Genomic DNA, 72,089 nt, shown 5'->3' on the forward strand with positions numbered 1-72,089 from the left:
GTGAGTGTTTACGCTTTAGCATACTGCATGTGTGTTATTGTTGCCATGAAAACATGCTTGCCATGAGGCTATTTGCTTATTTGATAAACTGCCTGAATGCCTGTGGGTGAAGGTTGGATTACTTGAATTGGAACAATTCATCAAATCCTCATTTTAGCCTACTTGCGAGTAGCAAACTTCAAACCATTTTCAAACAACCGTTTTTCAAAACAAACAAATATGCAATGTTTTGTTCCAACTTAGGCGATCTAGTCTATACTTGTATGTTGTGCGCGTCACATAGTAATTCTAGGTTTAATAACCGGAATAAGAACACATGTGTTTTAAAAAACAAGATATCATGTTAGTAGTGGCCGATCTTTGATCGGGCGAGCAGGGGTGCTCATTGCATGACCTTTCCCAATCGTACCCAAGTTCCCGAGCCGAGGCAACTTTGGTGATGATGGACACGTGGCCTTAGGCACGAGTCAAGGTTTCCTAAATTCCACAAAAATAAAATATTTAGGTGGCGACTCTGTATTTGGCAAAGCAGTCCATGTTTGGCACTTCTTTACAAAAATCAGTTTTCCAAAATGATTTGCCGGATTTTTACTCTTTGGTGATTTATCGGTCTTGCATTGCACTTTGCGAGATTAGATTCAGAACCGTGACATTGAGTCCGAACTGTAGCAGTAAGCTCGGAACGAAACGAGATTCGCGCCCCCTCGCGAGCGCGGATGTCGGAGAGTTCGCGGGAGCGCGTCTACAACAGTAATCGCACCAAAATCAACATTGAAACTTAAATAGAAAGCAAGAGAACATGATTAACTAGGGTTTTTCACGCAAATTCACTAAGAATTAGAGAATATTTACAGCAATCGCACCAAAATCAATAATGAAACCTAAATAGAAAGCAAGGGAACATGATAAACTAGGGTTTTTCACTCAAATTCACTAAGAATCTGAGAATATTCACAGCAATCGTACCAAAATCAACAATGAAACCTAAACTGAAAGAATGAGAACATGATTTTTGTGGCATTACAATGAATGTTCTCAGATTCACAAACAAAAACAAAAACAAAAGTTTCGAAAACAAAAGTTTTGAACTCAACATTCAAGCTGAAATGGAAATAAAAAAAACAAGGTTCGAAAATGAAAGTTTCAAACTCAACATTCAAGCTGAAATGGAAATCAAAAACAAAAGTTTCGAAAATGAAAGATTTCGTAAAAACTAGGGTTTAAGATACTTGAATCTTACTTGTTTTCACCATTTTTGGTTGTTCGGATGTTTGAATGTTTGATGATCTAGTTTGTTTTTGTGAAATCTGAGACGAGATTGATGAAGGAAGACGAAATGTGAGGCGAAATTGATGAAGGTGAGAATGAAATCTGCGAGGGTGAGAAATGGCGGGATGAACTGTGAATGAAATCGTGAATCTGTGATTTTTGTTTTGTGTTTTGATTTGGTAAGGGTAGTTTCGTCATTTCAATGGATTATGGGACTTACTGGTTAAAAGTTTTTGAACTAGGACTTAATGTACCATTATTTGCTAAAACGGGACTTACCTGTAAATCACCCAATAAAAAAGAAAAAAGAAAAAAAGAAGCAAACTATGAAAATTACAATTAAGAACAGTTAAACATTTTGTTTGATTAAATTAAAATTTTATTATTAAATAAATTAAATTTATCAAAACTTTGTTAGAAATCCAAGTTTACGCATTTAAATAAAATAACTAAATTTTTATCAAAATGATTATACCATTCACTGTACCCAAACTTCTAAATAACATGAAATTATGTTATAATTTTGTACAGAAAAAAAAAATGTTAGAAATGTACCCAAAAATGAAATTGTGCTAGAATAATCTAGAGATAAAAATGTTTGGAGCAAATCGCACTTCTTTGGTAAAATTATATATTTAAATTGAATTTACAGAGAAATGTTTTCAAACTTTTATCATCTACAATTATTTTTAATATATATTGAAAAATCTAAAAATCTCCTAAATATTGATTTGTGATTATGTATCAATTTTAAGCAATAAATAACAATCTCAATCAAACAATCAAAACAAATCGACACAACGATTTTACGTGAAAAAATCACAATTGGAGCACCTCCAATTGTGATAAAAAAAAAAAAAACCATGGCCAAAAGCCACAAAACAATTCATTAAGAAAACATAAAGGAATTACATAAGTGTACTCTCAATTACCTAATGAATCCACGCTCGAAACGAACCGACCTCTACGCGCCTCTTCTAGCCTCGTTTTCACCTTGGAATTGTCTTGTACAACATTGAATCCACAATGCCAATATTGAATCATGACAATGAGCCACTCCAAAATCCACCAAAGCTTCAGGCTCAAATTCCCCGAAATCCACCAAAGAACAGCTCTTTCTTTGTGAATAAAACAAAACAAACAAACTCTTTAATAAAATCCACTCAATTCATGATATAAACTCTCATAGATATCAAAGGAAACAAGCAAAGAAGCTCCAGAAAAAGACCCTAATATCCAAGAAAAAGATCTGAAAGCCGAAACCCTAAAATCTGATAGAACCATATATTTATAGAAAACAGATCCGTGATCTCCGCTCGAGCGCAAGAATGGCCGCTCGAGCGGACTGACTAAGTCAGCTCGATCCCCGACATAATCAGCGAAGTGACAAACATGATAGAATTAAGATAAAAAACTTCTCTGCATAGACACAATTCGGGTTAGATTCACATCTAAATACTCATAGCCTCACTTAAATAAAAAATCGAATAAAATTACAACTAAAAAAAGTTTTGTCAAACGGGATTGCCAATAACAAAAACCTAACATATATATATATATATATATATAATTGATGGAATTTAGGCAATATACCTATGGGTTCGATTAATTCATTGAGGCAAAATATTTAAATCACTAAGAATTTTCTTTTATTCTTAAATTTTTTTTAAAAACAAATTCATTGAAAATAAATAAAAATAGTATAAATGAAGTACTTATTCTTGCTTATGAATAAATTCTTATCTATAAAATTGATTAGATTTAAATACCTTAATGAAGTCCAAATAAATAAATTTACATGATACTAATTTTGTCACAAACAGCTTAAGTAAATTTACTCGATCAATTTTTTTATTATGTTATGTTTAAGTAAATCTTGTCTGATTAAAATTTTGATAAATGTGAATTAGGGAAAAAAAATATTTGAGTTATATATTTATATTTTGATTATGATTATTCTTTCATGATTATGATACTTGCCTAGGAGATAAGGGTGCTCGCGGGTCAGATTAGATTGGATGGCATCCCATCCATCATTCGTCCAAATTTAAGCAGATTAAAAAAATAATAATCCGCATCCACCAAGCTTTACTATTTTATGTTTTTTTAAAAAACTATTTTAGACTAATTTTTTACTATTTTGGGACTTATTTTAGTCTAAAATTTTTTATAACAATATTTTTACTAAATAAAATGTATGTTTTTTAACATACCAAGCATAAAATATAACATCATTTTCTTAAGAAGAGTCGGCAGATCGGGTGAGCTATCTTCTGCTATTCGTCCAAACATAGACAGATTTAAAAAATCTCTATCTACATCCGTTTGCCCATAATATTGAAACAGCTTAAAAGCATGAATTTGGTTAGGTCGATCAGTTTTAACAGATCAGTTAGGTTCTTGAACACCCCAACTAAGAGATGTCTAACCATATTTTGTATTTAAAGTAACTAACAAAATATGAAAATTCTGATTACATGGACTTCTACTGTTATTGAAATTTAAATTAAGTATTATGCGTGATTAAAGATTTTTTGGAAGAACAAAATTTTAAAAGTTGTCATATTAATAAATGCACATAATTTATTATGTTATTTAAAACAAAATAATATATTTATACGTCTTGAAACTCGGAAGTAAGTCTTTCAGTTTACTCGAATGTTGATTTGTGATTGAGATTGGATTTATATAGTGTGAAGTGTATGTGTAAAATAAATTTGAACAACTAAATGATAATTCTGGACAATTTTGATATAGTTAAGTTTGAATTTGTAGCATGACTGTTATCATATTGATAAATGTGCACAATTATTATGCTATTTAAAAGCAAATACCACATTAGAAATAGTACTTTGAAACGTGTATTTTTGCAATTTAAAAATTAGAAAATTTGTGAAAAATAGTTTGGAACTTTGAAGCCTATAAAGCTCCAAACGTTTGGCTATTATGCCTCTGTTTGGGAAGTTGAAGTTGACGCTTTTTTGGCTAAAATAGTTACAAAAAAAAAATATGCTTTTTTAAATTAATAAGACAAAATATCACATCAAATCCATAATCATTACATGCTTTCTCTCACAAAAAGTCAAAAAAGCCAAAAAATCCTTCCCGAACAAGGCTTTTTAGCCCCAGGCTAAAATAGCCAAAAAGTCAAATAGTTAAAAGGCCAACCCACTTTCCAAACAAATCCTATATATAATATAGATAGATAGGTTTATTTTATTTTACCAATAACTTTATTTTAGAAAGTTCATTTTTAGCGCCATTTGTTTTGGCTATGAATGCAATTTGGGTGGGTTCAATCTGAGCAATTCGAGCCTAGTCCGAATTTGTTTAGGACTTAGGCAAAATATTTTTGAATTCGGTACAAGTTTGAACAAAAATTTATAAATCCAAATTAAATTTGGATGGGTTTGGACGAAAACATCAAACAACCCGAAATCTAAATTACATATATAAAAATATTACATATACATATAAATTATTAGTTGTTGAATGATATTAAAGTAATTTAGATTGTTAGATCATATTGAATATATATTATACACACAAGTAATACAACACAAACTCCTTTTTTTTTTTTCTTTTCTTTTCTTACTCACAGATTGTAAAAACCACAATAGCGGCTTCTCTCTTACATCATATAAATTATTTGTTTTGATGTTATTAATAATTTTATAAAAGAAAATAAATAGAGTCTAATTTTGACAAATTAAATAACTTAGTTACACTATAATTATAAAAAATAAAAAATAAAATAAAAAACTGAAATTCATGTGCAATTCGAGCAATTCGGATTTAACTAGAGCAGGGCTTGTGTAGACTATCTTGGGTTACAATTTGAGTTCGGGTGGACCTGGGCACCTCTCAACACAACTTGGGCTGGGTTTAAACAATCTCTCAGCCTACCCGAACAAGCCCGAGTTGCATCCTTAGTTTTGATGTGTTTCTAATATTTTCTAATATTCAGATTTGAGTTTAACTCAATTTTTTTTATATAAATTTTCTACTTAGTTTCGCGTCTAATAAGGAATTAGCCTAATTAATTGTTTCGTTATTGTTTATTATAAATAATGATGTATACATTAAGGCATGACAACTTTTGATTAATATAATTCAATTTTTCTTCGAGGATTCGTTTATTCTTTGTTGATTCAAGATGTTCTTCATCTTCTAGAACAATATCTAGTTTTGTATAATATTTTTTGTCACGTCAAAAAAGTCTTAAGTTCAATTCCCTACTTTATTTAATATGTGAGTCTAGCACGTGGTCGTACATATTTGAGATTTTACCCTAAATTTCACCAAAGGTGAGCGAGGCTAGGAGTGTAAAAATGACCCGCGGCCCGTGGGTAGCTCGAAGCTCGCCAGCGGCTCGAAGCTCGCCAGCGGCTCGAGGTAGGCCCAACCCGTTTGGGCCTGAGCTCGAGCCTCTAGGCCTGGGCCATCATTTTGAAGCTCGGCTCGGCCCGTGGCCCAGCTCATCAGCCCACTCAAGGCCCGACATGAGGCCCAGTGTCTTTTTTCGTAGAAAATAATAAAATTTTGATAGACAAATTTTTTTAAAAAATAATGGTTAGGCCCGCCCAAGTTTGCCCCAAGCCTAAGGCTAGGTTTAGGCCCACTGGGCTGGCTCGAGGCTCAGCCCACCGGCCCGCCCAAGGCTCGAAGGGTTTGAGCCAAATTTTTTGGCCCGTGGCCTAGCCCGAATTTTAGCAGGAGCCCACAAGACCCGACATGGGCAGGGTTGGGCTAGATTTACACCCCTTAGTGAGGCAAGGGTTCCCTCATTATTTAAAAAAAAAAAAAAAAAATTGATATGAAATATGTAGCAATAATGATCAATACAAACACAGATTTAAATAGAAGAACAACATTGAATTCTTATTCATGCATCCATAGCTTTCACCTACAACCATAGAAAGGCCCTAAATATTACACAACACAAACTTCAGTTTATAGAGCCACATTTCTTCCTAATATCTTTGTTTTGACTTTATTCAAACAAATGAAATTAAAAATGATACTAACGCTGAAAGTACCTCCAATCCTACACCCGAGCCCATAATATCTAAAAAGATAATAATCATAAGTATCCAATAGTTCAAAATGGTACTTATTTAGACTTGTCACATGTCCTATTTAAGGACCAGCCACAAGCAATTGATAATTGGGTACAATCATTGTCCATCATTATTACCAATTTTAAAAATAGTTGGTCAAAAAAAAATTCCTTGATTATATTGCAGCAACTTTCCAGGGAGATGTGTTGTAATGGTTAAGACAATGGAAAAAATCTGAAATTGGAAAAAGTCAAAAAATAGCTTTGTTGGCAAATTTCCTAACACTTGACATAATATTGGCTGAGTTTGCAAAAGTCATAAACGAAAAATTATGTGGTTTTGCTAGAGATACTAATTTGTAAGTAGATGCAAAATTATATTTTGACTAAATTAGAATTATGTAACATTTGTCTTTTTAAAGACTATGTTCAAACTTTTAAAAATATTATTATCTTATTAATCCAACAGTAAATCAACCCTGGTTAGATCAATTTTTTCATAAACTCCCTAATTCATGGGATGAGTTATGTATTAAAACATATCATGACTTTTTCAAAAAAATAGGGAAAGAAGAATATGATAATCTTGATTTTCGCATTAATTATGTTTTAAGATTGATAGCAGATCGGTATTTAGAAGCAAAGGCAAAAAACCAAATAAAAAAAGTCAAATTTCCAACTCACAATATGGTCAAAAATGTTGTGATAAAATTTTGAAAGAAAATTGAAAAATTGGTTGTAATACATTTCCCAAGCGAAAAAGATTTTCCAAAAAACGTAGAAAATATAAATGGAAACCTTAGAAAAAGAACAAAACTTTTTTCAAAAAGATAAAATATATTCGAAAAAAGAAACCAATAAGTGTTTCAAAAAAGAAAACTTGTAAAAGTTACATTTGTAATGAAAAGGGTCACTATGCACCCGAATGCCCAAAAAGGGGAAAAAAATGCAAAGAAAATGATCAAAGTTCTTGAAGAATAATATTTTGAAATAATATATGGCGAAGAAATTTCTGATGAAGAAGAAATTTTGTTCAAAATTTTTAGTGATAAAGAAAGTTTAGATGAAAAACTAATCTTCATGATGACTAATATATATAGATAGTCAAGAAATATCTCAAGAAGCAGATAGTATATCTCGAGAAGAATTACAAGCCATTCGACTTGGAGATGTAATTGGAGAAGAAAAAACTTTTACTGAAAAAGAATTAGCAAAATTCAAACAAATGCAAGAAGTTGTTGTGCCAGAAATTTACAAACTTTCAAAATTCAACTTCTTTTCAGCAAGAGTGTTTGAACAATACAATGGTAACATTCAAGCAAAATGGTCAGAAGAAGGAAATATTGATGTTCCTTTTTTTGAGAAGAAAAAGGTTGCAAGATGGAAAAAGAAATATCCTGAGATTCAATATATTCATATTGGATTAATACAGGTAACCATAACAACCTTATTTCGCTAAGGGATAGATACTCCTATTTTGACAGTAATTTTTGATAGAAGATTTTCTCACCCAATGAAAGCAATCATTGGAGGAATTCAATCTAATTTAGCTAATGGAGTAGTTTGGTTTGATGTTAGACCAAATTTCTTTCTTTCCATAAATGATCCTAATCTTGAAGACACAGTTAGAATAAGAATTAAAACACAAAGATTAGAAATGAAATTGAATTCTCATAATTTGGCTATTCATTGGAAAACAATTCATGAATTGACCAAATTTCATGAAACAAAAACAAGATCAAACGATAATAAAATCGGTAAAATATTCGAACCAAGACCATTTGACACGAAAATCCAACTGTGTCTAATGAATTGGAGCGATTTAGAAGTCCCTTGACAATGGTTAATCCATGACCTAGTGGGATAAGGAGAATCGTCTAAAACAAAAAAATCTTGCACAAAAACAGATGCAAGTAGCAGGAAAAAATTTATATATTCAAAATACAGTTCCAAAAATTAAAAGATCAACTTCTGTATTTGAATAAGATTTTCCTAACAAAGTATTTTCAAAATTAAGTATTGGTGAATCAAATAATAATTCTAATAAAAAATCTATTGCTTCAACAAATGTTCAGATTCCTATTTTTCCAGGAACAAGAAGATAATCTGAACATATTAAGTCTACATACAAGTATCATTTTCAAACAAAAAATGATGATATTATTTTTTCTCCTAGCCAAGGAAAAAAAAGATACACAAATGTATTGGGAATATTTAATTTTGCAAGTTATAAACCCTATAGCCTCAGTATTCTCAAAAATATAGGAGCGATAATCAGCTCATGTAAATAGAATGCCACACCAAAAGAAAAATGGACATTAATGAAACATCCAATTGTGGTTACTGGAATTGATGGCAACCATACTTATATACAATTCAAGACTAAAAATATACCTATTTAGTTATCCAAAAATTCTATATTTTCCTTATATGCATGGAGATTTCCTTCTTGGAAATAATTTTATATAAAAATACCTTCCAATGCAAATACAAGAAAAAGGCATTTCATTAAGCATAAACAATGTTTTAATTCATATTCTATTGTTAGAACAACATAAATATATTTGTGATAAAGAGTTTGCGCCCGTTCCGCATAGTGATTTAATTCCCATCATCAAAACTATTGATGAATCCCATTGGATTTATAAAATTCTAGAAGAAAATTTTAGTGAAAATCCATTAAAATTATGGCAACGTAGTCTGTGTTATTGTAGTTTGAAATTGAAAGACACTAATGTTATCATTAGAGTAAGACCAATGATCTATACTAGACAAGATATAAATGAATTTGACATTCAACTTCAGGATCTTTTAGATAAAACGTTAATTGAAGAAACTAGAAGCCCTCACTCTAGTCCAGCTTTTATGGTAAGAAACCATGCTGAAATTAAAAGAGGAAAAACCTGAATGGTAGTCAACTATAAATGGTTAAATGAAAATTTAGAATTTGATGAATATTTTATTCCAAGAAAAGATGTTTTGATTAACTTAACCAAAGGATTAAAAATCTTTAGCAAATTTGATTGTAAGAGTGGTTTTTGGAAAATTTAATTGACTAAAGAGTCAACAAAAATTGACAACTTCTAGTACACCTAGAGGACATTACCACTAGAATGTTATGCCTTTTGGTTTAAATATTACACCACAGGTATTTCAACGGTGGATGGATACAATCTTTAAAGATCTTAAGGATTGTTGTGTAGTTTATATTGATGCTATACTTATCTTCTTTAAAACTCGGGAGAGGCATAAGAAATATTTAAAATTACTTTGTGAAAAATTCTAAAAACATGAAATTGTTTTGTCTTCAAAAAATATTGAACTAGAAAAAGAATCGATTGAATATTTGGGAATAATTTTAGACCAAAAAGGTTTAAAATTATAGGAACATATTTTGTCCAAAGTACGAGATTTTCCTGATACTCTTAAAAATATAACACAATTACAGAGCTTATTAGGTTTTTTAAATTATGGACGAAATTTTATCAAAAATCTTTCAAAAATATAAATTCCTTGGTTAACCAAATTAAGGAAAAATGTTATTTTCGAATGGACAACAGAGGATGTTGCTTTAATTAAACAAATTAAAGAAAATATTAAAACTTTACTAGGTGTTTATCTTCCTAAAAAGGTGATAAATTAATTTTAGAAACAGATGTCTTAGAAGTATGCTGGGGATATGTTTTTAAAGCAATACCAAGTAAATTATGGCATGATAAAGAGATACCTTTATCGGAAAATGGGATTAGACAAAAAAAAAAAAAAAATCCAATACCCATAAAATTACGAAAAGAAGAACTAATTTATGGATATAATTCTGGAACATTTAAACCAAATGAACAAAAATATATTATTTTTGAAAAAGAATTACTTGCAATAAAACTGGCAATAAAAAGTTTCTATATTTATTTAGCCCCAGAGAATTTTGTTGTACGCACTGATAATAAAACAGTAAGAGATTTCTTGATCAATAAAAAACCTATTGAGCAAGGAAGAAGATTAACCTAGTATAATAAGATTTCAGAATATACTTTTCAGGTAGAACATCTTAAATGTACTAACAATTTTCTTAGTAGGAATTGTTTTCAGAAAATTAAATTACTAAACAAGTAATTTTAATTTTTGCAAAAGATCTCTAGACCAAGAGGAAAAAATGAACAAGGGTAAACAACCCACATAAGGAGATTGAGTGACAATTGCTAAGAAAGCAATCCCCAGACAGGAAAACATTTATGTTGTGTTTGCAGGAAGACAACCTGAAATTTACACAGAATGAAATGATAGCAATAAGCAAGTTTGCGGATTTTCGAGAGCTAGTTTTAAATCCCATGATAACATGACCAAAGTTAAAAAAGCTTTTTACAGTGCATCATCGATGCCTGTTTATCAAAATAATTTTTGTCAAATGAGAACTAACCCAGTTCCAACTAATATTTAGACATCTAAATCAGATGAATCTGAAATAAAAGATTTTTTCAACCTTGGTATATCTAGAGAAATTTATACAGAACTCAATGGAATTTGGAAAACTCACATTGTAGACAACAAAGTGAAATTTTAAATACGGAGTTCTGCCCAACAAATTTGATGAGCAAACAGCTAAGTTAAAAGATTTACAAAACCTTCTTTCAATATCCTTAAACAAATGAATTCGAATGAAAATTTTAATTTTGAAAAAATAAACAATTTTCTTCAGCTATTAGATCTTATCTCAGATAAGTTTTCTCATCCAGTTTTTGAACAAATAAAAAGAATGTCTTTTTGAAAAAGCAAGAACTTTGCTTCAATTTTTTTTTTCTTTTAATAAAAAAATAAAGTTGAGGATCATCGTGATAAGATTAGACAAATCTTAGAACGATCCTATGATAAATTAAATTTTAAAGATAGAATTTTCAAAATAACCATCATGGCAAATCATGACATGTAATTTTTTGAAAATATAGATTAGGGATTAACTAATCAAGTTATTTTTCAAATTTTAGATCCAATCCCGTGGATAGAGGATCTAATGATTATAAAAGCAATGCTCTCATGGGTAGTAAAAGGCTTCTGATGGAGTAAATATTTTATTTTTTTGGATCTCCAGCACAATCGGTTGGCGAGAATGAGAACATTTTTTTTTCCAACCATATCAAATTTAGTATCTCAAAGAAATTCAAGATTTCAAATTTGAAGATGACTATTTGGATGAAGAGTACCGGCGGGAGAGATTGGAAATAATTCAAAAACTTTCTTTAATAGAATATTGGATAGACAGTCTAATAGCTGTTTCATAGGTAGCTTCTAATATTCATGACTTAACAAAGTTGCCATTCATGGTGACAGATGGTAGAATACTATTTGTAACTCATTTTCCAATAACATATCAAAGGTCTCCTACACAAATTAATTAAGCTCTTGACATGTTATTAAATCTCAAAAAGAGAAATAATTTGGATCCTCCTTTGGAACTAGCCATGACTGCAGATGATGTAGAGCAATTTCGGAATAAGCGATACAACCAGGATTTTGATTCCTCTCCATCAAAGACTAATGAAGAATATCACAATCTCGTAAACAGGATGGAAGCATAGTGGACCCCACTATCACGTGGAGCAATCTTCATTATTAGGCGAAAAGTGGTCAGACAAATCTTTTTAGCCGACACTACACAACAAATAAGATCAACCAAATCTTATCTATACTAGCCTATCTCTTTGAACCACGGGGAGGGTCGATAGTGTATATAATTGTAATTTGTCAGAAGATGGCAAATAATTGTAGTTTTTCATTTATGTTTCTAAAGAATTTTGTGTCTTTATATTTATTTTTGTGGAAACATTGTGTAAGCCTATGCCTAGGCTTGTAGATTTTTGTACAAAGTTGCAAAGTTTTAAGATGTATTAGTGTTGTAAATTTCAACAAATTAGATATGCAATAACTCTAAAATAGACTTTTTGGATTAGGATAACTTTTTAGTTTTTGTTTGTATCTACAAGATGTATTCTATAAATTGACATTCAAACCAACAAATGAAGCAATGTAAATTTTCACCATCTTTTTGTTGCCTACTTCTTTACCTAACTTCTCTAACTCCATAACTCCATAAAATAGTAAAATAAAAATAGTAGAAAGCTCCTAGTGACAACCCCAACATACCCAGGCTTCACCATTGATTCTCCAAAATCTTTGGAGAAAAGAAATGGGTACATGCTATAAGAATTAATCATTGAAGAAGTTTTCAAATCCCCCATTAAGGCCTGATCTGATTTAAGAAGACCTGAATTGCTCACTAGGTTCTTGTAATATGCATTGTCAAACATAGAACTAGTTGCAGAGTCCGGAGGAGCAAGTTGGCTATTAGAGCTGTCTACGTTAGGAAAAGTACTTCTCAAGCTTGAGAGAAGGGAAGAATCGAGAGTCGGGTCGGGCTTGTCGGAGCCTTTGAAGTTAAACAGTCTCCTCTTGAATGTGAAACATTGAGCAAAGCCTGTGGTATGTGCTACTATCACAACAATACGATGCATAGTTCTAAATCGCTGTATCGGGTAACGTAACGGTATCGATTGCGGAGTATCGATATCGGTAGTATCGACCGGTACGTATTGGGAATCGGGGGTCATGGCCGTGAAATTTCAAAAATCATTAGCAATTCCTCCAAAACTCAATTTTATGCATTTTTTTTGACTCTTTTAACCTTAAATTATCACATTTTAATCAAAATTTTGATATATAGGGGCACTTTTGACTCATTTTCAACTAAATGATATGTATTTATTTTAGTCTCAAGCTTTTTTTTGGCATATATGTTAAGATTTTCATAAAAAAATTGATGTGGAAATATTTTTTTTTTTACTTATTTTCAACAATAAAATACTTCCAAATGCACAACAAATTAATAAGAGAAAGAGAGACAGATGAAAATCTTTTGATTTCAATATTTATTTTTCATATTTTTTTTCCCTTGCTCAACTGAGGAAAACAAAATATATATATATATATATATTAATATAAACAGAGATATAGGTGTATAAACAAATAAATAGAAAAAAAAAAATCTAAACATATACAATCTACACAAGCACGAGCACCTACCTGAGTACCTACCTAAACATTTACAATCCACCCAAGCACCTACCTGAGTACCTCTCTCTTCTTATCCATTTCAATCTCCCATATCATAATATAACCACAAATTCCTATCCCCTCTCTCTCTCTCCCTCCCTCTCTCTCTATCTTTTATAGATGCATAACAGTGGCTTTACGAAACAGAAAAATAGAAAAAAAAAAAAAATAGAAACAGAACAACAACAACAAAGCAGAGCACAACTTACAACTTGCAAGTTGCAACTGAGGGAGATAAACCTTCTTTGAAGAAGCTTGAAAGCGGTGGCTTAGCCGGTCTTGGGCAAAGTCGGGCCTGCATTAATGATCGATTCCATGCTTCTCTCTACAACACTTTACAAGATCGATGCCGTAGGGAGATGGGTTTGGGTTTGATTGAGGATTTGGGTTTGGTCCGATTGAGGGTTTTTGTTTACAGATTGTTGTCTCCTCAAGTTGAAGGTTGAAAACTGAAGTTAACTCCACACAGCCCAAAGAAAGAAGCTTAGATTTGCATGTCTGCTCCAATTTCAGTCGTACCGGCGATGGCAAATGTGTATCGGAACTGTATCGCTCACGTATTGGATTCAGGCCGATACGTATCGTGAATCGGCCGCTACGGACGCGAAATTTATTCTCACCGGTATACCGGTGAGTATCCGACTCGGCACTCCAATTTTTCGGTACGAACCAGCCGGTACGGCACGTACTGGTCGATATTTAGAACCTTGATACGAAGTAACATATTTAACCAAGTATAGGGAAATGGGTGTACATGCACTCTATTACAAAATGTGTAATTTCATCACAAATTGATATAACAAAAAATGTCGTAACCAAACTACAAACTTTTGCAATATCAATTGCAAAATTTTAGAAATTTTGTTATGCCAATTTGTAGCGAGATTATACATTTTATGATTGATGTGTAACTTTATTATAAAATTTCATAATATCAATCACCAAATGCGTAATCTTGTCACAAATTGACATAACAAAAAATGTCGTAATCAAACAACAAACTTTTGCAACATCAACCACAAAATTTTAGAAATTTTGTTACGTCAATTTGTGATGAGATTATACATTTTATGACTGATATTACGATATTTTATATAAAGTTACATATTTTTGTAGAAAGGTGCATATAGGATGCACATCATAAGATTTCCTAAAGTATTAAGTATTTTTTATTTTTTAGAAAAGTGCACATAAAAAGAAAATCAACTATTTCATATTTTTATAATACTAAAAATGTCCATTTAGATAAAAAAAAAAGAAGAAGTTATTTTAAGGGTCAAAAATAGCATTGTAGTAATCAAGAGAAGTAAACAAGAATGCCTGAGAGAACTACTACATCCTTCAAGTCAAGACCCTTTGATGCAAACTTCCCAGTGATGTTTTCTAGTAAAGGCTCAAAAGGTGACGGTAACTGTTCATTAGCTGCTTTCTCACTGGCAGTTAGTCCATCTCGTCGCCCTAGTGGAACTTGCCAGGGAAATCCTCCTGCCTACAAAAACAAAAATAAAAACAGATCGAACAAAAAATATAGACGATATAGTGTAAGCTCATAAATTTTGTTGATACAATCTATATACTTGAACAGAGTGCCAAGTTCTCTGGAAACAAACTAGTACAAAAAATGTGTGTGAATTACCTGAACAACAGCGTCGCTTGCTACAAGAGTCAGTATGCCAACACATGAAACAGTTGAAGGGCAGGCTCTTTCAACATCGGCTTTTATTTTGTCAATGACTTCAAACCCTCTAGCTGAATTGTGGTTGGGTAAAGCATTCTTCTCCCCTTGAAATCTTTTGTGCCATCAAGAAGTACAGAACCATCACAACCCTTATGCCAAGAAAATCACAAAACGATAAAAAGAGGAGTTTTACTTTTAAAAACAAAATAAATAATTTTTCCTTAACTCCAATATACTCATCCTAATGGGACGGGATCCTCTGTTGCCAACAAGTTCTTGTCTGGTCCCATGACTCCCAGCCCACACAATCAAGGAGCTTTTTTGGAGACAAAAGATCCCAACACTAGTACCTTTACCTATTAGGACAATGGTGTTTTTGTAAGACAAAAACTCACTGTACACATATCTAAACAGAAAATGTTATCTATAAACAAATTTCTTACTAATTTTTTTTATCACTAGACACAAAACAATGGGTCTCGCATTATAAAAGTTAGCCGCTGTAACTTTGTATTTAGTGCTAAGAAAATCAAGTAGAAAATCTGTTTATATATAGCATTAATCAATTATAAGGCATAGTTATCAACTTGTTTCTCTCCAAGTTGGACTGTAATTAGAGTAGAGCTAGAATTGTAGAATTGGGGCCATAGTGAGTATTTTTTTTAAGGGTCAAATATTTGAATACTTCCGGGATTTTAAAGTAATATTTCAAGGCCAAGGGGCCCCTGCTGACCACCACCTCACTTTGCCCTGACTGTAATATTGAAAGTATCTTAAATCTATTTTGTATTGTTCCATTTTACCCACAAGAAACAAAAACAAAAAAAATTAAAAAAAAAAAAATATTAATCAACATGTTGGGCAACAATTACATTTACAAAACAATCATGAAAGTGTAACGCAGCCATCCTGGTGTCATTCTCCACAGCTTCCCAAACACCAAACTTGACGATCATTGGCAATTTAGGGCATGACCTATGATAAAAATTGTAATAAAGTTGGCCATTTGCAAATGGGGATAGAAACATTGTTAAACAGGAGGGAGATAGTGAGGTGGTGATGGTGTTTGAAACTCGTATCTTCTTAATGTGAATTAATCAAACTGTTTGTGACATGCTAATTCTAATGACTTGTGATTTATATGCACAAAAAGAAGAATATTGAAGTGAGATTATTGGTTAGTCTTAGGGAGTGGCAATGCCACTATAGTTGTTGCTGCGTAATGGCCATGTCTGCAACTATAACATTATTTTCTACTAATATGGAAGAGATAAGCACTGCAGGACATAGTCCATTTGCCTTGTTATGGCATAGAAGATGGTACAAAACTAAAACAGAACAAACACACAAGTATAAAAGGATTTACGTGGTTTGACAATAAGCATACATCCACGGGCAAAGAACAACGAAACAATTTCACTATGAATATGGAGATTTCAATAAGCCGTCTCTCTCTCTCTCTCTCTCTCTCAAACCTTAGTTGACAAGATCATAATTCATCCTAAAAATCAAAATTAACCCAATATTTACAAGAATCTGAATGTAGCAAACTGGGTCAAAATAGACCCAAAAATACAAATTCCGGGTCAGACCTTTCGTATTAATTAGGTAGAGCGTGCCATAAATGGATAGTAACCATCATCTGGATTGAATTCAAGATGCACCCACAGCATGTCTTTTATGAAATATAATATACAAACATAACTTTTGTAGAGAATGATGTGATTTCTTCTACTCTCTTCATTTACAATCAAAACATCCATCATTGGCCCCATAATCTCAAAAATGTCATTTACATATCATTTTGGATGTGTTTTCTATATAAATTTTATGTTTGCAAATTATTTTCTGTCACTTATATATTATTTTTCTGCTTATCAAGCAGAAGTTACATTGGAATGCAATGACAGTTTTCAAGGACATGAATTTGATAGCCAATATCTGAATTCCTAGGTGCACTGTGAGATAATATGCAAACCAGGCACCGGTGCATATAATGCAGAGGTTTCACAAATCTGGGTTGTTCTGCAACCAGGAATTGTTTAGGTTCCAAATTTATCATCTATTTAGTGAACATATGACACCACTAATACATAACTTTAACAAGTATCTAAAACATAGATGGGTTGACAAGGAGACAATTAGCTGTAGCTTTTTGAAGGAAATAGATAAATTTAGCACAATTCAAGCACGTGCCAAAAACATTCAAAAAATTGACAAGAATATCCAATATTCAATGAGTGGGAATTTTTAAGCGAAGTCAACATCCAAAAGTGAAGGCACCTTAGAGGTTTTATAAATTTTTTAACAAGTGGAAATACATAAGCCATACGATGAATCGATATTTGAACAAGCACTTTGCATATTATAAGGAACATTATGCTTTATAGTATAGTTTATATTTAAAAAGATTAACCAGGGGGATGAACCAATTCAAGATGACTGCTAGAATGATTTACCTTTTAAATTGATCAACATTAGTGATTAGTATAATATGTAAGTGTGATATTAGTTTAAGAAAATTTTGGAGTGAGAAAAGAGTCTTCAACTTCTAGCAATCCAATCTTCATTATAGCAGCGTTTAAAACTTAATTGATTTCGAAGTGACAAAATCAATCATCTTAAAAATTGAATAAATAGAGAAAAGCCAGCTATCGAAATTGAACATCTCTTTCTTCTGTCGAAATCAAGGTTCTAAAAAGCGGTTGCGGTTGCCGTAACGATGGCAGTGGCACGGTTGCGGTTGCGGGGTGTAAAGGCCGTAGCATAACGGTTGCGGTAACCGGAATAGTGAATTTTTTTATTTTTTACACAATTTGAAAAAAACTTACCGATGCACATTTTTTTTCCATGATCATATTTATTGGGTTTAAAATAAATATTGATCAATTTTTGTAAATTTTTAAGTATGATTCAATATATTTCATATTTTTAAATCACTATAAACTCAGTTTTTTACATTTTATTTTAATAATTAATGATTTTATATTATACAAAAAATCAATCACTAACTATTATATATAAGATAAACAATGACAAAAGTAAGAGAATAAATAAGAGCCTAAATATCTATATATATATACATATTTTAACCAAACCAAATAGATAATGATCACATTTATTATTATTATTATTTTCAAATAATATATAGATAGATGCACATAAACAAAATGGTTGAGTGATAGCAGCTGAATAGTTTTAACAAATCAACAACATGTTCTTTATCTTTTCTCTTCTCTATCTATCTCTTACTCCTCCATCTTCTCTCTTTATCTTCCCTCTTCTCTCTATCCCTCTTCCCCCATTTTCAGCTTTTTTTTTTTTGTGTTTTTTTCGAAAGTAGTTTGGAACCGTTACGTAACGGTGCGTAACAGGCCATTATGGCACCATTACGACCGCTACAGCAGCCGCTATGGCCGACACACCTGTGAATATCAATCACACTGCAAAAGCGGCCGTAACGGGTAGCGGTAACCACCACAACCATTACGTAACGGCGTTACGTAACAGTTTTGGCCGCTTTTTAAAACCTTGATCGAAATAATAACAATATAATGTTATAAAATAATCTGGCTTGATATTTGGATTAGTGAAATATATGAATAGGAAGTTTACAGTCATAAATAAATGTATGGCAAATAAATTAATTAGACTATTGTCTTAAATCTTAAAGAAAATAAAATGAAAAGGAAAGTAGACATAAACCCATGAAGACAAATCTTCAAATTAAGAAAAATATATTTATTCTAGGTGCACGAGACTCTCACCACTACGGAGTCTGATAAGAGTTAGATATTTGTAGTCTTACCCTAGTATGTAGAGATGTTTTTGTGGTTTGAACACCTAATGCCAAGGCATTCTAGATCTGCTCCAAGATTTCTTGAAGGCAAGCAATTTAATTTAGAGTATTTTATGAATATTCTATCAAGAGTTACCTAGGGTTTCCATGGACCATTTACTAAACAAAGATAGGTTACCAATTATCAAGATACATAAACATGCACATCAAAACAAGACAGCTCTACGGTATGCACTTTTAAAAAGATGCATATTGGATGCACAACAGTGATTGGTAGCTCTAAAAGTAGAGCTCTAAATAGAGCTCTACTGAGCTGGCAGCTCAAAAAAAAAAAAAATAAAATAAAATAAATAAAAATAAAAATTTAAGGCCAAAACATGACATCATAGTGGGGCCCACTCCCATTAGAGCTATTAGAGCTCACAAATTAGAACTCCATAACATTTTTGTTGGATGCACTCCATCACGATATACTTAATATTACCATAATGTTCCGTAACAAACATCACAATATATGATTACTTTTCTCATCAAAATGGTTCATAACATTTCTCACCATAAATGATTCATAACATTTACATGTTCATGACTTAACCATAACAATTTGTAGTGCGCACTATAGATTTTCCCATTCAAAACTTTTACCACAAAATGACATAACTAATAAACCACAAAGTGATGTAACGTTTCCTACAGTGTGCCCCATTTGAGGGGTGCACACCATAAATTTCTCCCAAAACAAATGGTTACTCTAAATGGGTCCACAATCAATATCTTTGGAAGGAGAGTGATATTACCTACAGGAAAAAATGGATGTGGATCTGAGATGAGTCTCCTCAAGAACAGTATTGTTTGGGATGGTTGAGGATGCAAACAGAGCAAAAAAATAAACTGTAGACAGTCAGTGTGGTGATATCCAGAGAGTATATGACAAAGCTTGGATTTAAGAGAAGCCAAAACAAAGAGAATGTTGGAGCAAGGAGGCATAGGACTTGAAAATGTGAGAGAAGCCAATTTGAAATAGGACTTGAAAACAAAGAGAATGTTGGAGCAAGGAGGAGCACGATTTAAGAGAAGCCAACACAAAGAGAATGTTACTCTAAGAAAGCCAGTGATTTTAGTTCATGATTCCAAGTTGTAGCTGGTTTCCCAATAGATTATTATGTAGGACTTAGTCAATAAAGAAACGACTCAGCGCACGAGACTCTTCTTAAAGCAAGTTTTGAGAAGGACAAGATATATGTAGTCTTATTCTGTTATTGTAAACACCGTTTTTGCATCTCAACCCCACACCATCAAGACACTAATGACAAAATCCTATCGTAACATATATCAATAATGAGGCACTCACGACAAATCTTACCGTAAAATATACCAGTCTTCATCTAAACACAGCCTAAAAATCTTAACCCAATCTATATCAGAAGGAAATTATAAGATTATGATGATCTAGTCACACAGAGATGGTGTCTATGCATCAAAAGGGCATTTAGTTATTAGAATGATCTGCAATAACCTCAATTGACTAAATCACACACACATATACTCAGTAGCTAGATTGATTCAGCATTGGTTTTGGTTGGGGAATTTCAACAAGCACATGACATGGGCAGTAATGAATTGCTTAAAAATGAATTCGTGGTGAGTACTATTACTACTCTCCACTCGATTACTTGTTACCTGATTATAATGTTTTGTGGCCATGAGAGGATCCAATTGCATGAGTTCCATTTTCTGCATCCAAGCATTGCATCACCTCCAACCTTAATGCACCCAACCACCCACCCACACAAGGCAAAATAACAAAGGTGACCAAAATTGTTCTTTTAACGACCTTCTAATTACCGTTCAAAAAAGTTTCATTTAGCGCCTTTAGGATTTGAACCAATTCATTGGGTTCACTTTGCTAAATAAAAAAATTGCTAAAGAAACAAACAAATTTGGCCCATGCAGGTCTCGAACCTGCGACCTTCGCGTTATTAGCACGACGCTCTAACCAGCTGAGCTAATAGGCCACCGGCTATATTTTTTTTTATTTTTCTACAAATTGTTATAATGTACAAAATAGTCAAATTGATAACTTATTTAATTTAGGTCTTGTTTCACAGTGGGTTGATATAGCAAAAAAGGCACTAAAATTTAAAAAAAAAAAAAAAAGAAGTAAAAAAGGCATCTAAAAAAGTCAAAAATTCATTCCCATTATGTCTTTACTTTTTGCACCATTTTTCATAAAAAATTAAAAAATCATTCTCAAACATTTTTTTAACTCATATTTTAATCAAAAAGTAAAAAAAGTCTATTTCCAAACAAACTCTTAAAATAATTATTTATTTTTTTATTTTTTTAATGAGACTTATGAACATATTGTATGTTGTCATGGAAGTACGTCATGCGCTTTCTTCTTTTCAGACATCCATGGTCTCCCATGTTCGTAGGACCGGGAATGAATTTGCTCACCGGTTGGCTCAATTGGCTATCTCTCACGTGGGCATGCAAGTTTGGATGGAAGAAGTTCCCATTTCCATGCATCGTTTTGTTATGCTTGATGTTGGGTTTTCTTTTATTTTTTTTGCGTATTTGTTGCCCTATCTTTAACAAAAAAAAAAAGAAAAAAAAAAGGCTAAATGAATTAGTAAAATCAATTAATTTTTTTTTAAATAATCACAATTTGTATCCTTTTTTTTAAACTAGCGGATGTGCACATGCTTTGCACGTGATATTTTTCTTATATTTATATTTATGTTTATTTTTTTGGTTGGTAGGTTTTATATTAGTTTTACTTTTTGAATCATTTTGTTAGCTTTTGTTAATGTTTAATGTTTATAATTAAAAGCATGGATATTATTTGGTTGAAATTTGATAAGTCGAATTAGGAGTGTAATCGGACTCCATGCCCTTCATATGTAGATTTTTTTTGTCAATTCATTAAGAAAATAATGTATCAATTCTTGCATATGGAGGACATTTATATTTCTGTTTAAGTATTAAAATTTAGAAAATAGATTGAAACAATCACATAAAATAATTGCAGTCCATATCATATGGTTGGGCTTTTTTTTTTTTTGATCGACAAATATTAGTTGTTAGTTGTTAGATTAACACCTACGGGAGAAAATCTCTCAACTTTTGGCAAAGCACCTAAGTACTTGCACACCTTAAGGGAAATTGAATCTATAATCTCCTTGGGACCAAGCCCTAAGAAAGGTATGGTGGCCAACTAGGCTAGGCCTAGTTGGTTATCATATGGTTGGACTTATTACTATTAAATATATAATTTAGCAGGTTGTTTCATTTTTGTTATGTGTGTGTATCTAGAAACCATTTTATAATTAAAAGATGAACAAATAAAACACCCAACTAACATTGTAATGTTATTATTATTTAAGGTGAAAAAAAAAAAACTAATATTATAGTATTTTTATGATAATTTTGAAATAAATTAAGTAAAGGAAATTGAAAGATAAAAATATTTTACAAAATTCATTCCTTCTCTAGTTTGATCCTCTTTGCGGAATTTTGAAAATTTGTTATATTTATATTTTTCATTTCATAGTTTCAGTATTGTTAGCAGGAATATCATTATCTATGATGGTAAACTTTGTAAGCTTGCTCCTTCTTCTCATATTTTACTTGAGTTACGGAATGAACGGTGTTTATGTTTTGCAATTGTGCGCTGTGTACACAAAAAAGATGATTTACATATGGGCTTGTATGTTTATATTTAGTGACGTAATAATATGGAAAATAGAGGTGTGAATCTATATGAAAAATTGTGGAGACAACGATATAAGAATAAGTGATTGATAAGCAAAATTTAGTCCCATGACACCCTGCCTCTGAAACAAAGACTATGGTGGTGGGGGGTGGTGGTGGGTCCACCGACGCGTGGGGCCTTGTGTCCACACCTACTTGGTGGTGCCTATTTTAATTTGTTTTTTATTTTTTTATTTTGATTAACCAAAGTAAACAAATGATTTAAATTAAAAACAAATTAAAAGATTATAACTTAAATTAACAAAATTTTTATAATTAATCCAAATATTTATATGTTTATTATACATGAATGAAGAAAACTTGAAAATTTAGAGAGCTTGGAATTGTTTGTTTTATTCTTATATTTTATTTTGTTTAATATGGTTGCTATAGTTTTATTCATATATATTTGATAGCGACATATTATATTTTTGTTTGTATTATATGATTGCTATTGGTTATATAATTGAAGTGTTAAGTATTTTTATTTCAGCATTAGTTTGCTTTTAAAATTTGATTTTATGAAGTGATTTTGAAACAAATAAAAATATTATATGTACGAGCAAGAAATAATTTTCTCGTATAATCCTGTTGATCAAGTCCGCGCTCCTCCAAACGTCGTCGCTTTACTCCTTGAAAATACAAACGTGAGCTAGCCGGCGGGTGTGTGCCGGATACCTCTTCGATGCCTAAGTCAACAAAATAGACAAATAGACAAAAGCTCCGTGTATTCGAGAATCAAAGTTGTGTTACCTCTCCATAGGTGATGCTATGAGTTTTTATAGGTTCCGCGTGGCACAATCCTAGTAGGATTCTTATTCCTCCATGCAGAGTCCTCCTAGGAATCACACTCCTGAAAGATAATGCTTATCCTTCAACATCCCCCTCACTGCTTAAACCAAGTGAGATAGTCCTAGCTCGGTGGCATATCCAAGTGACCGAGCTAGCATTGCCATGACACAATGACAATGTAACCGAGCTAACAATACTCATGTTACATTTATCTCGGCGCTTTATGTGTAACATGTACCTCGGCTTCACCTGTAGACCGTGCTAACCATAGCGTACTTGGACCGAGCTACTCAATAGCAAGGTCCTGAATAGAAGCCAAAAATACCTCGGCTCAAGATGGTTTGACTGGGCTAACTGTCACCGCGTCGATCGAGCTAACCACCAAGCTCTTTCGGACCGGGCTATCTGCAAGGCCCTTTTACTCAGCCCTTCTTACTGTGGTCCACAGAATGACCCATTACCCAGCTCGGCCTAATTTACATATAAAGTACTTCTCAATTGCCCCTTAATTCCATCTGTGCAGCATGATAGGGATTATCTTTTTCCAGCCGAGCTAAAAAACTTTAGCTTTTCAACCGAGCTAGTATGTCGCCGGGCTACCGATTGGTACGGTTACAAAACGTCTCTTCAATCATACTAAAACTGAGTTGCTTCCCATTCCGAGGACACGTGGGGAGCTGTCATTCGCGTGGCGTAGGTGTCACGCCGTCTTCGTAATTCGCAAAATTTGAACAGTCCCGTCCAAATTCGTTCTTTTCACAAAAAACCCTACTCTTTGAACCATACGCACCACTATTCATTTTCTTCTCTTTCTACTTTCTGAAATTTCCTCAATACTGCTTCTGCAAAAGCTCGTGTTTTGCTCCTGGTGCCATTTTCATCTCCAGTTCCTCCATTCTTGACTAGTATGTTTGCTCAAATCTGTTTCCATTTTGTTGATTTTGCATCAGCTTTGCAATATACAGCATGCTCGTCTGTATGTTTTTCAAAATATATACCATGTTTGCTTCCATTCTTCTGTGAAAAAACCATGTAATAGAACCACTTGCACTCACGAATAATCTGAAGAACGGTGTATTTGATCCAAAATCACACTCCAACTGAACTAGGAAGTTGTTTGTATTAGGTGCAAACCCAGCCAAACTAAACAACCGAACTAGCACTTCATGTCATACTTGTAGTTTCAATAAGTCTGAATACCTTGTGCTTTACTGGCCGAGCTAGCGAACTACCTTAGGTTCGCGCAGTAGTGTGCTAGAAAGCCTCAACCGCCGACCAAGCTACAACCTAGGCTAAACCAGCTCCCTTAGTCCAAACCGAACTAAGAATGCTGCCCCAAAAGGCTCAACCGGGTTAAAAAGCCCCTTGCTCAAACCGGGCTAAGACTAGATTGCATCATGTGTAGCCGAGCTAAGACTTCATTTATCTTGCCTTTGTTTCTTGTAGCAGGGTCTTGTGCTCTATGCTTACCACCTTTCTTTTTCACTTTGTAGACTTAGGTTGGCCAGGCACTCCTTAGAATGCTCAACCGAGCTACTCAACGTCATTTCTCGACCGAGCTAACACTTCAGCTAATTTAATCATAACTTAAGACCACATGGGGAAATACTGATTTTCAGTAAACACCCCAGGTGCTATGGCCGAGTTCTGAACGGACTACCATATCCCTGATGATGTCCATCTCACTCTAGCCGAACTAGATATCACTCCATGGGGAAACCCTGGCTTTGTTCCCTTTACACTTCTTTCCATTGTAGAAACCGGACTAAGATTCCCTGTACAACCCCTTCTTTGTGAGTTCCTCAGACAAACCAACCTTTGCCCTACCTAACTTTCACAAATTTATACCGTATAATAAATGGCATCACCGAGCTAAACCGCCGGGCTGGCCTTAACCTCAATTTAGCCGAGCTCTTCCACCAATATTCTATAGGATCGCCGGAAGATGGCTGGGTTTACTATTTAAGAATAAGGCGCCGACGTGAAAAGATAATAAAAAATACCCCGGATAAAGATGTGAATGATGATGATTTCTTCTGGGTATCTGGGAACTTTGAGGGCCAACATGCCCAGATCCCGGGTGACAGAATAAATTGGAACAAGGATGTAGCTGGTAGGATTACCTCAACTCAATTCCATGTTTTTTTTTTTACTTAGGTTTCTTATCTTGAACCGTACTAACTGTTATCTTTTTTCCTTCATGCAGATTTGAACTTCCTTAAGTCTCAATACAGCTATCCCAACTTAAACGCACTTCGTGCCGCACTACGATATCTAAACAGAAGCTGGGCCAAGCTACTAGATTTTGAACCGACCTACAGATATAGTAGCCGCAGGAAGACCCGAGTGACTGATTTCCTCCATGAACCTTCGCCAGAGCCAGATCCAGATCCATTCTTGCCTCAAATCAATCTCATCCCACTAATTGCCAAACAAGAAATGGCCAAGAAAAGAGCCGTAAGAGCACTCCTTACCGAGACAAACCGGCCCGAGGTACCACAAGCCGGTCAAACCCAGGAGACCGTGGTGGCCCTGCCATCCCATCAACCTGAATCGTCTCGGACTCGTAAACGCGCTCAGTTTTTCACTACCGAGCCATGCCTCGTCGATGAGGACGAGCCTGTGCTTTCCCCCCACCGAAGTACCGAGCCCACAACCTGAGAGCCCAGATCGAGCTAATTCTTCTGATTGGGCACCGAGGTTAACATATCAGAACTGAGCCATCAGACAAATAGATTCAGTGGTGGCAGATAAAGATCACATGCTGGCCTTCAACCTGGCTAAGAGCGTGTGTCTGCCCCTCGATATGGATCACCATGCCCACCTTACCGAGCTAAAAGCTATCCACTCGGCCACCAAATCAATGGTGCTAGTGAGTACTCTTTCCTTTGTTTTCCTGTTTTGTGCCAACTGTTAGCTCGGTTCTTACTCAACTTTGCTTACCATATTTATGCAGGCCATGCGGAAGAACTAGATTGCTTATAAGCATGTGCTAGAGCTACGCAAAACAACAAGGCAAGCCGTGGTATAGGCTGACCATAAGACGGTCGAGCTAAATGAGGCCAAACAAAAAATGGTCGAGCTACAATCTGAGGTCGCCCGCCTCACCGGCCTAGTTGACTTAGCCGAAGTGGACAAACAAAAAGCTTTGACCGAGCTGAAGGATCGTTACTTGCGTGAGCTTGCCACAGTTGAGTAGAACAAGAAGGCCGAAATAACTGAACTTGAGAAGAAGATTGGTGATGCAGAAGACCGCGACTTCAAAAAAGGTGAAGCAACCTACATTTTGTAGTGTGAAGCTGCCAAGGATCTATTTTTCAAGTGCGGGTGGAAAGCGGCGGTGGAACAGCTCGGTCACAGTCCAGAGACTGAGGTTTTCCTGAACCCTCCATCGTACTTCATACCAATCTGTATGGCAGAGTATGCAGCCGCCATTCAACAAAAATTCCTTGAATCTAAGGATGATGAAGAAGAGACCGTGCCTAACAATGTCTCGGTCATCAATGATCCTGACATCCAGTCAGCACGGGTTGAACCACCGGTGGAAGACCTGACAACCGAGCTACCAACTGAAACCGGGCTCCGAGTTGAACTGGATGCTGATCTTGACGACCTGTTTGCTTGACTTTGTATTTTCCTTTTAGGTGCTAACTTTAGAAGTTTTTGTAACTGGGTTACGGCCCTATCCTTTGTACTTTGGCTTTGCATTATCAATGAAATCATCTTTGGTTTTTTTCAACTGTTATTTCGGTTAACTTCCATGCATGTACTTTACTCTGTAATCTGAATGAAGTATAATATTCTCTGGCCGAGATGCTTTATCCTGGTCTTAACTTTGCAATCTAATTGGCCATACTTGCCAACCTCTTCAGCTTAGATCCTTATCTCGGTTAAAGAACAATAAGTGTTGGTTTTTCCAGCCAATCTCTGTAGCCTAGATCCTTATCTCGGCTGAAGAACAACAAGTGTTGGTTTTTCCAGCCAACTTCTTCAGCCTAGATCCTTATTTCGGCTGAAGAACAACAAGTGTTGGTTTTTCCATCCAACCTCTTCAGCCTAGATCCTTATCTTGGCTGAAGAACAGTAAGTGCTGGTTTTTCCATCCAACCTCCAAGTTGGTTATTCCTGCCAACCTAGAGTCAAGTGTTTGGTTATTCCTACCAAACGTCCTGCAGTCTGGATCCTTATCCTGGGCTTAGGAGGGGTGTTGGTTATTCCAGCCATCCTCTAAGTTGGTTATTCCTGCCAATTTAGAGTAAAGTGTTTGGTTTTTCCTGCCAAACGTCCTGCAGCCTGGATCCTTATCCTCGGCTTAGGAAGGGTGTTGGTTATTCCAGCCAACCTCTAAGTTGGTTATTCCTGCCAACCTAGAGTAAAGTGTTTTGTTGTTCCTGTCAAACGTCCTGCAGTCTAGATTCTTATCCTGGGCTTATGAGGGGTTAAAGTTGGTTATTTCGGCCAACTATGCTTTCAATGCCCCTAGCTCGCTAAAACAATCTTTTACAGAAGAAAACAATCTATGCTGAAAAGAAACTACTTATTTTATTGAGAAAGGAAAACTACAAGTATGTTTAAAGAAAAAGCTAAAAATAAAACAGTTTGAGATTAGTAGTGTTCCATGGCCTGGGAATGGCTTTGCTGTCCTTGTCTTCCAAGTGGTATGCCCCTTTTCCTGTTAACCCAACTACTTTGTCAGGTTCTTCCCATTTGGGCCCTAACTTGCCCTCTCCGGGTACCAGGGTGTTTCCCATTACTTTGCACAGTACCCAATCTCCAACCTTGAATTGCCTTGGATGTACTGTCTTGTTGTATTTTCTAGATAACTCCTGCTGGTATGAGGCGATGTGAACCAGCACTTTTTCTCTTCTTTCTTCTGCAAGATCAAGCTCCAATGCTATGGCTTCTTCATTTAAGTCTGGGTCAAAATTTTCGCTTCTGATGGTGAGGAGACCAATTTCCAGTGGGATTACTGCTTCTATGCCATAGGCTAAGGAGAATGGTGTTTCTCTAGTTGATCGTTGAGGTGTGGTACGGTAAGCCCATAAAACATGAGGAAGCTCCTCAGCCCACTTTCCTTTTGCTTTCTCTTACCTTTTCTTTAATACATCCAAGACAACTTTGTTTGATGCTTCTGCCTAGCCATTTGCTTAGGGGTATGCCGGTGTAGAGTTATAGAATTCTATCTTGTACTCCTCACAAAAGCCTCTAAAAATTTTACCGTCGAATTGGGTGCCGTTATCTGATATCAGCGCCATGGGTATGCCGAACCGAGTGATTATATTATGCCAGACAAACTTCTTCACATCTTTCACCTTTATTGATGCTAGTGCTTCTGCTTCCACCCACTTTGTGAAGTAGTCTGTTGCTGCAAGGAAGAACTTTCTGTTGCTGGGTGCTGTTGGAAGTGGTCCTACTATGTCCAAGCCCCACATTGCAAAGGGCCATGGGCTAGTTAAAGGTAGAAGCTCTCTGGCTGGCTAATGTATTTGGTGTGCGAACTTCTGACATTTCTCGCACTTCTTGACATACTTCTCCGAATCTGCTTGCATGTAAGGCCACCAATATCCCTGAGAAATTGCTCTGTAAGCCAATGATCTCCCCCCTTGGTGGCTTCCACATACGCCTTCCTGAATCTCGAACAGGAATGCTTCGACCTTGCTGGGATGGACACACTTTAGGTAAGGTCTTGTGAAGGATTTCTTGTATAAGGCCATTGATGGGGAGGTCCAAAATCGCTGTGACTTTGCTCTTATCTTGTTGGCCTCCTTCTTCTCTTCGGGTAAAATGCCGTCTTTTAGGAACACTATGATGGGATCCATCCATGAAGGTCCTAGTTCGGCGCAACATACTTCTTCTACTTCAGGTTCTTCAATGCTTGGTTTGGATAGGAAGTCAATCAGTAGTGGATGTGGGATGGATATATCTGCCATTGAGGCAAAGCCTGCTAGTTCGTCTGCTCTGCTATTTTTTTCTTTGCCAATCTGCTCTATCCGCACTACTTCGAACTTCATGATCTCTTTTCTGACTAACTCTTGATACTTGGCCATTCTTTTATCCTTTGCTTCGTAGTTGCCTGAAATTTGGTTTACCATCAGCTGTGAGTCACTGTAAACCATTAGCTCGGTGGCCTTCATGTAGAGTGCTAATTTTAGTCCTGCCAGAAGCACTTCATACTCCGCTTCGTTGTTTGATGCTGGGAAGCCAAGGTTGACTGCCTGTTCCACTACTAGACCATCTGGTGAGATGAGGACTATGCCGAGTCCTGCTCCGTGCCTGTTAGATGCTCCATCTACAAAACGCTTCCACATCTCCCTAACGAATAACTTCCAGCAGGTAGAGGGATCGGATGATGCCTTGGGGTCCTGAGTGTTGGTGGTATTTTCTTCCAAGTCCATGCTTACTGTTTGCCCCTCACTATCTGATTGTGCCAGGTTTTTGTTTACTGATGAGTCTTCGCCTGGTGTAGCATGGTTCGCCTCTTCCAGTTTGTCATTACTCTGATCTGTTTTGGGGTATGACTGGGTATCCCCATTCAGGGGTTGCACGCTTCCTGCGGCGCTTTTCGTCCCCATTTCGGTGGCACTAGTCAAGTCAACTAGGCAGATATGATGGCTTCCTGGGGTGAATTCTGCCACCAAGTCTGCCAATGCTTGGGCTTTTATTGTGGTTCTGGGTTGAAACTTGATATCGTACTATCCCAGTTCCACAGCCCACTTCAAGATTTGCCCAGACAAGTTTGCCCTCTCAAACAGAGCTTTTAAGGGGAAGGCTATAAGGACAATTATGGTGTGGGCGTGAAAGTAATGTGACAACTTCCTTGATGCCATCATCAAGGCTAAGGCTAGTTTTTCCAATGGTAAGTACCTGGTTTTTGCACCCAGCAATGTCTTGCTGACATAAAAGATGAGTAGATGTTGGATTCTTTCTGCTCGGACTAACACTGCACTAATTGCGTGCTGTGAAACTGCCAGGTACAAAAATAGTTCTTCTCCAGGTATTGGAGTCACCAGCAACGGTAGAGAAGACATGTATTCTTTCAAACTTTCTAGGGCGCGGTCGTATTCTTCATCCCACTCAAACTTGGCCTTTAATGCTTGAAAAAATGGTCGACATCTGTCTGATGACCGACTTATGAACCGGTTTAGCATGGCTGCCATACCAGTGAGATGCTGTACTTCTTTTACTGAGTTGGGCCTCTCTAGATCCTGAATTGCTTTGATCTGAGAAGGGTCTGCCTCTATACCTCGGTTGGTCACCAGGAAGCCTAGGAATTTGCCAGATCCTATGCCGAACGCACACTTAGATGCATTAAGGCGCAACTTGTGCTTCTTTAGGATTTGAAACATCTCACCTAGGTCCCTGAGATGGTCATTCTCATCCTTGCTTTTGACTACCATATAATCAATGTAAGCCTCCATTGTTCTGCCTAACAATGGTTCGAACATCTTGGTGATCATCCACTGGAATGTTGCCCCTGCGTTTTTTAGGCCAAAGGGCATGACCTTGTAGCAATACAGTCCTCTTGGCGTCGTAAAAGATGTGACCTCCTGGTCTGGCTCATACATAGTGATCTGATGGTAACCTTTGTATGCATCAAGAAAGCTAAGACGGTTTTGTCCTGCCGTTAGATCTACCAGTTGGTCTATATGTGGTAGGGGAAAGCCGTCTTTTGGGCACGCCTTGTTGACTGTTTTGTAGTCCACGCAGACACGCCATTTTCCATTCTTCTTTGGCACCACTACCGTATTGGATATCCATTTGGGATAGTGCACTTCTCTGATAGCTCCTGCCTCCAGAAGGTTTCCCACTTCTTCCGCCACTATCTCGGCGTGGTGGAGCGCTGATCTGCGAGTGCGCTATATGATTGGTCTTGCAGTTAGGTGGGCATTCAATTGGTGACAGATGAAGTTTGGGTCAATGCCAGGCATGCCATACGGCGTCCAGGCAAACACTTCGATGTTAGAGGTCAAGAATTCCATGACCTCTATTCTCTCGATGCTGGACATAGATAAGCCAGGCAAAAAGAACTTTTCCGGGTCCTTTTCATCTATTCTTACCTGTACCAAGTCTTCTACTGCCTTCTGTTCAGCGGCTTTGCCAATGTCCGCAAACAATTCATTGCTCTCAGGTTCTTTTACCATCTGAACAAACCCTTTGGTAGCTCGGTTGCCATTTACTGTGACGAAGCACTGTTTGGACATAATTTGGTCTCCAAAAGACCTCTTCAATTACTCCGGCTTCGTTGGGGAACCGCATTACTTGATGGTAGGTTGACGCTACCGATCGCATGGCATGCAGCCATGTCCTTCCCAAGATTATGTTGTAAGTGGAAGGGACTTCAATACCCAAAACTCCACTTGTTTCGTCATGCTTCTTGCTCTGACTGGGAGGATAATCTTGCCAACGGGCCATTCTGGCATTGAGTTGAATCCGATCAGGGGAGATACGGCAGGTGCCAAGTCTTTGTCCTCCAGTTTCAACTGTTTGAAGGTTTCGTAATACATTATCTCACATGAGCTCCCTTGGTCAATCAAAGTTCGCTTGACGTCGTAATCCTTGATTCAGAGAGTGACGACCAGTGCGTCATTGTGAGGGCAATATATCCTTGCCAAGTCTCTGTCTGAAAAAGACATGACGTTCATGGCCTCTGTTTTCCCCTTTTTAATGGTAGGCTAGGCACTTAATACCTCCCTTAAGTGCTCAGCCTTCTTGATTATTCCCCTAAGCTCACATACTCGCTCAGGTTCGTATACCCCATGTATTACGTTTATCACGCCTTGAGGTGGGGCGTCGATCGGTGTTCCGTCTGGATGATCGTGGTTTTGGGGGGCTGGCTGTGTCCCTCCTTCTATGTATTGGTCCAAGTGCCCAGCTGCCACTAACTCCTCCAGGTGTTGTCTCAACGGCGTGCAATTTTCAGTGCGGTGCCCTTTTTCCTTATGAAAGGTGCGTCAAGATCTTTCGTCATAGTCCTTTTGTGCCTCTCCCAATTTAGCTGGCCATCTGACGAAAGGTTCATCACGTATCTCACTGAGAATTCGATAGATCGGTTTCTTGAACACCGTGGTGATGGCAGTGCGGATTCTTAACCACCTTTTATCTTGGTCTTCTCCGTTGTCCCGCCTGCCTCGCCCGTTCCAATTTGGACGTTCTACCGCGTTGACTTTTGTCGTAGTCTTTTTATCTGGTATCACGGTTGTACCAGACTTTGTTTTAGCACGGGCGCCGTCCTCCTTCACCCAATTGTACTGATGTACCCTCTCCATTAAGGCTTCCATTGTGAGGGGGGGTGTCATGGTAATTGCGTCCCTCAGCCTGTTTCCGACTAGAAGACCTCTTTTGTATTGCGTGATGGCGAGATTTGTGAGGCAATCTCCTATCTGGTTGAAAGTCTCCCAATAACGACTGTTGTAGGATTTCAACGTTTTCTTGTCGCCCATGTTAATGGAGAGTAGCTGATCGATCTCTACTGGCGTCTTGGTGTTCGTTTTGAACCTTGTCACGAACGCCTCCGCTAATTGCGCCCAGGAGGCTGTGCTGCCTTCTAGTAGCCTTTCGAACCAGGTTAAACCTAGGTCGCCAAGGCTGGATGGGAATAGGATGCACATCAAAGCCTCGTTCCGCTGGTATACTGCCATGACCTGGCGAAAGTGGCTTAGGTGCATGTAGGGGTCTGTCTTTTCCTCGTAAGTCGTAAATTTAGGCTGGATGAAGCTTGAAGATAATGGTGCGTTCTCAATCGCCGGAATGAACGGCGAGCTGTGTAGCCTTGCCAATGCTTTATCTGTTGGTTCGTAGGTAAGGTGCGGTATTGGCATTCCTACCTCGATGCTTCCATGCATCCGAGGAGCCAACCACTGAAGGGATGAAACTCTGCGCGGGTCGCGTGCCCTGACATCTTCCTTCCGTCGTGCCCTTTCTTCAAGCACATTCCGGAAGTCGGACGATCTAGGCAACTCCGTTTGCCTGGATGATGTCTGGTGCGTATGTGAGGGTCGATAGGTGCTTTCCTTAGTGTAAGACCTCAATGTTCTCGTTCTCTCTGACCTGGAGTAACAGTATTGGAATTGAGTGAGTGTCGCCTGTTCTGAGGCTCTTACTCTCTGCTTGCGATGGCGTGGTATGCCTACCACGATTTTCTGAGTGGCGAGGAGGCGTATTACTTTTGTGCCCCTCTCTTGTCGCCACTCCCTTCCCTTTTATCTGGCACTTCATTAATTCTATCTCCGCCGCCATCTTCCTAATTAACTTGTCCTGCTCCTTTACCTGATCCTCCAAAACTTGAGGGTCGATCCTCCGCCTCTGCCTATCAGGACTTGATGAGCGACGGGGGCTGTTACCCCGCCTCCCCCTTGCATCCCTCCGGGGGTTCTGTCGCTGGGGCTCTAAATCTGCTATGGGAGGGATGGAAGGCAAACCTTCGCGCCTCCCACCTCCCTTTGGGGTTTGTCCGTCGATGGCGGACTGCGGCAAATCTTCATTGTGCTCCATTGTGTCTAATCTAGTGAGGAAAACTTTGATCAAGAGGTTTTGTTCTTTCTGTGGTTCCCACAGACGGCGCCAATTGTATGAGCAAGAAATAATCTTCTCATATAATCCTGTTGATCAAGTCCGCGCTCCTCCAAACGTCGTCGCTTTACTCCCTGAAAACACAAAGGTGAGCTAGCCGGCGGGTGTGTGCCGGATACCTCTCTGTGCCTAAGTTAGCAAAATAGACAAATAGACAAAAGCTCCGTGTATTCGGGAATCAAAGTTGTGTTACCTCTCCATAGGTGATGTTATGAGCTTTTATAGGTTCCGCGTGGCACAATCCTAGTAGGACTCTTATTCCTCCATGCAAAGTCCTCCTAGGAATCACACTCCTGAAAGATAATGCTTATCCTTCAACATCCCCCTGTAGCATGCCCGGGGGGTACCCGCGCGCGTTAAACAGTTCGGACCCCCAAGATCTCTTTGATCTATTCTCACGAGTGCAATGTGAAACGTAGATGAGAGTCCAGATTTGGCAACTTTTATTGAAAATCCATTTTTATTGCAATTTTGTCAAAAATGGACTGCGTCATCAGATCTCAAAGTCGCCACCTAATATTTTGGGAAATTAGGAAACCCATGACTCGGTGCCAAGGCCACTGTTCGTCGTAACCAAGGATGCTTGGCTCGGAACCTTAGGTATGAGAGGGGAAGGTCAATAATGAGCACCCCCACCCACCCGATCAAAGATCGGCCTTTACTAACCATGATATGAATTTTATTTTATTTATATGTTCATGTTCTGATTAGTTAATAAATCCTAAAATTTACTATGTGAAGCATACAAGTATAGACTATGTCACCCATTTTGGAACAACTTGATTTCATGTAGTTTTGAAAGAGTTTTGAAAATGTATAACCCAAATAAATTGAGTTTACAAACATGAAAATCAACATCATTCCAAATTAAGCGACACAACCTCCATCCACTGGCATTCATACAATTATATTACATAAGCAAATAGCCACATGTTAGGATGCTTAAACATAGTAAAAAAAAACATACACAAACGGGATGCTAAAGCATAAAAACTTACATGTTTGACGACCCGCGAACAAGCTACAAAACAAAGTTAGTAAAACATGCATGATCTTATATACAAAATCCTAATGCAATTCACTCATGAGATGCAACTAATGATTCAGCCTCTAAAATATGATATGTGAATCATCTCAAGAACATGAGGTAGCGCACATAATCACATAGGAATTGATTAAATCCATAAATGCAAACTTAGCCGAATCAAGATGCATGAAACATGGATGCAAAGCATAACTATGATGAAAAATAAATATGATGTTTATGTACAAATAAAGAAAGCAAGTAAAAGAACGGGATAGAAAGAAGCGGGGCAGGGAATTATTACAACATTTAAAGAATAATTACAAACCAAATTAGAGAGGGATGAGGAGAATATTACAACAAAATAAAAAACCTCACAAACTCTCAAAATAAAAAAAATAATAATAAAATAAAATAAAATAAAATAAAGAAACTTCATGTGCGCCGGAAAATATTTTGCTTGACGTAGGAAGACTGCTCCGTTTTGTTCGGGGAAACTTATTTTTGCGGGAGCACTATTCATCCCGAGATACTATTCACTGTCGGAAGTTACTATTCATCATGACAATTACTATTCACCTTTCTTGATCGTTATTCATCTTACCGGGCATTTTTCATCCGCTGTTACTATTCATCGCCGGAGGTACTATTCATCGATGGGGCTATTATTCATCGTCGGGGTTACTATTCATCGCCGGAAGTTACTATTTACCGCCGGAGGTTACTATTCACCACCGATCACTATTCATTTGGCGGGGTCACATCTTTTAACAAATTAGGTGGTTCGACCAACCATTTAAAGTGATAAAATTACAACAATTTATCAATAGTAAACTACAACATTTTATGTAAATTACAACAGTTTATATACAACAGTAAATTACAGCAAATAAAGTAGTAAAATTAGGTGGTTCAACCGACCATTTAAAGTGATAAAATTACAACAATTTATAAATAGTAAACTACAACATTTTATGTAAATTACAACAGTTTATATACAACAGTAAATTACAGCAAATAGAGTAGTAAAATTAGGTGGTTCAACCGACCATTTAAAGCGATAAAAAAAATTATGAAAAACAATAAATAAAGTACTTAAACAAATTATATCACATTTTGAAATTAAATGAAAGTTTGCGAAAACTCACCTTTCGGGGACATGATGAATTTTCTGATTCACAAACTTTCTTTTGATTACCCTCAAGTCTGTGGAATGTGTTCTCAATTCTCAGTCAAAATTTGGAATTACAACTTTAGCGGTTCCTTCTTTCTGATTCTTTTTCTCTCAAAATTCCCTCGCACCAATCTCCTTTTTTTTATTCTCTCTCCTAATTTTTTGACTCTTCTAATCTCTCCCCTCCCAAAATCCTCCTTTCCTTCTCTGATCTTCCCCCCTTTATAGAAAATAATTGTAAGAAAAGGACAAAAGAAGAAACGGTGGTAGGAGTTGTTTTCAAAAGATGCACAGTAAAATTACTATGCACTTTATAATATAATAATATATAAAAGAGATTATTAGCATAAATACATGTACAAATACCCAGAAAAATATATAAAAGCACACAAATACGTAAAATTAAAATACATGGACTAATAAAATATATTTTAGTAGGCCAAATATGCAACATAATTTGACCAAAGCGGGTCTAAAGGCACAGAAAACAAAAAGACGCACGATGGGAGTGTAGTGAATTTTTTTTTCAAAGGAGGAATAATACCCTTATATAATATAATATATATATATATATATATACAAAAGTATGGTGCGTGGGTGAAACCAGGGTACTGAATAAATTTAATAAAATATTATATAATAATATAACATAATATATATATATATAATACATAATAAAGGGAAAGAAAATAGAGAAGGAGTCTAAAATAATTTGGCAAAAACAGGTGTAAGACTAGGATTAAAGTTTATATTCCATCTTTTTACTGAGAATTTTGTGAGATAGCATATTCCTGTTTTCATCATTGAGTAATCAAAAGAAAGCGCCCAAGTCTTAGGGCCGGTCAAAATGGGGTGTCTACACCCCCTCACTGCTTAAACCAAGTGAGATAGTCCTAGCTCGGTGGCATATCCAAACGACCGAGCTAGCATTGCCATGACACAATGACAATGTAACCGAGCTAACAATACTCATGTTACATTTATCTCGGCGCTTTATGTGTAACATGTACCTCGGCTTCGCCTGTAGACTATGCTAACCATAGCGTACTTGGACTGAGCTACTCAACAGCAAGGCCCTGAATAAAAGCCAAAAATACCTCGGCTCAAGATGGTTTAACCAGGCTAACTGTCGCCGCGCCGACCATGGTGACTGAGCTAACCACCAAGCTCTTTCGGACCGGGCTATCTGCAAGGCCCTTTTACTCAGCCCTTCTTATTGTGGTCCACAGAATGGCCCATTACCCAGCTCGGCCCAATTTACATATAAATTACCCTCTCATTAGATAACTCAATTTTCATACAATTTTTTGTCTTGATGTTTTTTTTTTTATTTTTTTATTTTTTTATTTTATAGTAATGAAACCCATTGTATTTTTTTTTCCAACTAATCAAACAGATTAATGGAATTTTTTTGTTTTTTATTTACCTTAACTATTTTGTTACCTCACATGTATTATGTACTTTTTTAATGTATTTTTTTATTTTTATATATACATCCCAGCCCAATTTACCCCCATGATGATCATGTTCACCGATGTACATAGGAAAGTTATTTTATTTTTATTTTTTTTGAACTGTTAGTTTTTGTGTTATTATTAATTTTTTTTTCTTTTTTTTGGAGTTGGCTTTACTGAATTGAGGACAAAACAATATGTAAGACAAAAGAAATTAAGAGTAATCCTAATTGGTTAGATTTATTAACAGTTTGTAAAATCAAAACATCAAAACAAAGAAATTTAGTAACAGAATTACAAGTCATTTTGATAAAAAGATTTGTCTTTCTAAACCGTTGTACTAATGAGATAGCATCTAAATACCTCATGCGCATATCTCTTGGGCCTCCTACAAAGGATGCAGGTAATACTATTCTTTTTCCCACTTTGCTTCCCCTGTTCTCACCGGATAATACACTATCTACAATCCCTTGGTAAAGTTCAGCCCTTATTTTTTATTGTTTCTTTCGATAAAAGTCCAACTTTGTATTATCAAGTTTTATATACATGCTGACAACAAATTGTTGCAATAGTCGTCTATATAGTAGGATGATTGAGTGGTCGTCATCTCATACTTGTAGTTTATAATAGTAGTATTGCTGACACGATACATTCTTTCTGTCACTACCATCAACATCTGCACCAAACATTAAATTTCACTACAAGAAATTAAGGTTTTAAAGACAAATTTTTAGAGACAAAAATAATTTGTTTGTAAAAATGATACTTTTAAGGACAAAATAAAAGAATTTTAAAAAAAATATATTTAATCATATTTTTACATTTTCTAGACAAATTTGTTTAGTTGAAAAAGGATCAATCACTTTTCTCTACAATTTTAGTTGGTCTCTAATAAATCCAAATCATATTCCTACAATTTTAATTGGTCCCTAATAAACCCAAATAATATATTATTGTATTTTATATATCAATTTTTGAACTCATATAGTCGGGAACAAAATGAAAAAAAAGGTTTCATCACTCTCTCTCTCTCTCTCCCTCTTTCTCTCTCTATCAGATCCCTAATTTCTTTTCATGCATCTCTTTTCTACGGATTCGATATATGAATTCACTGGTTCTTCTCAACGATCTCGTTGATTGCTTCTGATCTGTGGTTCATCATTGTCTCAAAGCATCTCTGTCCAGGGCTGGATCGCTCCGTTGCCGCCTCATCTCTCCTTGATTCTCCGATTTCCCGGCGTATCTCCGGTAGCGATTCCGATCAGGTACCATATATTATCAACTTATTTGATAATCGACTATCATATGTATGAATCGCCTATCATATATATTATAATCGACTTATGAATGGGAGTTAGAAAATGAAAATGAATATGATAATCGATTATCATGTATGTATCTGTATAATCGATTTGATGTAACAGCAGCCTCTTGGATGCTTTTAACATTCTGAGATTTGAGTGGAAAGTATCTTGGGGTTTCTATTTGCAAATTTAGATTCTCTCCATTACATGGTTTGTTGGAATTGAAGTGAATGGAGATCTCTCTAGTTCAATGCGTGACATATGGATGTAAAATTTGAAGTCAATTTTTTATAATTGTTTTTTTTATCCTGCTCGAATTTGCTTTGAAACGTCATAATCTCTGCAAATCAAGTGCCAAGAAGATACATTAATAGCTGAAAAGAACAATAAACAAAGATATATAACAGTGCATTTGTCTTGGGTTATATACTCGCCAATAACTTGACAATGATAGTTTTGGAGTGACAAATAAATAAGTAAAAATATACTTCAATGTTTAGCAATTTTCTATTGAAAAAGATAGAATCAGATTACAGCAAGGACACGCGATAATGTAAGTTTATAACTTTACAATGAGTTACTTCAAACTTTTTAGAAATCATATAAGTTTCACATAGATGTACAACCATAGAGTCCTACACAGAAGTGTCAATTCATTGGCAAAGCATTGCAAAGAACTCAATATTTCCTGCTGTCTAAGGTAACAAAATCTGAAATTTTGTAGGCCTCAATTAGACAAATCCATTACTTAAATTGAATGATGTATCTGAATTAGGTCCAGAGCTCAAATGTACTTGAAGTGTCAACAGAAATAAGTGGAATGAAAACAGAATATAGCATATAAAATTACGCAGTTTAATATATCACACGCTTAGGACCAAGTTTAAGGTGAAAGGCAGCTGTTAGAGAGCACAAGACAAAATATGTTTTATGCATATTGAGTGATATGAATATATTTGATAACAAGACAAAATCTATTTCTGGTCTGAGGCAACCCACTTGCCTTGGCTTGGTTATTACTTATTATTGCACTCAACTGAAACCCTAAGTTTATTTTTGGGTACTGTCTTATGCTTTTCTTTTACCTTAGTTTCAAGATTTTAGCCATTAAATCAGTTGATTTTCAGGGTTAACAAGTTTCTCATTTGGTCTCTTCTAATCTTTGAAGCACCTAATCTATGAAACCATGGTTTTAAAGACAAAATTTTAGGAACAAAAATTTTTTGTCTATAAAACCTATATTTTTAAGGACAAAATAAAGGACTTTAAAAAAAGAAATACTTTATCATATTATTTTATTTTTAAAACGAAGCTATTTGGTTGCAAAAGTGTTAATGACTTTTTGCAGGCCTCTTTAATTTGATGTTTCTTTTGCTTTGATGATATGGTCTGATCTAATCCTGATTTGTTTGATTTTATTATATTTGTGTTATTTGGAAATGTAGATGCCAATTCGATTGATTGCATTGTTAAATTTATTTTGATTCGCTCGTGTTATTAGAGTCGAAAATTGTAGCATTATGTTTCCTATTTTTTAAGCTTTTACCTTCTTCTTTTTCTTTTTTTTTTTCTCTTTCTTCTTTAGTTCTTTTGCACCATGGATAGGAGTTGGATGCAACTTCATAATAGAAGATCACCTCAGTACATTGATGGGGTGAGGGAATTTATCTTGTTTGCTCGTGATCATATGAAACCAGAGACAGATAAGATTTGGTGTCCATGTTATAGATGCAACAACCATATTCAAAAAACCATAGAGGAAGTTGAAATTCATTTGTATGCATATGGGGTGGTCACGAGTTACACTAGGTGGGTGTATCATGGGGAAGGTTTTGAGTTGAATGATAATGATGACTCACAAAATGAAAATGACGAATATCTTGACAATGTGATAGAGAAGTCAAATAGTCCCAATACCGAGGTGCGAGAAGTTATTCATGACATACGAAGTGGAACAACCACATTTGGTTATGTAGAAAAAAAAGAAAAAATATTGTACACAATCAAATGATCAAAACTGAGTTATAGAACTCATTAAAAAATTAGCCTTGATTTGTTCTTGAATTGAGCTCTTCATAAAAATAATACAAAAAAAAAGTAAATTGGTCAAATAAAATGATAATCACTCTATTTGGTTTCAGTTTTCAGAATTTACCTTTCAGAAAATTTTACTTTCTTTTTTTTTTAATTTTTCATATATTTTTTTGTTTTCACTGAATTTTTTTAATATTTCAAGCAAATTTTTTTTAAAAATTTTTAGACACACTTAACATAAATATACTTAAAAAGTATAATATTTGCGAAAAAAATATTTTAAAAATTCACTAAATACTAAAAATTCAAAAAAAAAATTCAGTACATTTTTCGTATTTTTGTGTATTTATTAATTGTTTAAAATATTTTTTCACAAATATTTAACTATTTAGATATATCTAAGTAAGGTATATCTAAAAAAATAAAAAAAAAATTCTAAAAATTTTAAAAATATTCACTAAAAAAAAACACGAAAAATAACAAAACTCAATTTCCAGAAAACTGAAACCAAACACGCTGAAAAGAAAAGAAAACTTCAAACTTATTTTAAAAAATATATAATTAAATTAACGTTTAGTCAATAATATAGGTATTTGTCGGATCCATCAATTGAATCCACAGCTACCATCGCTATTTTAAAATTTTCTATGATAATCGTTGACAGGAAAGATTATGGTACACACCCTTTAAAGAGTATGTACCGTATGTATCTTATAACTAAATAAGAAAATGATATAATTTCATACTTTCTGAGTCATAACTTAAAAAATAAATAAAGTCACAACCAAACCATACATGAAGTATAACAAAAATCTCATAAGTTATAATTAAAATAAGGTCATAATTAAAGAGAAAAATTGGTCATAACTAAAAGAAAAAATGACATAACTTGGGGGTACATATGGTAGGGATGTATGTAGTAGAATTTTCCTTTACTTAATATATAGTTTAAATTAAGAAGGAAAGAGGGCTACGAAGGTCGATTGCATAGAAGTGACTGATTTGCTAGTATGAGTGCTTTCGACACGAGTAATTTGCTAGTATATACATATTATCGCAATGGTTACAAATTTAAAATATTTAAAGTATGTATTATGATATTTTTCTTTGCAAATTTATTGTAGAAAACTAAAAATCACAATTGACTAATTCTACTACAATAATTCATAATAAAACCCTAATGATTTACATATATATATATATATATGGGTTGAACTTCTTTTATGTTGGCCATCTCAACTTGAGAGATCGTTTGGACTTGGTAAGTTCATTTTGGAACTAACTTCGGTGATCCGAATTGTTCACATTTTAGGACTTGTTAAGCAATAATGGTAGGTTTCATAAAAGAACTATGAAAAATATATAATTGTTCAACGAGACACAAGCTTAGCCATACCTTGCCATTCCATGACTTATCCTTTCTATTAATTTTCTTTTTTTTTTTAGAACAAAACACAGCAACACAAATATATTAAGCTAAACAGAGTATCTTACAGTAGCTGCAAGATGGTGAGCCTCTTGGACCACATCTCGCTCCACCTTCTCTAATACAACATAATGCTAATACAACATAATGAAAAAGTTTACAATAATACAATATATCAGCCAAAATGGATTGGAAACTCCAATCATGGTCTTGATCATAGCTTTGGAATAATAGTACTAGGACTAAGCAGTCCGTTTGTAACAGCAGACTGGTGATGCCGTAATGGTATGCCCAACGCAGAGCCTTGAGAATAGCAGCTGCTTCGGTTTGTTGGGGAGAAAGCATTGGTGGCCCTAAAATAGCTTCCTCATAGACCCGCTGATTATCTGTATCAAAACAGACCCAGGCCAAGCCAGTTCGGTTGCCGACAGAGAGCCAAGATCCATCCACAACGATGCACATGTGTGGAACAGCTGCAGTGGGTATTGTAACATTCTGCAAAATAACCTGATTAGCAATTCTGTGTTGAGAAAAAATACCAGAGTGAGAAAGCTCACAGAAAACATTGTGTTGTGGTGAAAGAAGTAGTGATAATAATTCATTAGCTGCCATGATTGTGCGTTCAATGGACACATCAACTCCATCAAATTCCACAGAATTGCGTTGTAGCCAAATGGCCCATAATAAGGCAATGGAATGAATTAAAATCTCCGAGTTGCGAATTTGTTGCACCTATCCATGAAACCATGAAAAGAAAGACATGGGTCTTCCAACTCCAAAGTCTAATCCCAAAACCAACCCGCACCATACCCGTTGGGAAATGGGGCAATCAAAAAATAGATGTTCAATTGATTCCTCGTGTTGCAAACACCTAGAACAAATTGGATCAATAGTCAGCCCCCGTTTCTCAAGTTCTCGTTTCACCGGAAGAATATTATGAAGACATTTCCACACAAACAAGATCCATTTGGGTGGGATCTTGAACTTCCATAATCGTTTCCAAACTTCCCAGTCCGAATCAAGCCTATAATAGTCTGGAAATTGTCGAATCAACGCCTGTCTGTAACCCAATTTTACTGAGTACTCTCTACTTTTGGTCGGACCCCAAACCAGTCTATCCTCAATGTCAACCTGAGATATGTACATGGATAAAATATAAGATATAACATGTTCAGGAAAAAATAGGTTCAATAAATCTATATACCAAGAGCGAAGCAAGGGATCTATGAAGTGTGCAACCCGTAAGCTAGGACAAATATCACTCCAACTTCTACCTCTAAAAGGATTGGAAACTATTGGAATCCATTGATCCTCAAACGGATTAATATGTTGTCCATTCCCCACTACCCACTGAAGCCCCGGGGCCAATAACGAACGTCCCCATAATATACACCGCCATCCCCATGAAGATGACGAAGATTGGCTAATGTCGAGAAAGGAACGCCTTTGACAATATTTGCCTACCAAAACTCGCAAAAGTAATAATTGGGACAGGATAGAATTCGCCATGCTTGGTTAAAACACGTAAGGTTTCTAAAGCCCAGTCCACCCCAGTCTTTTGGAAGGCACAAATATGTCCATTTTTTCCAAGATATCCCTTTACCCCTGGATGAAGCCCACAGAAACTGACGAATAATAGATGTAAGCTTATGATGGAAAGATTCAGGCATGCGGAAGACTGACATTAGGTACACCGGAATGGATTGAAGAACATGTTTAACCAAAATTCCCTGGCCTGCAAAATTTAAGAAATCACATTTCCATCGTTGGTAGGTTCATTTTGGAATTAACTTCGGTGATCTGAATTGTTCACTTTTTAGGACTTGTTAAGCAATAATGGTAGGTTTCATAAAAGAACTATGAAAAATATATAATTGTTCAACGAAATACAAGCTTAGTCATACCTTGCTATTCCATGACTTATCCTTTCTATTAATTTTCTTATTAGTTTGACTAATTCTGCTACAATAATTCATAATAAAACCCTAATGATTTACACACACACACACACACACACACACATATATATATATATGGGTTGAACTTCTTTATGTTGGCCATCTCAACTTGAGAGAGCATTTAGACTTGGTAGGTTCATTTTGGAACTAATTTCAGTGATCCGAATTGTCCACTTTTTAGGACTTGTTAAGCAATAATGGTAGGTTTCAAGAAAGAACTATGAAAAATAACTATGAAAAATATGTAATTGTTCAACGAAACACAAGCTTGGCCATACCTTGCTATTCCATGACTTGTCTTTTCTATTAATTTTCTTGTTAGTCCTTCAGCGTCCCGTTCATAAAAATCCAAAAAAATGAAAAACAAAAAATGATAAAATATAAAATAATAAAAATAAAAATACGTTTCATTAGAGAAGAGTAAATACCTTTTTGTTCTTGTCTAAAAATGTCTTCAGCTGATGTAAATGAATGCCTATTTGAATTTTGTTGCATGTTAATGACACCATTATCTACTCCAGCTCTATTTCTTTCAAGAATATTTTGATGCCATCCAACCTCTCCTCTAGGAAATAATAATGGGTATTGCAATGGATCGTAACAACCATGATAGTGTCGCACTTTATGCTTATGCCCCAAATTTGAGTGAACTATAATATCATGTTCATGAGGTACATTTGGGTTATTTCCTTCAATCCAAATTGTAGCTACCTAATCGGCTGATGGTGAGTTGTAAACCCTTTGATCCAACTTCACATCTACACTTGTATGGATTTGAAAAGTATCTAATGGAACATGTTCTAGTGTACACAAAAACTGAGCATGAGGATTTTCTGTAAGTATCTTAATTAGTTTACCAAAAACAACCTTACAAAGTGGTGCATCATTTAGTTTACTCAATCTATTCTAAAGTTCATTGTCTATATCATAGAAGTACAATTGGAATTAACAAGGATCCTTACCAGATGGAATCAAAGATGACAAATCATGGTATATTTAACCTTGTGCACGAAATGTATAAACACCTCGTCTAGAATTTGCCAATTCCTTGTCTAACTTCACGCCAAATGATGTGAATACAAAAATGCTATTATATGCTCAAATATGTCTATGAAATTCAACAGCCTCTATAGTTTGAGAAATGAACAAGGTTCTTAGACATTCTGGAATTTCGGGGCTTGCAAGCACTACTTCTCCTTTATAGTAACAAAGGCTCGGAGGTTCATATTCAAACCTTTTAGCTTTACAAAAGGTACAAGGTGTCATTTTACGTAATTCATGTGTCAGAGAGCAAACAATTTGCGATGATGCATCACCTGTTTTTCATATATATTAAACAAATTACAGGCATTAGAATAAAGTCTATATAGTAAAAGACGTCAAAAATAATTATTAGTTTTGTGTGTTTAACATTCATTGGAGTTGTCTCATCATGCCCTTCCAAAGAGTAAGTTGTATTGTCAAGTGTGTTTGGACCTTTGCGTTTTCTTTTCCTATTATTTGAGATATTTTCAATATATTGTTTTCATTGTTTGGGTGCAAATCTGGCATATTGACTGTTTTGTTGAGCGCGACGTTCAGAAATTGCATCTGTGATAAATCCTTTGATTAGTAGTTGTAACAAACTATGAGCATTTTTTTATTTGTTCATCAAAATTGACATACAAGTTCATACCATTGACATACAAGTACAAACTATGAGCATTCTTTTTGTTGATAGAGGAGTATTTGCTTTCCCTGCTGTAATCGATAATTTGGGGAAAAAAAATTAAAAATTAATATTGACACAACTCTTTCACATTAGGTGATATTTAAATATTTTGGGTTTATATTATAAATTTGGATAAGAATTTAAAAAAAAAAGAAGGAAAAATGTAAAAATAATGCGAATAAAATTTGAGTTAATTTTTTTCCCATAATATTCTATCTGATTCTATGATACATCTTAATATTTTAATTTAACATTAATAATTAATTTTTTTTGCAAATAAATTATTAAGTCAATTAACGATTTTTAATGATATGAGAAATATTTAACGAACAATTTTAATAATTTTATTATTACATAGGAAAGCAGTTAGAATTTTTTTTTTTTTTTTCTTTTGACGAATAGTATAATTGATTATGAGTGATAAGTCCAATGGCATTATGGATTCTACAAAGTTGATCTGATCTTACTACGAAACCCACCCACCAAAAGTTCGAAATTCAAAATCAAAAAGACAAAAGAAACAAAAAATATTGACAAAGTGATAATATAATTGGATATAAGTCATGAGTCCAAAACATTCAAGGTGTTTGATAGTAGATTGTGATATTTCAAGGTGTTTGGTTATTTTAAGGTGTTTAATGTTTGAAGGTGTTTGAATTTTGAAAGATGTCTGTGATTGTTTGTATGCAATATTAATAATTAATTTTTTATGCAATATTAATAATTAAATTTTTTTAAAATAAATTATTAAGTCAATTAACGATTTTTAATGATATGAAAAATAATTTTCAACGATCAATTTTGATAATTTTATTGTTGCATAGGAGAGCAGTTATTTATTTATTTATTTTTGGGGTTTGTTTACTTAAATTACAAAATTTAACAAAGAGTAGTAATAATGAGAACATTTAGTGTTTTTAACATTAAAAGCTAAAATTTTTACAAATAAAAATCTTGTTACAATCAGATAAGGGTTAATCAACTAATATAGTATCAAGTGATAGACAAGAAAAGATAATTTATCAAAGAAGAATAGTTTTTACACCCTCAAAAAAATCATAAGAATATTAGGAATGAATATATCTTTAAAATTAAAGTACGAACACAATGAAGGTGCTCCGCACCACTATTTTGATGTTACAATATATGTTCCAAAAATATCTCAATGTGTGTTTCAGAGGAGTTGGTCAAATGCACCATGGTGAGCATGATGCTCACCTCAGAAAGCAAATAAATATATTGAACATCAGTAAACATTGCCAACAAATCAAGTATGCATTTGTATGTTTTTTATGTACAAATTTACCTATAGTGCAGGATGGTACAGGAGCTTCTATATGCACACACCATATCCCCTCTTCCCACACACTTAATGAGAGAGTATGTTGGGAAGTTGTGTGTGAAGGATGCGTATAGAGAGAGAGTGGTGTGTGTAAATAGATGCTCCCGGATAGTACCCAATATGCACATTTGTTTCCACCCTTGCACTACTGTCTTATACACCATTCATGGCAGAATTTCAGGGGCAAGCCGAAGAGCAGTTCCAAGTCCTAACACAACGATAACACCTGTATAATTAAATAACAGGAGGCTCATTAACAAGTTCAAAACTCCATGGTCTTCAATCCCACAGGCACTATACAAACGTAAAAAAAATAATGTGAAATTATGTACCAATTATGATGTTAACGGGCAATGCAGATACACCAAGGGCAATGGACATTAGAACATCCAACAAGAGACCACCAATAAGGATTGAGAATGCCACCCAAAGAGGGCTAAAACAACCCTGTTAATTTAGTAATATTAAAAATGAGAAATTCACCGAAAATAGCAAGTTTGAATGAGAAAGATCGTAGTATCTTGGCTACATAAACCGTCTTACCCTTTCACGTTCTTGTGCTATAGTGGACCCTCTAAAGGCAAGGTCGACCATCTAAATCCAACAACTTGTCTGCTATACATTTGAAAAAATCAAAAGTCAGGCATATCCATGAGATGCAACAAAGAAAAGCTAACACAGTAAGATCATTGTCTTAGAGCCATTTTTGTGTTTTTATTAGCTGTAACAAATCATAATCAATTGCTGAGAGAGAGAGAGAGAGAGAGAGGGAGAAGTATTGCAAACTGGTTTGGAGATTTTGATTGCTGAATGCAGAGAGAGAAGGGATGCTTGCATGTTATAACGTGGGGCTATTTACACCAAATCCTATTTGGAGTAGAATTTCCAAACATCAAAGAAAGCCATAACTAATTTTATAAAGGAATATTTTCTATTTCGTCTCTAGTTTGGGCCCATGAGCACACCAGATGCCTCGGTTTTGCACAATTCATTTCAACACCCAAAGCCCATGAACCTCAAGATAGACTAAAGGGAAAAAAAATATTTACAAAGTGATGGTATAATTGGATATGAGTCATGTGTCCAAAACATTCAAGGTATTTGATAGTAGATTGTGATGTTTTAAAGTGTTTGGTTATTTTAAGGTGTTGGATATTTGAAGGTGTTTGAATTTTGAAAGATGTCTATGTTGTTTGTGGTTTTGTTGATTGTTGATATTTAATTTAATAAGATTAAGAGGGTATTATTTTAAGGGGTTTGATTTTTGAAGGTGTTTGAATTTCGAAAGGTGTCTATATTGTTTGTGGTTTTGTTGATTGTTGATATTTAATTAAATAAGTTTGACAGGGTATTTTTGGAATAAACAAAGAGTAGAAAACATTATGTTGTTTGTGGTTTTGTTGATTGTTGATATTTAATTTAACAAGTTTGAGAGGGTATTTTTGAAATACACAAAAAGTAGAAAACATAGCAATTCTTCACACTTTTATAATAGTAGTAGATGTTAGTTAAAAAAAATATATATATAAGTAACAAGATTCTTACTTAAATTTGACAAATTTATAATTACTTGTGTATAAATATCTATGTGCATTATTATGATCTCACCGTGACCGCCATCATTACCACTACACCCCACCAGTACCACCACCACCACCACCATGACATAATTATGGCTATTGTGACCACTACCGCCATCATGTTATTGTCATCACAACTGCCCTCTTTCATCACTATCACAATCTTTCACCCCCACCATCATTACCTCTGTTATTATACCTACAACCATCATTCCGTTACCGCAATATTACAATTACGCCACCGCCACCGCCACCTCTCTCCTATCACCACAAGACTAGTATCCCTTGACATCTATCACCATTGTCATAGACACCACCACCATAACAATATAAAAATAAAATATTTTTTACAATTATAAATTTCAAATTTCATCTTGTACATATCAAACAATTTGTTTTTGTAGGGCACATACATTTTTTATCATACAAATTTTTAGCTTAAAAAAACTTGGAAAAATTTGAAGGAAAAGAAAAAAAAAAGCTTAAGATTTGAGCCATGCAACAAAAGAAACTCAAATTTTCAATTTTGTCAATTTAAATCATAATATTTTTATTAGTATTCAATTTAAACCATTTATCTATTTTCGTTAAATAAAACTGTCGAAAAAGTGTATTTTAGTTATTAAACTTAATGAAAACATGTATAACGATTCTAGTTTAAACCCGACCCGTATATTGTTTTAAATCTGGGTTTTCTTGTCTTGATGGTTATTCATGTTTTTTTTCCATCTTATTCATTGTTGAGTTTGGTTATTGGAGTGTCTTGGTTGTATTTGAAATAGATTGGGAGTTAGTCTTTTCAAAACTTTGCTGCCCAAATTTTGGCATGTTCGCTCGAGCGAACTTTGAGAAGTTCCAATACTTTTGCATGTCTGCAAAACTATTGGGAGTATAGCATTCTTCGCTTGATCAGTGTTTCTTGTACTTGAGCGGTCTTAGCTCGAGTGGTCTTTCTTGCGCTCAAGCGGTCTTTTGGAACTCTCAGTACTTTTGTAGGCCTGCAAAAGTGCTGAGAGGGTGTTCTTCGCTCGAGCGACCATTCCTATGCTCAAGCGGTCTACGAGTATATCAGTCCGTAAAGTCACTTTTTGAGTCACTTTTGTTATCTCTCTCTCTCTCCTTCTCTCACTCACTCACTCTCTCTAAACACCTCCTAACCCTAAATCTAAACACTTTCTCTATAGAACTCATCTTCTACCCTCAAATAAATCTTGATTTAGTGGTTTCTTAACCCTTGTCCTTTGGAGAAAAAGGTAAAACTCACCTAGGGCTTCCATTTGATTAGAGCAAAGTTCGTTTTCGGCTTCGTCAAGTTTCAACTCTTGTTCCTCTTAGTCCTTGCCTTTGAGATAGGGATTTCTCTACACTTTAGTATGATTTTTAACTTAGTTATTTTACTTTTCATAGAAATCATGGGATTTGGGCATTTTGATAAAAAAAACTAGGGTTTAGGTGTTGAAATCAAAAGAGGGGTTTTCAAATAGATTATTGAAAATGGTTGTGAAATTGTAAATGTGGTTGAGTTGTGGTAAAACGATGTATTTTTATCCTTGGAATTGGTTTATAAAGAAAAAGGGGTTTGCCCTAAAATGTGAATATTTGATTTTGTAAAGAGAAAATGGAATTGATGTTGGTTTTATGAAATTGGAACGATGATGATGATGGTGGTGGAGTTGGATATGAACTATCGCTCCTAATTAGAAATGTTGGTAAGTAAATCTGTGTTGAAAATTAATTATCTGTTTAGAGATATCTGTTTTGGGCTATCGGTGGAGAATATGTATGATTGTTGTAGAAATTACATGAGAATTAAGTGAATTGAAACTAATTTTTATCCATTGCATTGAGCATTGTAACATATTTAACATATTGAAAATATTTATTGTTTTAAGAAAAATGGGTGAATACCTTAGTGAATCTGGGTAGGAGTGTCGTTGTGGTATTATGTGTCCTTGGTGAAAGTCCAAAAACCCGTATGGATTGGTGCCGAGCCTTCCAAATAGTACTGATAAAAATGGCAATTGTTAGTACTTGTAGCCTACTTGCAAACATATCCTAGAGATTCCCAGTGTTGTATCCACTGCCCTGTTTTCCATTGTAAAACAAATAAATTCATGAATTGTGATATAACTTGGCATTGCATGGTTTTGGAAAGAGATGTAAAAAGTTTTGGCACGAGCGTTGCATATGCATTCACCTCATAACTCTGTTAAGATTCACATACTGTGTTAGAGTACCTTTATTGGGTTTTGGCTCACCTTATGTAGAAAACCATTTTCAGGTGCTGATGATATGTCTTCGCTAAGGTAATACCTTCAGAGGACTTGGAGCCAAGAGTTTTTATTTTGTTATTGTTATATTTATTTTACACAAGCCTAGGGCTTTATTTGTATTGAGTTTAAACTCACTTTTGTTGTAACCAAGCACCGTCTTGGAAAGTTGTAGCCAATAAGGCATTACTATCTGTTAACCTCTTATTTCATATCTTTTGCATATGACACATGTTATAGATTCAGGGTTAGGACTTGTGAATGTATTACTACATGTGTTGCAATTTCGTAAAAAGATGAAACATTATGAATGAAAGAACAGTACATTCAAACATATGCTATTATTTAATATATGCCGTGGGTTGATCTTATTGTGATATTTTTGAGGCGTTACAACATGTGTTTTAAATATTTTTCGTATACTTACATTGAGTTTAATAACTAAAATATATATTTTTGACAGTCACTTAATAAAAATATATGAATGATTGAAATTGAAAAAAAATTAAAATATTAAGGTTTAGGGGTTATTTTTGGGAATTAGATATTTTAGCTTTTTTTTAAACTTTTTACGAAAAGATGTAAAAGAATTGACTTTTTGATAGTGACTTTTTAATTTTCTGGCTATTTTAATATTTCCCAAACATACTCTACATTGATAAAATAAAAAATTCAGAATTTATTTTTGTTACAAGATTCAAACCATGAGTTTTTGTTTCCCCCAAAATTTACTCAAAAATTTATTACTGGTCACGATCCAAACCCGCCCTTACAGGTTTAGTATAGCGATTCCGGATTTACCCTTGTTGTACAGTGATCCGGACATGTGTCTGTGGATGTTGGTAGTTGATTATTATTTTGTTTACGTCCTTTTTACTTTGTATTTGAGTTGTAGGATGTGTTGGGTAGGTTTGTTACAGGTTGGTTGAGTTTAGAAACCAAAACTAGCTGCCCAGATTTTGACCTGTCCGCTCGAGCGGGGGTTCTGGTGCTTGAGCGGGAATTGCACCCATCCAGTATTTTCTGTGCAGTGTTGGACGCTCGAGCGTGGAGTTGGCCGCTCGAGCGGGGTTGTGTGAGTGTCGCTCGAGCGGGGAGTTGGAAGCTCGAGCGGAAACTTGGTTCTGTAAAAGTTCTGGGAGTGTGTATCCGCCGCTCGAGCGGGATTGTTGACGCTCGAGCGGGAGTCTGTGAGTGACGCTCGAGCGGGGTGTTTGGCACTCGAGCGGGGCGACTGGGTTTAAGTTCCGTGTTTTGACTTTTCAAATCACTTTTTCACTTTCTCTTCTCTCTCCTACTTTTCCAAAAACACCATTGTTGAGCCTCTCACTCTAGAACTCTACCTTCTCTCTAGGTTTTGATCTAGTAGGAGTGATTTGCTCATCTTTGGCCTTTACAAAAAAGTTGTTGATCGTCGAGGGCTACATTTTAATCTGAAAATTTCGGGATTTGGAGCACGTTGGGTTTTGTCATATTCTCCCTTGGGGCTCCGAATTTGAGGTAGGGATATCCTACTCCTCTCTATGGATTTTGTCTTTAAATTTTGGTATTTTGAGATGTTGGGGTTGGTTTGGTAATTTTGTGAGAGTTTGGGGCTTTTTTTTACAAAAGTTGGGGTTTTATTTATAATAAACCTAGATGCATGTTTGACATAGAGAAATGGGATTAACGTTGGATCATTGATGAAAATGAGACCTAAGGGTCGTAATGTTAATTATGGAAATGACCTAATTACATTGTTTGATTAATTGGGATAATTAATTGTGAGAAATGAGGAAATGAATTGAAGTTGTTGAGATTGGGAATGTATGGGGTTAAAGGGTGTAGTTGAATTAATTATCACTCACCGAAATGAAATGTTGATTGAATATCCATTATGCATTTATTTTCTGTTTAGAGATAACTGCTTTGGGCTATCGGTGGAGGATAGTCGTGATTGTTGTAGACAATGCATGATGATTAGGCAAACGGAAACTAATCAATGGAATGTGTCATGGAATTTGACGGTTGATAGAATACATTAACTGTATGTATTGAGTGATTGTATATAGAACCAATGTGTTTGTATACGTTATGTGTAGAGGAGGAGATGGGGGATGTACTCCGCGGTTTAGGGGAAGATGGGGGATGTACCTCTAAACCGGATAGTGTTGGGAGGAGATAGGGGATGAACTCCGTAGATACAGCTCATATGCTTGTCTAGAGAAGTGAAGATAGAGCTAATATGCTTATCTTTGTGAAGTGTGGATATAGCTTATATGCTTATCTGTGAATGTGGGATATTGTTGTTATACATATCTGTTGAGAATGGGGATATAGCTTATATGCTTATCTGTGAATGTGGGATATAGTTTTATACATATCTGTTGAGATGATGATAGAGCTAATATGCTCATATGTTAAAAAGGGGAAAATGAAAAGTAACTTGGACTTATAAGTCGTATGACATAAAATGTGATTTATGTGGATGTATCAGTGTTGACCATCTATCAATTGCTAATCTTTTAGTCATTGTTCATGGTTGGTTTAGTGTATTTCAACTGGGTTGTGGCTCACCCTATATGGGAACATCATTTTCAGGTACAGGTAGCATGCCACCTCCAAGGATATAGCTTGGGAGGCTAGAGGCGGACATACTTTTGTCGTTTTGCTCCAGCAGAGTTGGTTGAGTTGAAAGTTCATCTCCAGGAATTGCTAGATAAGGGTTTTGTTCGCCCTAGTGTTTCGCCGTGGGGAGCACCGGCCCTCTTTGCTAAGAAGAAAGATGGTGCCTTGAGATTGTGTATTGACTATCGGAAGTTGAATCGGGCTATGGTTAAGAATAAGTACCCTATGCCCCGTATAGATGATTTGTTTGACCAGTTGAAGGGTTCCCGTTGCTTCTCTAAGATAGACTTGAGATCGGGTTACCACCAATTGAGGGTCAGGGAGGAGGATATTCCTAAGACGGCATTTCGTACGCGGTATGGCCATTATGAGTTTCTGGTGATGCCATTTGGGCTTACCAATGCACCGGCAGTCTTTATGGACTTGATGAACCGAATCTTCCGGGAATTCTTGGACCGATCCGTAGTCGTTTTCGTGGACGACATTCTTATCTATTCACCTTCGGAGGAGGAGCACGAGGAACACTTGAGAGTGGTGCTTGAGTTGCTTAGAGCCCATAGGCTGTATGCCAAGTTTGGGAAATGTGAGTTCTGGCTAGGAGAAGTCAAATTCCTAGGCCACGTGGTATCCAGGGAAGGGGTGTCTGTTGATACATCTAAGGTAGAGGCAGTGCAGGATTGGGCACAGCCTAAGAGTGTGTTTGAGATCCGCAGTTTTCTGGGATTGGCTGGGTATTACCGCCGGTTTGTGAAAGATTTCTCCAGGTTAGCGTCACCGTTGACTAGACTGACTCGGAAGGGAGTCAAGTTTGTGTGGAGTGAGACTTGTGAAAAGTCGTTCCAAAAGTTGAAAGTTAGATTGACCACCGCTTCGGTGTTGATTATTCCGGAGAGAGGGTTGGGTTATGTGGTTTATTGTGATGCCTCACGAGAGGGTTTGGGTTGTGTGTTGATGCGAGAAAGGAAAGTGGTAGCTTATGGCTCACGTCAGTTGAAGATGCATGAGAAGAATTACCCTACACACGACCTAGAGTTAGCGGCTGTGGTCTTTGCCTTGAAAAATCTGGAGGCACTACCTTTATGGTGAGAAGTTCGAGGTGTTCTCGGACCACAAGAGTTTGAAGTATCTGTTTACACAGAGAGACTTGAATTTGAGACAGAGGAGATGGATGGAGTTCATTGAGGACTATGATTTTGAGTTACACTATCACCCGGGAAAGGCCAATGTTGTGGCCGATGCCCTTAGTAGGAAATCCATTAGCGATGTATCTTGTATAGCCATCCGGGAATGGGAGATGTTGGGAGCACTTAGTGAGTTTGATTTGCTACTGGGCGAATCTGTTGAGGCTGCGGCCTTGTTTTCAGTTGTTGCACAGCCTACACTGGTGACTAGAGTGTTAGAGGCACAGAGAGGTGACCTTGAGGTAGAGTCCTTCCGAGAGAAAATCTCCAGTGGGAAAGTTGAGAAGGGTTTGACGGTGTATCCCGACCTGAGTGTGAGATACCGAGACCGTTGGTTTGTGCCGGAGTCTTGTCGAGAGGAAGTACTCCGAGAGTTTCACCATTCACGTCTTGCGGTGCATCCGGGAGGCACTAAGATGTATCGGGATTTGGGTCACCAGTTTTGGTGGCGGGGTATGAAGAGAGATGTGGCTGTTTTCGTATCGAAGTGCCTTACTTGCTAGCAAGTGAAGGCCGAGCATCAGAGGCCAGCGGGTTTGTTGCAACCCTTGCCTATTGCCGAGTGGAAGTGGGAGTATGTCACTATGGACATCGTTGTGGGTCTTCCGAGGACTCAGCGGGGTAGTGATGCTATTTGGGTGGTTGTAGACCGGTTGACTAAGTCGGCGCACTTTATTCCTATGCGCGTGAGAGATTCGGTAGATCATCTTGCCGACTTGTATATTCGGGACATAGTGAGGTTGCACGGGGTCCCAGTGACGATCGTCTCAGATAGAGATCCTCGTTTTACTGCCAGGTTGTGGCAGAGTTTGCAGAGTGCCTTGGGCACTAAGTTGACCTTTAGTACGGCTTCTCACCCTCAGACTGACGGGCAGTCCGAGCGTACTATTCAGATCCTCGAGGATATGCTTCGGGGTTGTGTCCTAGACTTCAGTGGGACGTGGGAGAGGCACTTACCCTTGGTAGAGTTTGCCTACAACAACAGTTTTCAATCTAGCATCGGTATGGCACCGTTTGAGGCCTTGTATGGCCGACCGTGTAGGTCTCCGGTTTGTTGGGCCGAGGTGGGTGATGCACCTTTGTTGGGTCCGGAGTTGGTTAGGGAGACGACGGAGAAAGTTGAGCTTATCCGTAGGAGGCTTGTTACAGCCCAGAGTCGCCAAAAGAGTTATGCCGATCGTAGGAGGAGGCCTTTGGCGTTTGAGGTAGGTGACCATGTCTTTCTGAAGATATCACCTAGCCGAGGTCTGATGAGATTTGGAAAGAGTGGGAAGTTATCCCCTTGGTTTATTGGTCCTTTTGAGATCCTTGAGAGGATTGGCGAGGTTGCTTATCGGTTAGCCTTACCACCGCAGTTGTCCGGAGTGCATGACGTGTTTCATGTGAGTATGCTTCGGAAGTATGAGCCGGATCCATCGCATGTGTTGGATTGGACCGATTTAGAGGTAGATGAGGATGCCTCGTATGAGGAGAGACCGGTTCGGGTCTTGGATAGGCGGGATCAGGTCCTGCGTGGCAAGACCATTCCTTTGGTGAAAGTCTTGTGGAAACATCACGGAGTGGAGGAAGCCACTTGGGAACGTGAATTGGAAGTCCGCGAGAAATATCCGGACTTGTTTGTTGTTATGTAATCTTATATTTAGATTTTGAGCTATTGTTGAACTTAAGAGCTTTTATATATGTCTTAAGTTGTGAAACATTGAAAATGTTTGGTTTATTGGAAGTATGTTTTGGAACGTGCCTCATATGGAAGTTGAATGTAACATTATATATGTTGAATACGTTGTTAAAATTGGAAAGGAAATGCGTAATGTTGATGCATGTTGAAAGTACATATGTTGTTTACATATTGTGAAATGCCTCTTGTTAAAGGGAGGGGGTGACCGGTAATGGGTCGGATTGTTGAATGTTAAAATGTAACATTGTTTAAAATGGAGGAAAGCCTGTTTTTGAAAACTTGTGCTTAATTTTGGGGATGAAATTCTTTAAGGGGGGGAGGTTATAGCGATCCCGGATTTACCCTTGTTGTACAGTGATCCGGACATGTGTCCGTGGATGTTGGTAGTTGATTATTATTTTGTTTACGTCTTTTTTACTTTGTATTTGAGTTGTAGGATGTGTTGGGCAGGTTTGTTACAGGTTGGTTGAGTTTAGAAACCAAAACTAGCTACCCAGATTTTGACCTGTCCGCTCGAGCGGGGGTTCTGGCGCTCGAGCGGGAATTGCACCCATCCAGTATTTTCTGTGCAGTGTTGGACGCTCGAGCGTGGAGTTGGCCGCTCGAGCGGGGTTGTGTGAGTGTCGCTCGAGCGGGGAGTTGGAAGCTCGAGCGGAAACTTGGTTCTGTAAAAGTTCTGGGAGTGTGTATCCGCCGCTTGAGCGGGATTGTTGACGCTCGAGCGGGAGTCTGTGAGTGACGCTCGAGCGGGGTGTTTGGCGCTCGAGCGAGGCGACTGGGTTTAAGTTCCGTGTTTTGACTTTTCAAATCACTTTTTCACTTTCTCTTCTCTCTCCTACTTTTCCAAAAACACCATTGTTGAGCCTCTCACTCTAGAACTCTACCTTCTCTCTAGGTTTTGATCTAGTAGGAGTGATTTGCTCATCTTTGGCCTTTACAAAAAAGTTATTGATCGTCGAGGGCTACATTTTAATCTGAAAATTTCAGGATTTGGAGCACGTTGGGTTTTGTCATCTTCTCCCTTGGGGCTCCGAATTTGAGGTAGGGATATCCTACTTCTCTCTATGGATTTTGTCTTTAAATTTTGGTATTTTGAGATGTTGGGGTTGGTTTGGTAATTTTGTGAGAGTTTGGGGCTTTTGTGTTATTTTACAAAAGTTGGGGTTTTATTTATAATAAACCTAGATGCATATTTGACATAGAGAAATGGGATTAACGTTGGATCATTGATGAAAATGGGACCTAAGGGTCGTAATGTTAATTATGGAAATGACCTAATTACATTGTTTGATTAATTGGGATAATTAATTGTGAGAAATGAGGAAATGAATTGAAGTTGTTGAGATTGGGAATGTATGGGGTTAAAGGGTGTAGTTGAATTAATTATCACTCACCGAAATGAAATGTTGATTGAATATCCATTGTGCATTTATTTTCTGTTTAGAGATAACTGCTTTGGGCTATCGGTGGAGGATAGTCGTGATTGTTGTAGACAATGCATGATGATTAGGCAAACGGAAACTAATCAATGGAATGTGTCATGGAATTTGACGGTTGATAGAATACATTAACTGTATGTATTGAGTGATTGTATATAGAACCAATGTGTTTGTATACGTTATGTGTAGAGGAGGAGATGGGGGATGTTCTCCGCGGTTTAGGGGAAGATGGGGGATGTACCTCTAAACCGGATAGTGTTGGGAGGAGATAGGGAATGAACTCCGTAGATACAGCTCATATGCTTGTCTAGAGAAGTGAAGATAGAGCTAATATGCTTATCTTTGTGAAGTGTGGATATAGCTTATATGCTTATCTGTGAATGTGGGATATTGTTGTTATACATATCTGTTGAGAATGGGGATATAGCTTATATACTTATCTGTGAATGTGGGATATAGTTTTATACATATCTGTTGAGATGATGACAAAGCTAATATGCTCATCTGTTAAAAAGGGGAAAATGAAAAGTAACTTGGACTTATAAGTCGTATGACATAAAATGTGATTTATGTGGATGTATCAGTGTTGACCATCTATCAATTGCTAATCTTTTAGTCATTGTTCATGGTTGGTTTAGTGTATTTCTACTGGGTTGTGGCTCACCCTATATGGGAACATCATTTTCAGGTACAGGTAGCATGCCACCTCCAAGGACATAGCTTGGTAGGCTAGAGGCGGACATACTTTTGTCGTTTTATTTTGATGTATTACATGTAAATTCAAGCCAAGGGCTTAATGTGTAAACGAGTTAGTGCTCTTTTGTTGTAACCAAGTGTTAACTTGGAAAGCTGTAAGCCCGTAGGGCATTTTGCTTTTGTTGTTAACATGTAATACTATTGTAACGAAACTCTGATTAATAGAAGAATGTGGTTATTTTGCATGTCAAATATAGCTTTACAGAGTTGTTACTCACAGATAGCTCCAGTAGCACAATAGTCAGAATAAATGGATTAGACAATCTATGGCGCGTGACTTACACAAACACATAACGAATACATATTGAAACACATACTCAGAAAACACACAACCCATTCCTTTTTCTATCTTGGTATATTTCTAATCCTTATCCTCATTATTATGTCTTAATAAAGGCTTAAGAATGCCTAGGATGCAATAAGGATGCCAAAATGTAAGTTGAAGCACTTAGCCAAAATTCTGAAAACATGGCAGTTCGCTCGAGCACAACTTTGGTCGCTCAAGCGGACCCCTTGGTCTACAAAACTTTTGAGAGCTCTCATTTTACGCTCGAGCTCAACTTCCTTCGCTTGAGCCAAGGTTCAAAAAGAAGAGTGGTCGCTCGAATGCAAGTTTTGTCGCTCGAGCGGAGTGCTCATGTCTGCAAAAGTATTGGAAGCTCAAATTTTACGCTCAAGCAAACTTTTGGGTCGCTTGAGCCAAGGTTCAAAACAAAGGGTGGTCGTTCGAGCACAGCATTAGTCGCTCGAGCGATGATGCAAAATTATGGAATTTCTACAAATACATGGAGCTGTTTTCCCCCAGGTGAGACATGAACTAAGGATGCCACAAACACATTTTAGCAAAATGGACATTCATTTATTATCCATAAAATAGCATTTCTGAAAACAGATCATGTCATTTCAGTCAGAAAATACTTATAATCAAACATAGCTTTATAGCGTTGTTACTCACAAATAGCTCTAATAGCAGAATAGTCAGAACAAACAGATCAAATACGCTATGGCATGTGACCTACACACACATATAACGGATGCATATTGAAACACATACTCGGAAAACACATAACCCATTTTTTTTTCTATCTTGGTGTGTTTCTAATCCTTATTCTTATTTTTATGTCTTAATTAAGGCTTAGGAATGCCTAGGATGCAATGAGAATGCCAAAATGTAAGTTGAAGCACTTAGCTAAAATTCTGAAAACAGGGTAGTTCGCTGGAGCACAACTTTGGTCGCTTGAGCGGACCCTTTGGTCTGCAAAACTTCTGGGAGCTCTCATTTTACGCTCGAGCTCAACTTCCATCGCTCAAGCCAAGGTTCGAAAATAAGAATGGTTGCTCGAGCACAGGTTCTGCCGCTCAAGCGGAGTGCTCATGCCTGCAAAAGTATTGGGAGCTTGAATTTTATGCTCGAGCAAAGGTTCAAAACAAAGGGTGGTCCCTCAAGCACAGCTTTGGTCGCTTGAGCGATGATATAGAATTCTGGAATTTCCAGATTGTTGTTCAAGATGCAAAACTCAAATGCAAAACTTCAAAACACATCGTTTGGGCCCAAAACTTGAGAAAACGTGTGTAAACTTGTATAACATCATGAATTGAAAGCCATTTCGCAAAATCAAGGCCCAAAAGCAAGTGAATTATTCAAAACAAATCTTGAAACTTGTATTTATACAACATGCATGTAATGATATGTGTTCCTTTCTTCCAAAACATGATCAATTGAGATGTTTGGCACAAAAACATGTTGAATTCTTAAAACAAAGGCAATATGAACATATGCATGTGAGAATTCTTTAAAAACAACTTCAAAATGCCATGATATGTTCATGCATGCATGGATTGAGCTTAAATTCTTGTAATTCTCTTGATTTCTTGCACAAGTGACTCAAATTCATACTTTAAGAGTTGAATTACCTACCTCAAGTCTTCAATTAGGCTCTATATAGCAAATCCCTTAAGTTTCCAAGACAATTCTTCCAAATTCCTTCTAATCTCTCCAAGTCTCTCCCAACTCCCTCTTGATTGATCTCAACCTCTCTCTCTCTCTCTCTCTCTCTCTCTACGTTTTAGAGGTCAAAAAGATGAAAAAAGTGTGTGTATATGTGTCCTAACACTCACATTAACCTTATATAGGCTTGATTAACATTTGGCTAATTATGTGTAATTACTTCTAATTAATTTATTCTAATTATTTGATTCCGAGTCGAATTCTAATTAAACCCACCATAAAATTCCAAAAATTCTAAATAACACATATGCGTAATCAATTTCATGTTCAGATACCGATAATGCCTTCAATTCGCATACTGAACAAAAAACATAAACAGGTGTTTCTACGACACAAATAACACATGGCACATACAATTAACTTAGGATTTCATTCTAATAACTGATTAAGCAGTCTTAAGTAAGGTTTATTAGCTAATCACAGACCGGGTTGTTAAATTACTCAATTTTTAATATTTAATTTTTTAATTTTAAATTTTATCAAACACTAGCTAAGTGTGATATCAAGTATGATATTGAAAACATTTTCGGTATCACTCTTGTGAGTTCTTGACTAAAATGAATGTGAGAATGAAGATTCCCCCACTTTTCCCCCCTTCTTTATATATATATATCAAAAAGAAGATTCCTTATTTGTTGTTAATGTTGTAAAGTGTGGTCCTCTCGTGCCTTCATGATGACTCACCGAAATAATTATATTAAATGTTTTTTTATTGGTTTATATAATTTTTTCTTGGGATAGTAAAAGATTAGAGATTGAGGATTTGAGTCAATGAAATGGTTGCGGTCATTCGTTGTAATCTAATTATTAACCCCTAACATTCTATTGTGTGACCCAAAAATAAATAAATAAATAAATAAAATCTCAATTGTGTTAGTATTAGATGAATAACCCAAGCCACACGCTCATGTGCATGTGTGGATGGTGCTGCATATGCCTGTACGCTAGTATCTATTCTACAATTTTATTTTTAAAGGAATATTCTATATTGGTATTAATTAAAAGTTTCAAAAATATTTCAAGTTACGTTATTATTAAATGGTGTTCACTAGATTTACAGTAAATTTGCCTTCAAGATACAATGATAACCCACGCCACATGTTCATGTGCATGTGTGGATAGTGTTGCATGTGCATATATACTAGTATCCATCGAACAATTCTATTTTTAAAAGAATATTCTATTTTAGTATTAATTAAGGGTTCTACATTTTTTCTCTTTCATGTGAGACAAATCCTAATATTAAGAATGCATTAAATAGGATTAATTACTTCCGCTATCATAGAAAGTAGACAAAGACAATAAATATATTGTATTAAATAATATATTTTTTCTAATGTTATTATAATGCCTTTTTGTGTATTTCTCTTCATTTTATCTCTTTTTTTTTTGTTTTTTCTCTTTTTCTTTTGTGGGTCCGTTCACCTTCCACCCATCGTGTATTTTCAAACAGAGCTGTTGGGTAGCTTAAACATTCCCTGGCTCAAATGGCTCGAGGGGCCAAAACAACGTCGTTTTGGCATCTTTTTTTTTTCTTTTTTTCTTTTTTCCCTCTCTTCTTCTTCTTCTTCTTCCTTCCCTCTCTCTTTTCCCTTCATCTTCTTATTCCCCCTCTCTCTCTCTCTCTCTGTCTCTCTATTCAAACCTAAAACCAAAGAAACTCCTCTCATCTCTCTCGAAGCAGCTCAGGCTCGTGAAATCACTCATCTCTCTCATCCTTTCGCTCTTTCTCATCCTCGCACTCCCACTCATCCCATTAACAGTTGCAGAGATAGAGAGAGAGACCTCAGATCCACTAGAAAATGTTAGACAATCTTCACTGTATTAAAATTAAATTATGTTTGTGCACTTAACAACAAATAGAACACACAAGGAATAAATTAAAAGAAAGATTTTTCAAAATCTGTTTAATTACAAAAACCATATAGAAAATAGAAATAGAGTATGAGGAAGAAAACAAAATAAGAACAGGAAAATACATACATAAAATATTTTCTTAGAATGATCAAGTCCAGTGTTTAACACTATCTTCTTAAGATAGATTCGTCATCTCTAATGTGCTCACAGATTATGGATGTTTATCTTCCAGAATGAAATGATCTACATTAAACAGTAGCAGTACTACAAATTATTCGCACAATGAACACACTTTGTGTTTATACACTTTCTCACAGAAAAATTAATGTAGCAAAATGCAGAGAGCAATAACAGAAGTAAGAATGAAAATAATTGAGTGTAAAATTCAAATGATGGACTGACTATTTATAGGAGAACTTGTGGCTTTTCAGAACAGGTTTTAACAAGTACCAAACATGTTCGGACAGATATGAACAGGTACAGTACCTGTTCGGGTTTAAATTTGAACAGATAAAACATGTTCAGGTTTAATTTAAATAGGTAGGAACCTGTTTAATAAAAAGGAATAGGTGCATTGGACCAAACGAATTAATTTTGAATTTCAAACCAAAATTTAAATGTTTTTTTGCCCAAAAAGATAAGCATTAGGCCAGATAAGCCCAACCTAACCTCACACCACGCACCCGCGCCCAAGCCTAGCCCAGCCGGCCCGCCGACCGGATTGGCGGCGGCGGCGGCAGCGCACACGCGCGAGTGTGTTTGTTTTGGATCCAATAGGTCCAATCCACTTTGCCCATAACCTCACCCTTCCACAAAACTTGGATACCCCTTGGGGTCCTCCCCACGTTGTAAACCCAAGGCTTATAAACCCACATCAAGTTTGCCCACCAAAGTAATATGGGACAAACCTTAACTCTAATCTTTATGGAAATTTCACCGAAAATACCATTTTCATGGAGCTTATTTTGGCATTGATTTCCTATTCACTCGATAATGGTTTTGAGCAACCAAATATACAACGTGAATCGTTATGCAAGAAAAAACGCATTGCCACATGGACATGCCAACTTTGGCGCATGGGTCCCACTTAAAAATTAGATCAAAGTTTAGGAAAAATCTGTTTTTGCCAAACCATTTTTCCAAACCATTTCTTACAATCCCCCACATGAATGGAATTTGATGATAACGAAAATGCAACAACATGAAGAATTTTTCGAGAGTGTATAAATCGAAAATATCTTGTATTAGGATAGGTAGTTTTCGGCCTTGAACCTTCCTTAATGATAACCTATCGAACTTACTAGCTAACCAATAGACACAATGCCTTGAATTGTTCAGCCGTGTAAGCCAAGACAATAGATTTCACACAAAATATCTTCTGACACATCGTGGTTCTCACAGCTGTGTTCATTTTGGCCTTGAACACTCCTGGTTGTTCATGAGTGTTTATAGAGAATTTAGCCTCTTCATTCTCATAGAATCGGCCCCAGTTCGACACTCATATAGGTGATTCTTATTATGAGTATCTCTTATACTCGTCTTGATTTTTATGCCTAAATCAAGATATAAGCAATCATTAAAAGTAAAGGTTATCCTTAAACCCTTGCAAACAATACATGTTGTAGATATCACTCTCACCATAGGAATGGGTAGGGATTTTTTAATCCCTTGGTGATTTCTGGCGAGCCACACATAACTTAGTTGTCCCTTTGAACTTAGTTCGTGGGATCTTTAGTCATTTAAATAGAGTTACTATTACGATGACTCTTATGTAATAGGATTTAATCCTATTCCCTTCGATGAACTATACACTTGCTCTTTTGCCAAACCTTTCATTAATGGATCCGCAACATTCTCTTTAGATTTTATATAATCTATTGAGATTATTCTATTTGAGAGCAATTGCCTTACAATATTATGTTGGCGACGAATATGTCATGACTTACCATTATACATATGACTCTGTGCCCTTTGTATTGTAGATTGACTATCACTATGAATGCAAATAGCTGGCACAGGTTTTGGCGACATTAAAATGTCTTTTAAGAAGTGGCAAAGCCATTCTGCTTCTTCTCCTACTTTGTCCAAAGCGATGAACACAGATTCCATTGTGGATCGTGTGATGCATGTTTGTTTCATGGATTTCCAAGAAACAGCAGCGCCTCCCAGAGTAAAAACATATCCACCAGTGGATTTTGAATCTTTAGTATCAGATATCTAATTGGCATCACAATAGCCTTCGAGTACTGCTGGATATCGAGTAAAGTTTAAGCCATGATTACGGGTAAATCTTAGATATCTAAGAACTCGAATAATTGCTTTCCAATAATCTTCTTCGGGGTTACTAGTGTACCTTCTCAATTTACTACAACATAAGCTATATCAAGACACATGCAATTCATTAGGTACATTAGGCTTACAATGATTTTGGAGTATTTTAATTAGGACACCGTATCACCTTTATTTTTCGATAAATAAAAGCTGATATCTATGGGTGTTCTTGTTACATTCACATCATCCTTGATAAATTTACCAATAATTTTCTCAATATAATGATATTGAGATAATGCATATCCATCAGATGTTTTAGTAATTTTCATTCCGATATTTCATCTGCGACCCCCATATCTTTTATATCAAATCTTTTGTTCAGCATTTGCTTAGTTGATTTGATCATGTTTTGACTACTTCCAATAATAAGCATGTCATCCACATAAAGACAAACGATGACATGACCTTTATCAGTGCTTTGAACATAGATGCACTTGTCACATTCGTTTATCTTAAACTCGTTAGTAAGCATAGTGTGATCAAATATTTTATGCCTTGGCTTAGGAGCTTGTTTTAATCCATAAAAGATTTTACAAGCCGACAAACTTTCTTTTCTTGCCCTTGCACTACAAGCTCTTCGTGTTGTTTCATATAGATCTCTTCATTTAGATCACCATTTAAGAAAGCTATCTTAACATCCATTTGATATATCTGTAAATTATACAATGCTGTTATAGCAATAAGCATGCGGATGGAAGTTATTCTTTTTACAGGTGAATATGTGTCAAAATAGTCCAGACCTTCCTTTTGTCTGTAACCTTTTATCACAAGTCTTGCTTTATACTTGTCTATTGAACCATCTGCTTTCATTTTTCTCTTGAATATCCATTGATACCCAAGCGGTTTAGAACCGGGTGGAAGATCCACAAATTCCCAAGTATGATTTTGCACAATGGATTCAATTTCATTATTAACAGCCTCTTTCCACAAGGGTGCTTCAGGACCTGGCATTACTTCCTTAAAGCTCTGAGGCTCATTTTCTAACAGGTATGTCAGAAAATTTGGACCAAAGGATTTTGAGATTCTCTATCTCTTACTTCCTCCTGGTTCATAATCAGTTAAATCCTATTGGTCGAGACCATTACTAGTCTCTCGCGTTTGATTGACTTTGTGTACAATCATAAGTTCTTTTCTGTGAACTTAATTCCTGTCCTTTCTTATAAGGAAAAACATGTTCAAAAAACACAACATTCTTTGATTCTATAATAGTGTTCACATGTATATCAGGTATTTCTGATTTATAAGTCAAAAATCGATATGCACTACTATTATGAGCATAACCAATAAACACACAATCCGCTGTTTTTGGTCCTATCTTAGTCTCTTTCGGAACAGGAACTTCTACCTTTGCCAAACACCCCCACACTTTTAAGTATTTGTAGGAAGGTGGTCAACCTTTTCACAATTCATAAAGAGTGCTATTCGTTTTCTAATGGGGTATTCTGTTAAGAACATAATTAGCAGACAATATTGCTTCCCCCCACAAGTTCTGTGGTAAGCCTAAACTTAGTAACATGGCATTCATCATTTCTTTAAGGGTTCTATTCTTTTTTTCGGCAATTCCATTTTGCTGTGGAGAATAGGGTGATGTAGTTTGATGAATAATGTCATGTTGTGCACAAAATTCATTTAGAAGTGCATCATATTCAACACCCCTAATCACTTTTAACCATTTTAATGGTTTTATCAAGTTGATTTTCAACTTTAGTTTTGTAGAGTTTAAACATTTTCAAGGCTTCATATTTACTGCTAAGTAAACATACATAACAATATCTTGTGATATCATTGATAAATATTATGAAATATTTTTTGCCTCCTCTAGTTTGAACAAATTTAAGATCACACACATCAGTATGAATTAATTCTAGAGGTTCGGTTTTTCTTTCAACCGATTTAAATGGAGTCTTAGTTAGTTTTGCTTCTACACATATTTCACATTTGTGATTATGATCAATTTCAAACTTTGGTATATAATCCAAACCAATTAGTCTACGCAATGCATCAAAATTCACATGTCCTAATCTACCATGCCATAAATTTGACTCAAGAATATAAGCAAAAGATGTGTTATTCTTATTCATTACAGATTTTGGTACATCAGTCATTACATTCAACTTGAAGAGACCATCGCTCATGTATCTTCTACCCACATATATACTACTTTTTGTTAATACAAACTTATCAGAATCAAATACAAGTCTAAAACCATTTTTATTTCACAAAGAACCAGAAACTAAATTCTTTTGGATGTCAGGTACATGTAGCACGTTGTTAAGGACAAGTTCCTTCCCCGATGTCATCTTTAAGATAACTTTCCCTTGTCCAGTCACAACAGAAGTAGACGAATTTCCCATGAATAGTTGTTCACCATTTGCAACCTCATTATAAGTAGTGAACATCTTTTTGTCCGCACAAATGTGTTGAGTTGCCCCAAATTTGACCCACGACTCTTTGGGATTTCCAACCAAATTAGCCTCAGACACCAAGCAGAGAGATTGATGTCATTTATCCCATCAGAAATGTAATCGACTTCTGTCACATTAGCTTGATTGGTGGCCTTTTTTCTTGTACTTCCGTGATCCTTCTTAGGGCGTCGGCAATCAAAGGCACGATGTCCAGTCTTGCCACACTTATAGCATTTTCCTTTGAACTTTTTATTGACATTAATGTCGCCTTGTTTAGGACCATTTGTTGTTTGGTTTTTGTGCTCCTCAGAGGGGTTTAGTTTCCTTGGATACGATAGCCCTACAGTTCGGACTCCCGTGGTTCTGAATCTGATTTCACAATTGCAATGTGAAACAGTGAAAACATAAAAGAGTTCAAATATGCAAATCTTTTGGAAAAATTATTTTTTAATCAAAAATCCCAAAAATTGACTGCATTTCCAGATTTTAGAGTCACCACCTAAATATTTTTGGAAAATTTAGGAAACACGTGACTCGTGCCAAAATCCATTTGTCCGTCATTACCAAAGTGTCTCGGCTTGGGAACTTAGGTATGAGAGGGGAAGGTCATGAATTGAGCACCCCACTCATCCGATCAAAGATTGGTCTCTACTAATCATGATGTGAATCTTATGTATAGTATATGCTCTTGTTCCGATTATTATGCTATCTTTACTATGTGATGCACATAAGTATAGACTAAGGCCTAGTTTGGGAAGACTAAATAAGTGCACTTTTTGACTTTTTATGAAATATGGGTTGGATTTGGGTTGGATTTGAAGTGATGTGTTAGAGAGGTGATGTGACTTAAATAAGATGATGTGACTTAAATAGGATAATGACTTTTTGACTTTTTGTCTTTTTTCAATCTTCCCAAACTAGGCCTAATTCGCCCACTTTGGAATACTTCGATTTCATGTTTGTTTGAAAAGTGTTTCGAATATATACCACTAGAAAAAGTGATCTCATATGTACATTTAATCAGATCATCCAAACTTAAGTGAAAAATCCTTTATCCACGAGCATTCAAGAGATATATCACCTAAGCACTTAGCCTCATGGTAAACATGCTTGATATGGTAACACTAACATTTATGCAATATGCTAAAGCAAGAAATGCTCACCTAATATTCCAAGCCAAGCCAAAATAGAAGAAAAATAGTTAGAAAAATGCATGATCCTAATGATGCAAATGACTAATGCAACACATGCAATATGCAATTAATAGGCTTGTCTACTAGCATGGCATGTGAGTCAATTCAAGGCATGCTATAGAGCACATATTCGAGTAAGGAATTTGAAATTGACGTTTCATTAATATGATGAGCCGAACCTTATGTGTGCAAAACGAATGGATGGGAGTCATGAAAAATGCTAAGGAAAACATAATGCTATATGCTATCTATCATCATAAGCGAGTAAATAAAAGAGAGAAAGGATGAGGGTTAGAAGACATACACAATATTACAAATTTGCCCTCGCGCAGGAGGGTCCAATTGTTTAAGTGTCCGAATTAACTAATTAATTAATTAATTATTGCAAATCTAAATGAATTAACAAGTTAAATTAATTAATTAATACAAATTTCAAGGAATCTAATTAATTAATTACAACATATTACTATTAAAGTATTAAATCAAAAGAACAGGAAGCAAGGAGCCACACGCACTTTTACAAGAATATCCTCCCGAAAACTATCTGTTTACTGCCAGTTTATGTTCTGTCTCGTTGTCAGAAAATTAATATGTTTTCACTCCATCTTCTGCTATGTTCTGCCATGTAAATGGCACTGCTTGTGTAAAATGAAGTGGCCAGCCGGCTATGAAAAGTGGTCGACCGGATGGTAGGGTGGCCGGTCGGCCACTATTTTTGGGCTCTACCCTGCTGCAACATAATAAAAATAGAGAACAAACAGTGTTTCCATGAGGTGTTTGTCCTTTCTACCTCTCCCTATCATGGAGTTGACCAAGGAAGGAGTAAAATCAGTTCACAAATCATTAATGATCGCAATGTTATTACATGATGATGTATGAACTAATTGGACAAAAGATCAATGACATGAAATGAAAGATCAACAACACCCCTTTCCTATCAAGAAGTCACCTCAAGGAAATGAGTGGACATTGCTCCTTGAACCATTAACATCACTAGGAGTATGTAATGATCCAAGGCTCAATAGGTTCAATTAGCATCCAATTGAACCCAAACCAATTTTATTACTCTTGTTACCATTTTAGTCCAATTTTATTAGCCCTTTTTAATTACCTTTCCATTCTTTAGTCATTTTGTCCAAAGATGAGAGTTATGTCCACTAAAATAAGAAAAGTGTCAAACAAGAAGTTGTTTTTGGCATGAGAGAGATGTAATGTCTTGGTAATGAACCTACAGAAAGATTAAACCATTAAGCATGGAAGGGTCTCTTTCGCATGCCTTAAACAACACTCGTTTGAAACAACTCTCAAACAAATAAAACCAAGAAAGGAGGGAGAAGGCAGAGATGGTTATTACAAATGTGAACACATGTATGAAAAGCATAAAATAAAAGCTATTAACTCAAATAGGTTGGTTTCTAAGGCCTAAACCACAAAACCTATGAGGACTAGAACACTACAAGCATACTATACAAAGTATGAATGAAGTAAACACACTAAAACAGTCATCAAACTAACAAAAACAGTGCTGGAATTAGTATGAAAAAACTAGAAAAAGTGAGCTAAAATAGGAGAGAAATACAGCTAGTAAGCAAGCCTAAGGAGGGGTGGCTAACCCCTCCACTTTTTGGACCTCAAAACCACACATTTTAGCCTTTTAAAACTCTAAAAATCAGTGGCCAAAAGTTGAGAAAGAGTTGTGAAACACAAGGACAAAAGCTTGTAGAATAAGGTTCAAAGGGTGGTTAACCCCTCCACCTTTGGTAGCTTTAAGTCACAAGTTTCAGCCTATAAAAATAGTTTAAAAAAAGTACAAAAACAACAAGAAAAGAGAATAAAGTAGTGTAGGGATGGCCAAAGTTATGCCTTTTGAAGAGGAGTAACTCTTTGATTAAAAAACCCACAAGTAACCACCCCAAGAGTTGAAATTTTAGCTCACGAATCTCAGCAAGAAGCCTCAAATATTTGGTTTAGGAAGTGTTTAGGTAGGGTATGTGTGTTGCAAGATAGAGAGGAAGAGAGATTTTCAAGAATTTGAGCTTTTGGAATTTTTTCTAACCTAAAATCAAGAGGGATGTTCTTGTATTTATAGAAAAATAGTTTTCTAGTCGAAAATATCTGTATAGAGACAGCTGGTGCAAGGCATGCACATGGGGAGGGGGGGACAACTAGCAGCAAAACATCTGCCTATCGGAACACCTGGCCAGCTGACCAATGACTTGTACGGCTAGCCACAAAAAGTGGTCGGCTGGTCACAAAGAACTACTCTCAAGCCCGATTTCAAATAGGCATATCTCCTTCATTCGAACTCGGTTTTAGGTGATTTTTGAGTCCAAATTGAAGCCCCCAGAAGGCTACTTTCCAATGGTGGTGGCCTTATATCTAAATTTTAAGTGTACAAACAGATATGTCTAATTTAGTGAAGGTTGCTCATTTCTTTCTTAACGGTTTGATGCTCAACCTTTTCCTAAACTAGTTTTCTTCTATCCCCTCCTATTTCCTTCAACTCCAAACCTATAAATAAGATGTTTTTAAATATTTTTCAAAGAGTTTACCTCCTTTCCATTTATTTCCACTTTGTCCTTACTCGATTTACTGAAAAGTGAAACCTTTTAAATGAAATGCGAGCCTCAAAACATCATAGAAACATTTGGAAAAATATTTTGAAAAAGTGGATTTTAAGGTCTAAAATAGTTTTGGTCAAAATGGGGTGTAAGGACGGGATTAGAAAGCCTTTTACTGAAGATTCGAACGATTGTACAGCGTAACTTTTCATCATCGAGTATTCAACCTGAGGCACCCAAGTCTTTAGAGCGGTCAAAAATGGGGTGTCTACACCATCTCTAGCGAACTTCCTCTTTTTGTTATGTGGTTTGGGCACTTGTTCCACTACATTAGCCTTGGACTTGATGGAATTTTTACCATTCCTCTTTTCAGCCTTACGGTTATCTTCCTCAATTCTCAGTCTTACAATCAGTTCATCCACAACCATCTCTTTACATTTATGTTTTAAATAATTTTTGAAATCTTTCCAAGCCAGTGGTAATTTTTCCACTAATGCAGCGACTTGGAAAGACTCACTAAGAGACATACCTTCAGCATGAATATCATGCAAAATTAATTAAAAACTTTGAACTTGAGAAATTACTATTGGGAGTCTACCATAACAAAATCTAGAAATTTACTAACATCAAATTTCTTTGTGCTAGCATCCTCTGTCTTGTATTTTTTCTCCATAGAAACCCACAATTCGTTTGCTATTTTCAGAGGATTGTAAACATTATACAACATGTTATCTAGGCCATTGAGGATGTAATTTCTACAAAAAAAAAATCAT

At 35.9% G+C, this 72,089-nt stretch overlaps 1 protein-coding gene, 1 long non-coding RNA gene, 1 other non-coding gene and 1 pseudogene across 3 annotated transcripts; all 4 read right to left on the bottom strand.

The window, feature by feature from the left end:
• Nucleotides 1–6,217: 6,217 nt before the first annotated feature.
• On the bottom strand, nucleotides 6,218–16,138 carry LOC114269110 (peroxidase 10-like; annotated as a pseudogene).
• A 4,712-nt stretch (nucleotides 16,139–20,850) lies between these two features.
• TRNAI-AAU (transfer RNA isoleucine (anticodon AAU)) lies at nucleotides 20,851–20,924 on the bottom strand. The gene has a single exon. It is a non-coding gene; the product is annotated as a tRNA-Ile (tRNA).
• Nucleotides 20,925–38,783: 17,859 nt separating this feature from the next.
• On the bottom strand, nucleotides 38,784–43,838 carry LOC114269111 (uncharacterized). Its single transcript, XM_082918244.1, has 5 exons — nucleotides 43,791–43,838; nucleotides 43,250–43,570; nucleotides 42,677–43,171; nucleotides 42,508–42,573; nucleotides 38,784–38,918 (listed from the first exon to the last, which is right to left on the bottom strand). The coding sequence occupies exons 1-5, from the start codon at nucleotides 43,836–43,838 to the stop codon at nucleotides 38,784–38,786; spliced, it is 1,065 nt and encodes a 354-aa protein (XP_082774370.1).
• A 3,324-nt stretch (nucleotides 43,839–47,162) lies between these two features.
• On the bottom strand, nucleotides 47,163–48,310 carry LOC145821067 (uncharacterized). The gene is made up of 3 exons (XR_014363106.1): nucleotides 47,994–48,310; nucleotides 47,783–47,897; nucleotides 47,163–47,676 (listed from the first exon to the last, which is right to left on the bottom strand). It is a non-coding gene; the product is annotated as an uncharacterized LOC145821067 (long non-coding RNA).
• Nucleotides 48,311–72,089: the final 23,779 nt, after the last annotated feature.

Source organism: Camellia sinensis, chromosome 3 (assembly GCF_055761805.1).
Source record: "Camellia sinensis isolate YWXY chromosome 3, ASM5576180v1, whole genome shotgun sequence".
Lineage (NCBI taxonomy): Eukaryota > Viridiplantae > Streptophyta > Magnoliopsida > Ericales > Theaceae > Camellia > Camellia sinensis.

Coding starts and splice junctions, on each gene's coding strand:
- LOC114269111 (XM_082918244.1), bottom strand. CDS start 43,838: ATGGCGGTGTATATTATGGGGACGTTCGTTATTGGCCCCGGGGCTTCA. Junction 43,571..43,790: donor TTATTGGCCCCGGGGCTTCA/GTGGGTAGTGGG, acceptor TACATATCTCAG/GTTGACATTGAGGATAGACT. Junction 42,574..42,676: donor AAACGGACTGCTTAGTCCTA/GTACTATTATTC, acceptor ATGTTGTATTAG/CATTATGTTGTATTAGAGAA.